This window comes from Saccostrea cucullata, unplaced genomic scaffold, assembly GCF_032062105.1.
Source record: "Saccostrea cucullata isolate Sc308-1 unplaced genomic scaffold, CSIRO_AGI_Scuc_v1 ctg944, whole genome shotgun sequence".
NCBI classification, from domain to species: domain Eukaryota; kingdom Metazoa; phylum Mollusca; class Bivalvia; order Ostreida; family Ostreidae; genus Saccostrea; species Saccostrea cuccullata.
This window is the reverse complement of record NW_026931427.1, coordinates 419,645-483,728: the sequence shown is the minus strand read 5'-3', so window position 1 is coordinate 483,728 and position 64,084 is coordinate 419,645. Positions and strand designations below refer to the sequence as shown.

At 32.7% G+C, this 64,084-nt stretch overlaps 1 protein-coding gene across 3 annotated transcripts; it reads right to left on the bottom strand.

Annotated features, from left to right (window-relative positions):
• Positions 1-27,240: 27,240 nt before the first annotated feature.
• Positions 27,241-55,827, bottom strand: LOC134232603 (uncharacterized). 3 transcript variants are annotated; one of them, XM_062714600.1, is made up of 10 exons: positions 55,742-55,827; positions 41,360-41,414; positions 40,209-40,300; positions 39,376-39,558; positions 30,992-31,132; positions 30,738-30,869; positions 30,591-30,635; positions 29,568-29,694; positions 29,351-29,450; positions 27,241-27,681 (listed from the first exon to the last, which is right to left on the bottom strand). In XM_062714600.1, the coding sequence occupies exons 1-10, from the start codon at positions 55,788-55,790 to the stop codon at positions 27,388-27,390; spliced, it is 1,218 nt and encodes a 405-aa protein (XP_062570584.1). In that variant the 5' UTR covers positions 55,791-55,827; the 3' UTR covers positions 27,241-27,387. The 3 variants fall into 3 exon arrangements, with proteins under 3 accessions (XP_062570584.1, XP_062570585.1, XP_062570586.1); XM_062714601.1 differs by having other exon boundaries at positions 27,241-27,675; XM_062714602.1 differs by lacking the exon at positions 30,992-31,132.
• Between the last annotated feature and the right edge of the window lie 8,257 nt (positions 55,828-64,084).

The following is a 64,084-nucleotide window of genomic DNA, read 5'->3' as shown; positions in this document are numbered from 1 at the left end:
TTGAAATTTTTCTTAAATGCGTTAAATTTGGGACACACTCAACGCACTTTGAAAAAAAATTATCAAAGAGCGTTAAGAGTGCACATCAACATTTTTTACCGTAGTGACATTTAACGAATATTATATCTTTTGCAAACTTTTTAATTTATACTTGCATTGATTTAACCTCATTAAGAACAAGTAGAAGACGAGTAGGTCTCTCAGCCCAATTCTTTTTTTATACATAGCCGTCGGTTGCAAGGTGTGTTCCCCGAAAGGCTACTCGAAAAAAAACAACAAGTAATTATCACACTCAATTAAGGGGCCATCTACGGGGTACAGGTAGACTTACAGGATCTGTGTTTTCTTGGATAAGCAATATTTTATAAATCAAGATATATTCAAGACTTATTCTTATTTACATGGTAACAATAAACAATACAAAGCAGTCAATGATGTCATCACTTTTATGATGTCATCACGATTGTGACGTCATAACCCAGGAATGTACACTGCACATTACATAGAATAAGTTAATTGTTATAGAATTTATAACATCCTCCGCAGGGCACGATGATTTTTCGGACAAAAGTTTCTCAACTGTTCTCGGTTCGTTTCCTCGTTACGATCATTTCTCCGGGCCACGAAAAAATTGCTTCTCTATTCACTCTAATGTACGAAGTACTCCTTGGTGAACGCATTTTCTTTAGCATGATTTTGCTCCTTAAGCAGATCAATTTGATGATCCATAATTGTCATCTTCCTCTTCATCTCGGTGATTTCATACTGTAATTCGATGAGATTTTTTGCTGCATGTCCTCTCGACATCTCTGAAAGACTTGTACATGTTCTGTTGTTGTCTGACTTCGGTGTTATCCTCAGAAATCTTCTTGTCAACAATCTGCATGCTATGGACTTTATCTTTTCCGTAATTCTGAGTTAGATTGTTGGCTTCATTGGTGAAGCGGTTTCCTTCATTTTCCAGTCGGTAGATGATGTTCATTTTTCCTTGGATCTCGTCTATATACTTCTGTTCCAGGTTATTCTTATGAACGTTACTTTGTTTCTTGGATACCTCTAACTCCTTCCTTCTACCAGTAAAATGTGGCGTCGGTAGTCTAGTGGTTAAGGTGCCGGACTCCAAACCGAAAGGTTGTGAGTTCGAATCCTGGCCGCGGTAAGTCGACGTTGTGTCCTTGGGAAAGGCACTTTACACGAATTTCCTCACTCCACCCAAGTGTAAAAGGGGTACCTGGCTATAGACAGTGAAAGATATTGTCAGAATGTTAGTGTTCTAGCGCTGATTGCGGCAGCTTGCACTGAGAAAGATTCTGGATTGTTAAGGTCTGCTGGGGTAATAATGATTGTAAAGCGCTTTGAGTAGCATTTATGCTAGAAAAGCGCTATATAAATCCAATCATTATTATTATTATTATTATTATTATTATTATCTCCTGGGGTTTCTCTATGCTTCACTACATGTGAATGAATATTTTCTCCCACTTGCTGAAGTTTCCTTTGCAATGTCTCTCTTGAGGATTTGAGCCTCTGTATCTCCTGTTTGAGCATATTAACTTCAAATTCTTATTTTCTTGAATTCCATTACGTGAGCTTGGTTCTCAGCAGTCATTTGATTCATGGCAACTAACTGTGCATCATATTCGGACTGAAGCTTTGCAAATCGGGTATGCAAAAAGTTAACATCCTTCATGGTTTTCTCAGTCAAGGTCTTCTGATCTTTTATCTGCTGTTCTAATTTAGAAATGTCGCTTTTATAGTTCTCTATGTGGTCCTGTAGATTCTTGACTTCTCCAGTCTTGGCTTGAAATGTAGAGGTAATCTCCGTTTTGGTTTTGACGCCATTATGAACAGTGCACAAACTTGTATGGTGACGTCTTTTACAAGTTTTACAGTTGAATTTAGAATTACATTTTGAAACAAGATGTCTGCCTAAACAATTAAAACACAGTTAGTCACGTCTGACAATTTTCATCCGTTTGTTATGTTTTGTGTATCTTGCACAGCCACTTGACAGATGTGACTCCTTGCAAAATGCACACAAAACTTGATGATTTCGAGGAATGCAATTCCTTTGTGGTTGTTCATCACTGGATTCTGAGTGCATGTAGAAAATACCGTTATCTGTTGCAATTCCTTCTTTTGGATCCATATTTGTTGGTAACGATAATTTAGGTAGCTTGTGGTTGGAAGCAGTAGATAAACTTCCAGACGGCATTGACTCAGGAAAATGCTCATGTACAGGTGAGACAGCATAACTAAGGACTGTTGTATGATCAGATGGAATTTGATTTATTTCAAGAGAATTTAATACGACACCTTCATCGTTTGACTTGTGAGAACCTTTCTCCCCAGCTGCATGTGCAAAATGTTTGTCAGTGAACTCTTTAAAACGCCTCTGTCTTATGTCTAACTCTGTATTATACTCATCTGTCTCAATGATTTCATTCTCGATCTCCTCCACAGTTGTCTGACTCAGTATTTACTCATCCAAATTATCCATTAGACTTCTCTTCTTCATCAAGTCCTCATAAACTAACAAGAGAACTTCTTTGGAACATTCTTCAGATCCTTCATATCTATTTAATTTCCTCGAAACAACGCTTCTGTTTCCAGCCCTGGTGGCTTTAAGTTTGCGTAATTCCATTCTCTGCTAAAGTTTAGTCACGGTGTGGTCACGATCCTGGTCACGGCACCAAAATGTAACGAGTAAGATAAAACACATCTGTTCGGTACAAATACTTTACTTTATCTAAACTAAACTCAGTTATTTACATGGTAACAATATACAATACAAAGCAGTCAATGATGTCATCACTATTATGACGTCATCACGATTGTGACGTCATAACCCAGGAATGTACACTGCACATAGTTTATTTATTTAATTTTTTTTATATATACTGAATAAAAAAATAGATAAATAATTGTAAATAAATAAAATTAAGATTTTAGAAAAATGAAATTTTTATTGTAATTTTTATTCTATTTTTTCCAAACTAATCAATAGTATTGATTGAGAATTTACAAATTATTATCCTTTTTTGTGCTACATTTTCAAACTCTTTTAAATAAATAAACACAAATGATTTTTTTTCTTAAAATTATATAGATATTTATGTATGATAACTTAAGTGTTTCTATAAAGTTTTGTCTAATTTAATTCATTTGTTTATCATTTTTAATTAATTTTTAATTAAAATATTCTTTTAAATCATCATAAGATACAGACGTTTATGTTACAATTTTTATAATAAATATAGACGATTCGAGATTAAAACAGATGTTTTTGTGTTTTATTTGAACCGTTGACATTGCATCTCATAGGTATCTCTTTGATTTTTAAGGAATTCCAAATTTAATAAAGGTAAATGATGAAGCAACTGATAATTGTTATCAGTTAACTTTGAAATTTTTAAAAAGGAAAACTATCGTAATAAGTGTCAAAGAAAAGTATGCAACTATAAAGAGAAGATTGCGGTTACTGAAAGAAAGGTATCAGAAACTTTAAGGCATCATTGATCTAATGACCTACACAGATTCTGCATCTGAATTTCTTCACCTTGGATATTCCCTAAGTTGTGATGAAACATATGGAGATGGACTAAATAAATTGTAAATATTGTAAATATGTGTGATATGAAAGTGAAAGTGCTATTTAATATATAATGTGAAAATCAGTGCTGCTAAACAATAGAACTTCAAGCTAATTTATAGGTTTTATAATGTATTGTGCTTGCAAAATTATTTATTTAAAAAATATGTATGTAAAATATTTATTCATACTAGGGCTAAAATAAAATAATTGAAATAAAAATCCATTTTACTTTCTTTAATTCTTGTAGATTATTCAAACAGGTAAGTCTACATGTACTCCTTAGAGGGCCCCTTAATTGAGTGTGATAATTACTTGATGTTTTTCTCCGAGTAGCCCATTCAGGGAATAAACCGGTTGCAAATCTAACGTGGACCCCAACTCCTAGGGTAAGCCCCAATTTTCAATGCATATATTATGTATATTTTTGCAAAACATCTCTGTACCTAAGCCTCGGTCAATGGACATTTGCGGAATAGCGTACATTGACAACAGACTTCAGACTTCGGACTTTAAATAAGGGGGAGCATCTCAAGGTGTAGAATTTTTAAATCACATTTACGTTTGAATTAATAATGCAATAGCATTTGATATTATGATCATTAATAAACAACGTACTTCTGCGACATTTATAAATAAGAAATAAGGAACACTTGGAAAGTTTAATGTTTCAGTCAGTCTCTTTACAATCGGAACTCGCATCGATAATGTGTTTTCATTTTCTCTCTTGCTGACATCTGTATTTAAAAATATTTGACTTTCAAGATTTTTCAGTTTTACAAATTGTTTCCTTCATGTCTGTTTGAACAACCAACCAACCAACCAACCAACCCCCCCCCCCTCTCCGAAAAAAAGAGAAAAGAATGTGCTCTAATGTATAAATGTATATCGAATTTGATATAAATAAAATGTGAATACAGATATACATTTGACTTAGCTGGAAACATGATGTAGATTCCTGATCTACTCAGCTTTCTCAGATTTATACCGGTCAATTTCAATTACCTGGTTCAATCCATTTCAATTAGCAAAGCTTATATTCAGACTTAGTATCAGAAATCAAACTCTAATTTGGCTTAATAAAACTAGAGTACAATACGTTAATTAAAAAACCAGTTGATCCCAACCTCTCACAAGTGCACAATTTTTGATATAGTACTTGTATAGGCAGTGAACTTATCTTAATATGCAAGTGTATCTAAAAGATGGAAAATAACATACACACACCCTTTCGTAAATACACTCCCCTCCCTGAGAATGGAATTTTCGAGTTTAGAATATTTTCCTTTTTCAGTTTGTTACAAAAAAAAATCAGGGAAGTTGTACCCCCCCCCAAAAAAAAAATAATTCAAAATTGATAGTGTCTCTTCAGTACATATTTTATATATCTAATGACTATATGTTAACCAACTTTAAGTCGCAAATACTTTATTTCGCGATTAAACAACGGTTAACTAGTACGCGACGATCCTTAAAACTGACCCTTATTACATGTAATTAACACAGATACTTTAGAGACTGGTTCACGGCGAGGAATATTCGCGATGACAAGGTTCTCGTGAACTTCGCGAAAATTTCTCACATGCGAATAAAAAAGTTTGACAAAATTCATGCTTTCTACTCAGTTCATTTTCAAACGACAAATGGTCCAGCAAATGGGAATTGAAAAGTATAATGCAAGAAATATATTACCCAAATGTGCATGCAGGGCGTAAAACATCCCTTATTTAATAAGGTTTATATACAGTGTATCACATTGATCGGAAGTTGTACATGTACCTTCTGTTTGCAAATTAGAAACAAATTAAATATGAAGTTGGAATGTAACTCTGTACAATTCATTTTCTGAGATTGTAGTTATTTGTAGTTCATATTTGATACTATTCAATTTAATAATGCATACAAGAATATGTTATTTCGAGACAGTTTAATGTTCACGCTATTTCGCAGTTTAATGTGTACGCTATTTTTGCAAATGTCCAATATGAATATTTTCCTGGTGAATAACAAATCATATTCAACTCCAAAAGAGTCCATAATTGTATATTATTAGGGCCCTTGTTTTACTTTTTAATAAATCTGCATAGAAACAAACGACAATATCACTTGTCTGGAGAATATATGTACAGTATATAAATATTTTAGAAATAGTTTAAAAAAAAAAAAAAAGGACATCGCACCCAAGTTTTCCATAACCGCAAAAAAATATTTTATTTGAGAACAAAAGACATTTTTCATTGTACAAAATGACTTGATCAGCCTTTCAATGTGTACAAACTGCAACATTTTTGGGAGATGACGTCATATTGACAAGTACATTATGATCGATGAATCATTTATATTTTGTTGTGTGGAAAATAACAAAAAACAAACAACACTGCATGTAATAGTAAGCTTTTATGAAGTTTAGAGCTATTCATCAGAGCAAATAATTTCATTTTGTGGAGTTTTGAAGACCTTATATTTGTGTAACGTCATTGTAAACATTTCCCGTATACATTAGGCCCCGCCTCCTTACTGTAACGTTAACTGTGCTGCGTTTGTTATTAATTTTTATCTTTTGAATGAGCATGTGCACTTGAAAGATCAAGGTAACAATTGTTTTTCAATTGTGCTTCGAACGATATTTATGTCAAAATGTTTGATAACGTCCGAATTCATTTGCCCAATTTTTGATATAAAATTATATGACACAGTTAATATTTAACTTTAAATGTAGGTTGTTAAACGAACAACAATAATTTCCTTTTAAAGAGTATAAAGAGGCCAAAAGAGGATACATGTACTTTACTTAGTCATTAACCGAATTTCCTCATTTTCGATTTTGCTTTTGGCAATTTTCAGAAAGATTTCCTTTCAGGAAACATAGAGTATGATTTTTGTTTCTACTTGAGATTTTATACACAAGGAGCATCTGATACGGGAGACGAAATATACATATCATACATTCTTGTGATTTTTGTATTTCCGAAACAAAATATGCTATGAAATTGATGAAAATTTTTATTTAAATGAGAAAAATGCCAATCGCATCATCTCGGGTCTTTCCGTCAAAAGTCGGAAAAACAATCTCGAATGTATTGACATCACCGGATGTTTATATGCATCAATATAACATAACTTGGGACATTTTACGCTTTATAAACCGCGAAGCTTTTTATAAAAAAGCGTAAATTGCCCCAAGTTATTTTATATTGTATAACAAAAGTTGAAATAAGCTTCATTCCTTATAATTTGATTTCAATGATACTTTTTGGACAATTTTCCCATTTTTTTTCCTTTGGAAAAATGCTTCAAATATCGCATATTTTAAAACGGAGTAATACGTTTTTGACGTTACTCATTGTGACATAGGCAAGCGTTGTTATACAGAATGTATAAAACCGTTTAACCAATCAAACAGAAATGACGTTTTGTTTTGTAAAAATGACGTTTACAAATGAAATCATTCTAGGTTAAATATGAATTTATTTATATTTTATGATTGGTTAATGGACCACTATTTATACACTTACCATTTTCAAAACCGGGTTTACAAATTATCTCCATGGTGCTGTTTTCAAAATCAGCACTACATCGGCAGATTCTCGTAAAATATTTACCTAAACCTTTGAAACTAAGTGCAAACGATGTCAGTTTATAGAAGCGTGAGACGAGAGAACTGCTATGCTTCTGGTGATCTAATGCTACATTTTCCAAGATGTTGATTTTAATTTGACATTTTTCAAAACAAATGCCAGTTTCTGAAATGATAAAAATGCATTTAGAATTATCCAAAATATATCTTAAATCAGTAGTCTACAAAAATACTAACAGTTTTGAGAACGATCATTTTCTTCAATTTTACCATTGACTGGTTTGTGAAAAATTAGAAATCTATAGTAAACATTTTTTTGTCTTATTGCAAAGTGAATGTTAAAATATCAATCTCGTAATTTTAACGCTGCCCATGAAATCTTTGACTTATGTTTCACGGAATAAGAAATGATCGATTGCAAATACGTACACATGCATACTAAAAGCAACAAGATCTATTAAATGTATGGTATATACGTAACATATATTCTAATATAGTTCGACTGTAATTAATGCCTATATCAAAGCTCTATAACAATAAAAAAGAATCGTAGGCTTTCATCGATTTTCAAATTCATTCCATTTTCCAATTTGTTTCAATATCTTTGATGATGTACATTACACTTTATGGTAAAAAAAAAGATCTCATAATTGCAAGAGCATTGAATTAAAATTTCTCAAGTTGTGTTTTTTTTTTTAAAATCCAATACAACTTATTTTATCTCATTGAAATAAAAAGGGATGTTAGATATTAATTTGTTAAATATTTGTTTAATTTCTATAACATTTTTCAGACAATCTCAAATAAAATAATTACCTGATTCTAATAAATCCTTGGCATCTTCTAAAGTAAATTTGCGAGCGTTATTGTTTATTGCAAAATCAAGGGCACTTTCTAGGCAAACCTCCCTTGAAAGTGAAACATAATGATTCTTAAAGTAAATTGAGATAAATTTGTACAAAAATAAATAATTCAATATTACATTAGTTGTTTTTTTTTCAGTAGCAAAGATATCAGATAAAGAGTATTTTGGCGAGGGCTGGAGAGGGGTCAGTTTCATTTCAATCAGAATTTTAAAGCAAATCTGAAAAGTTACAAATTTTTCTAAAATTATGGAATTTTCTTGGAGTTTTTATATATTTCAGTTTCTATAAATATATTGATTTTAAAGATTGTATTTGAGGATTACATGAAATGTTTTATTTTGATGGTGGAGGTGTTTTTGTATGTTTGTTTTGTTTTTATATCAATTATCTTTCTTCTACAAATTAGAATGTCTTGACAGGGTATCTAGTTAATACATTGATTCACAATTAGTACAACATTTATGCTCCAAAAATGTTCTTCTTGAAACACAATCAATTTTTTCTCTGAAATATACTGTAAAACATCATTTTAATTATTTAGAATTGTATTTGTATTCAAATATTAACGCTTAAATCATGAACAGTGTGTCAAAAGAGATAGATTTAAACATCAAATTGAATTAAAGTTTTGGTGTAGAGTATTCCTTAAAAGCCTTTTAGAATAAATTGTTCATGATAAAATAATAAAATAAACTGGAATGCTCCCAACTGTACATGAAGTTTACAAATATTGTATACTTATTTATTTCTTTTGAATTTGTCAAAGTCCTGCAGTATAGTTCGTCATAAGGCTTTGTTTACTTTGTGCATTCATTTTAATTTAGGGTTATAAAACTTGATCTTCAATCTCCATATATGAAAATTGAGGATATCTAATTAATGCCACGAAAATCTATGTAAATGTTTCGCTAATCGCTGCATATTTAGCATATTCTAACAATCATTCCAGAAAACACACAATTAACTTTAAAATGACAGGTTTATTTTAAATATAAACTGGTGAATGACTTTCTTTAACAAAGACTAGATCTGTATAATATTTTCCCTTTATTGCCACACCTTCATTTTTTTATTTACTACGCTACTGATATATACTAGTTATAAAATGGACCCCAATTTTACTTCAGTGCCCCAAAATGCCATGAATATTAATGGTGAAGAAAAACTTTATTCATAAAGTGAAAGTTCATTGAAATTTTGACTTCCATTTTGTATACATACCTGTCAATATCATATGCCAAACAGTCATAATGCAAAGTCATGTAAAAGAAAAGCCCTGAAATAATAAAGATTTGAATAGTCTTGAAATTAAATGCGTGTTAAGCGGGCAGAAACCACTTTATTATGAAAAGTACTTACTGACTTTAAACGGTGTAAGTCACTGTATTAAATGTTATAATACATACATGTAACAATGTTTCGCCCGGATATCTTTCGGGGTTAATCTCATGAATAATGGATACTAAAATAATTTAAACGTGTCGCGTACAGAAAACAAAAGAAATGCAAAGACGATCATCTCCTCACAAAAGAGTATATCTATAAATCCAGGTATCGTTTGGTATCTATCATAATGCAAATTACCTCACTTCCGTTGTACAAACAAAGACGCAGAAACCTATAAACAATATACAGAATAGCAAAGACATACAAGACTATATTCTATTATAATACCTCTACCGTAAATAATCTATATAATTATGATTGATACAATAAAATCGTCTTTTTCCCCCGAGAAGAGACAATTTCCCTCATTTGAGGACTACTCCCTGAAAAATCATAGCTACCCCCTGCTACTACTCCCTCATGAATATTTATTAGTAATTTTAACCAATCGAAGTGTTCAGTGGGCGGAGAGTTCAAGAAATCTCGAGTCTGTGACGTAATGTAACTATGACGTCAAAATAAAACATTTCGACATGATGTCAAAATCATACTTGAATTCTAGTAAAATGAACATAATTCATTGCATGAAAATTCTTCGAAATGTCAGTGAAACTGGTTTAAAAAATAATTTTATTGTTCTCAGAAACGCCGATTATTAATCATACAATCTGAAAAACTGCTTGCATTTTTGATGATGCCTCTTTACTAGTTTTTTAAATGTCAGAATATCTGGTTATAATTTAATTTTGGTTGTAATGCGTCATTTGATTGGATAAAAAATTAATCCAAATTGTATAATCTGGTTTGCTTACGTCACAATGACTTACGTCAAAATCGTATCAATCCGCTTGACGTTACGTTTAAAAAATGAACAATTTGAAGGCGTTTTTAAGAAAGAAATTGTCTTGTTTTATATTCTTAATGATTGAAAATCAAATTATAAGGAATGAATTAAATAACAACCCAAATTATACTGCTATAACCTTAGTTGGAGCAGTGTACGCTTTTTTTATAAACCGCTTCGTTTAAGCGCATTGAAGTGGTAAAATTTCCCGTCTGGATGGAGCGTTCTGAGCTATAGTAAGACACGCCCATTTCTTTAGAAAAGAAAAATCGGTCAAATGATTCAACCGAATACCTGTGGAACAGGTATTCCATAAATATAATGACCAATCAAATTGACGGTCTTCATAAACAACGAGTAAACACGTGTTCGACTGATACATGTGTTATGCTAACTCCAATAAACAAAATACAATCATAATTATGTACAAATTCGTTGCAATGCGTGTTTTACAGAAGCGGGGACTCTCTCTATATATTTTTCTTATTTAAAAATCTTCCTTTTAGTGTAACTCATGTTGCTTGTCGTGGAAAGTGGAGTGTCCTAAAACATTGCGACAAATATTTCTTTCTCGTTTCTAAAGAAATGGGCGTGTCGTTATGTTATAATTAACGGTCAAAACACGACTCGGAAAGTTTCATCCAAATGGAAAATTTTACCACTTCAATGTAGGTTATACAGTATGATTTGGGTTGTTTTTTAATTCATTCCTTAACAAAAAAAAATTAGATTTCTCCTATGATTGTTTCGGTATAATAAAACCGTTACACTTCAATGCGCTTCATTGTAGGCTATACAGTATAATTTGGGTTGTTTTTTAATTCATTCCTTAATAAAAAAAAAATTAGATTTCTCCTATGATTGTTTCGGTATAATAAAACCGTTATAGAAAGGGAACTCGGGATATATCAAACTTCCCTATGCGGCGAATTTCCCTCGGTGGCTTTACCGCCTAGGGAAATAGTTTCCTCCCTCAGGGAACCATAAATTTGCTACTTCCTTCGTACCTTATTTCCATAACTGTATACTAAATTCACAATAGCTAGCAAGGGGCTAGCAAATGATTGCTGTACTGAAGCAGTCGTATAACTATATTTGTATGACTAATGAGCGTAAAGCTGAAAATAGCTCGTAAATTCGTAAATTTGCAATTACTATCTTAGATATCAGCGACAGGGTATACTTCTCGCAGTCATTGCACCTAACTGCTTTATTGTCATGGGTATCGCGGTGGAATGGCGACCTGTGTTCGTGTTGTCTTGCATTACCTTTGTTGATATTTCACTGAAAATACGTGTATTTGTGTTTGTTTGACTCGTGAAACCATTGTAAGTTTCTTGAGCATCTTAATACTTTCCTGCATAAGAAGAAGTATACAGTTATGTTTTCTTGCTACCGAGTGCTGTATAGCAATCGTCCGTCTACACAGAGTAGTAACTAAGTCAGCCGCTCTATATAGGGGTCTTCAGATATGGCGACAATCCCATAAAATATGGAGGACACATGCCTTCTACGAACCATGTTCACCTTCCAATGTGCTCACAGCGTTTTTGAAATAATAAAAATGTGCTATGAAATCATGCACTGAAAGAGAAGGGCATTTTCTGACCCTGTTAGAATTTTCAGGGTTGATTAAATATTTTTTTAACATTTTATAACAGAACGGAAGAAACCTCGGGCACCCCTAGGAAACCCGAATCTTCAAAAATTGATAGAAGAGTAAAAGTTCACATATTTCACATGGCTTTGAGGTTGATGTACCAGATTTGAAGATCAGTTCGTGATAATATTTTCTCTGAAACTGGTCAATCAGTGATCCTAAACTTTTATTCAGCTATTATTTACCATTTACAATTATTCATTTAAAAAAAGAATTTAATTTTTGAAGATACATGAGGTTATGATCTACGCCGGCATATTTCATGTAGCGCATTGTCGTTGTAGTTCTGTATCTTATGAATCTTCAAAAAATAAATTCAATTCTTATATTTAAATTGTTTTCTGATAAGTTGCCACGGATTACGCCATTCAATTGTCATTTTTAAAGAAAAAAAGATTGCACTATAGTTTTGACGTCAAGTGCGGTATTAGTACGTAACAGTGGAGATATTTATGCTCATTCATGGTAGTTCATGAGAAAATGAACAGTCTTTCTATTTATCATGAATCGTAAGGAAAATTATTTGGAAATATAAATTTTCATTTATGAAAATCGGTTCCAGCTTTCCCTTACCCCTTTTATTTTGTATATAGTTATCACTTAAGTACCAATTTTGATAAAAATTAAATTCTGTGCAATAGTTTATCCAAAGAAAAAGACTAATTAATCTACTTACATTATAAATATTTTAAGGTTGTATGAGTGTGAGCATTTTACATAGCACAAATTGGAATGAAAGTCGCATTCAAAGTAATGTCAGTAAAAGTATTTATTAACTTTACATAATTAAATAATTAATAATATTGTAAATTAAACATTATTACTTATTTTTTCTGATTAAAAATGAGTATTAAAATATCTGCATTATCATCGAGTACGTCTCGTATTTTTACGACAACAGACCCGTTTCCGATCTCCATAGTAACGACAGCGCTGGATTTCCCGAAATGACGAACAACGGAAAATGGGACGTGCAAAGGGCAGCTTTGCCGCCCTCAAACGGATTTTTTAGATATAGAAACCAATCAGAAGAAGAAGTTGATGTAGTGTCTATTAAAAAATCGGTAAGGAAAAAAGTATCGGATATATGTAACATGCCAAACACGGTTACGGGGGCTCAAAATTTCACCTGTGACTGTGTGCCCATATTTCGACAGTCTATCAATAAGTGTCAGTTTTATATATCCCAGAGGCAAGACAATGTGTTAAATAAACATCTACATCTACATCTACATTATACAGCGTTCCATCAAACATGATGATTATACGCTGGCCCTGCGCAAACGGACCTCTAAAATTAAATCAAAAAGTAGGAGAGAAAAAAAAAATTTACAAATAAAAATTAAAAACTAAATGCCATGAAAAGTTTAAATTAAACAAGTGCTTTAGGAAACAATTTACATTGTGCATAAAAAAGTGTATATCTATATATATTTACAATGTACTCTAGCTGATGTGTTCTGAATATAAGAGTTATGGAACATAACTTGGGACCAGAGTTCTGAACTGGTCCAGAGAGGCCGCTGCCACCACTGAGTGTGGGAGAGTATTCCAAAGAATCACTGTGTGGGGAAAGAAACTAAATTTATATTAGTCAGTTCGTGTACTGAAGGTCTGAAAGTGAAGAGAACTGGTATTACGTGTGATGGTCGTTGTCTGAGGTACAAGATAAAGGCTTTGATCTATAGCTACTAATTTGTGTGTAATTTTATACAACATTATCAATCTACATATTTTTCTTCTGTGATCTAATGTTGGCCAATTTAGATGGTGTAACATGTTTGAAACACTACTTGTATTATGGTATATATGTGTGACATAGCGTGCAGCTCGTCTTTGTACATTTTCTAATTTGTCTTTAAGTTTTTTTGTATGTGGTGCCCAGACTGAAGAACAATATTCAAGGTTGGACCTGACCATTGATTTATATGCCAAAGATTTTGTTTCTTCATTTTTTATCTGCAAATTTCTTTTTAAAAAACCCAATATCTTGTTTGCCTTAGAAGTTATTTTATTGATATGAGGTTCCCAGGACATGTTGTAGGATAATGTTACCCCTAAATATTTTGCTGTCTTTATAGATTCTAATGTGTGTCCTTTTGAATTATAGTTATATTTTACTGGTGTGCGAGATCTGGTGATACTGAGTGAATTGCATTTTTGAGGATGAAATTGCATTCCCCAGACATGTTCCCAATTAGCTAAGGAGTCAAGATCTTTTTGGAGGATTTCACAGTCATTTTGATTATGAATGGGTCGATAAAGGATGCAGTCATCGGCAAAGAGCCTTATATTAGATGTGACAGATGATGGTAGGTCATTTATAAAAATTAAAAATAGAAGGGGCCCAAGGACTGACCCTTGAGGAACCCCGCTGACCACAGGCATTGGACTAGATACCTCACCATCAAGGACAACCTGTTGAACTCTGTTGCTGAGAAAAGCAGAGACCCATCTCCAGGTGTTACCGCGTATCCCATAATTATCCAACTTCCTCGGCAACTTCTGGTGAGGTACCTTATCAAACGCCTTTGAAAAGTCCAATATTATCAGATCAGTTTGAATGTAAATTTTCCAATAATTCATGGCTAAGAGTAAGTAGCTGAGTTTCACAACTTCTCTTAGCCCTAAATCCATGTTGGCAATCTACTAAGATATCATATTTATCTAAATGGTTCAAAACGTTGCTGACAACTATATGCTCTAGAATTTTACAACAAATGCATGTTAATGAGACAGGTCTGTAATTACTAGCCAAATATTTTTCCCCCTTTTTGAATATAGGAATGACATTAGCTTGACGCCAGTCTGCAGGTACTTCCCCTTGTGCCAGTGAAATGTTAAAAATTTGTGAAAGGTGTGGAGCAAATTCAGATGCATATTGTTTAAGGATGCGTGCTGGTATTTCGTCTGGCCCTGTCGCTTTACTAGGATCTAATTTTTCTAATAATTTTTGTGTGCCATTTACAGTTATGTATATTTCTTGCATAGATGGATAATTATCATTCAATTGTGGTATATGTTCATGATCATTTTCTGGTGTGAAGACTGAATGGTATTGTTTATTAAGAAGTTCCGTTTTCTGTTTGGTATCATCAATGAGTATTCCTTCAGATCTTAAAGGGGCTACTCCTGAACTGTCTTTTTTGTTATTGCTAATATAATTCCAAAACTTTTTCTGTTTTTGTGAAGTCTCTATATTTTCATCATAACAAATAATATTCTCCAAGTAAGTCCAATATGCTCTCCTTGTTTCCCTTTGTAATTGTTGTTTTATGTCTTTGTATTTCTTGGTACTTGTGCTATTTGTATGTTGTTTCATATTTTTGAAAAGTTTGTTCCTTTTTCTAATTAGTGATTTAACTTTTCTATTTATCCAAGGCAACCTTTTTTTTGAATTGTTTATCATTTTAGTTGGAATGTTTTCATTCATGATTTCCGATACTTTAGTTCTAAATTCACCCCAGAGAGAGTCTATATTCTGATCTTGTAGTGGATTTTGACTGTTTGCATGTATGTTCATGTTTTGTATATTCTCTTTGATTTTCTCTATGTTTGCTTTATTGTAGAGATAGAATTTCCTAGGTGGTTTTTTAACTTTTCTTGGTTTTAAGCTGGCTTCTATGTAAACTATTTCATGGTCGGATATGCCAGGTATTACTTCTACTTTGTTCACAAGGGAACTGTTAGAGGTGAAGAAAAGATCAAGTACTGATTGTGATGTAGCTGTTATATGTGTTGGTTTAGTAACAACGTTTTTGGAATTAGGCTGCGCGTAATTTAGGTCTAATGTCAACGAGAAATCAACTGTATCATGAACGATTCAGTGATTCATGTAGTCCGAAAAATCTGACGTTTTTCTGGCTTTTTTACGATTTTGATATTTTACATGCCAGGAAAACGTCAGAACCGGCGCCATTACGAAAACCGGGAATTTCACCGTCTCCACTCGAAGTTGATTTTCTATACTTGGGAACCGAATTAGATGCCGAAATCACAATTTATCAATGGCACAATGCTCCTAGAACTCACCAATATCGATGAATAGAAATTACCACTCCAAATTCCGATTCAGAACTTGCACGATTTTAAAATGCACGAAATGAAAACAAATCTCAACAGTCAGATAAAATGTGTTCATCGGATTATATTATTTCATAAACAGTACACAAAAACGATGTTGGTGAGTACTACAGGTGTAGTACTATTGATAACATGTGAATTCAGCATTTAATTCGGTTTACAAGTATCGAAAATCAACCTCTGAATGCCGCCTCCGGTTGGAGGCGGCGATTTCCCAGTTTTCGTAATGGCGCCGGTTCTGACGTTTTCCTGGCATGTAAAATATCAAAATCGTAAAAAAGCCAGAAAAAAGTCAGATTTTTCGGACTATGATTCATGTTGCTTTGTTGATAACATTTTTTTCTTCGAGATTATCTTAGAGTTATTCCCCGTTGTGAAATAGAAAGTACATAACCCGGCATTTTACATGTAAACAAAGTGCTAGAAGGTTGCAAGGAAACTACAGTGATGTGCCATAAGTGTTCGTCCAAATTCAAAATGGCCGCCGTAGTAACGAGACGCTTCGGAAAAATAAAACACAGAAATAAAATTATAAAATATTTTTTCTTACCTTAATACTTTGTTATATAGCCTTTTGACCTCAGAACTTTCTGTATTCGTCTTGGGATCGACCTGTATAAGCCCTGAACATAATAAATTGGGATGTTTATCCAGATACGTCGAATGGCTGCCTCCAGCTGATTTTTACACAAGAATATTTCGTTGCCGTTTTTCAGTTCTCTTTTCAGTCTCAACCAGATATTTTCAATAATGTTCAAATCAGGACTCTGAGTGGGCCAAACCATTGAATGAATATTATTCTGTAATTTATATTCTTGAACTACTCGGGCTCTGTGAATAGGGGCGTTGTCATCTTGAAATATATAGTTATTTCGAGGAAAATGGCGTGCTATGACTGGCCAAAGTTGATCTTCAATTATATCAATGTATTTTCTAGCATTAATGTTACCATCTACAACAGTCACAGTCCCTACACCGTTGAAAGTGATGCAGCCCCATATCATTAAACTAAACTTCGGTGTTGGAGGTTGCGAGAGACAACATGGCATCCACTCTTCGCCCACCTTTCTCCATATAAAAACACGGTTATCAGTCCCAACGTCCACTTTGCACTCATCACTAAAGATGACCCTGTTCCAATAATTATCTATAGTTTTGTATCTGTTTCCTCTACACCAGGAGAGCCGTGCTTTTCTGTTCACTTCGCGAATTCTTATGCGCTTTCGAACAACTCTTCTAAAATACCCCTGTTTGTACAAATTTCGCTGAACTGTCCGTTTAGATATAGCAGAGTCTCTATTTTCATTGAATAAGGCTGTTATGTCTGATAATTTTCTCTTTCTGTTTTCTTTCACCAACCTTAAAATGCTGCGACTGTCTCTGTCACTTAGCTTTGCCTGCTTCCCTTTCCTCGGTATGTTTTCTACACTTCCTCGCTTGCGATACCGGTCAACTACAGAAGTTATTGTAGACCGGGGAATTTGTAATCTCCTTGCTATTTCTGAATGTTTTAATCCAGACAGGTAAAGAGAAACGATGACTTCTTTAACATCAGTACTCAATTCTTTACGCACTGTAGCCATTTTGTTTACAGGGGAAATACACAGCAGACGAAAATAATTTTGCTACGTAATTGTGACACGTGACAGTCACGTGGATATGCTATAAATATATACTTATTTATTCAACATTGACGCCATGGTTAAAAGATACAGCGTCGACGAAGTTATGTGAAAATGTAAAGTGACGTAATGAAAATTGAATTTGGACGAACACTTATGGCACATCACTGTAATTTGTAATGTAAGTTGAAGCAAAAGTTTGAAGAATTTTAGATTCATGTATGAATAGGAGAGATTTTCTGTTGGAAAATATGTCTTTAAAATTGAATGAATATGATTCATAATACGAACACAAATTGTGTTGAAATCTTCAAACAAAAACGTGTGAATGCAGCATCTATATTTACATTTAACATTGTGATAATTCAGATAAGGCCATAAGAGATACAAATCTGCATATAAAAAATAATGCTAGGGTTGTTGTGAAGAAAAAATATGTTGGTCTGCATAAATATAACACATATTTTTATGGTATGGGGTTTTATTTCAAGATCATTTGATGCATTGCACAATTTCCTGTCATTTATTTACATTTATTTATAAGTAATCTGGAAAGTCAAGAACATTCAAAGTCAATTCCTAGTGAGTAGTGAGTGTCAAGATTACATTTGAGGTCATATCCATGGGCGTAGGAAGCAAATTGAAAGGGGGGGGCTAACCAGCTAAACCAACAAAAAAAGGTAAACCCCAATTTTCAATGCATAGAAATTGTCTATCTTTGTAAAGAAAAAGTGGGGAGGGGGGCCAAGCCCCCTCCCCCTTCCCCCAACACCTTTGATATAATTAATATTGGATCAAATTTCTAGAAACCTATAGTCACTGTGTTAAAATTTAATATATTTAATTCATTACTGATAATTGTACACACAGGTATGATTTTTTTCCAGTTAGGGGTATATCAGTAACAAGGGAGGGCATACTGCTTTGCAGCTGTCTGTTGGTCAGTCGGTCAGTCTGCATGTTGGTCCACCACCAGTTTCTGTTTATTTTCTTTGCATAGGTTGCACATATTGAAATGAAATGGTATAATACAGATTTATCATAAGACTATATAAGTCAAGTTTTGTTTTGTAAGATCAGGGCATTGTTTACAGATTTATGTCCCCTTGACTTAGAAAAATTCCAATTACCGGTATCTTGGGAGGGAGCATTAAGTGTTTTACAAACATATCTTGTTCAAGGACTTGTTAATCTTCAAATATCCTTGTTATTTCACAGGCAGCAGAATACGTCTACAAATGAAGTAAATAGGGAAGGAACTTCGCAGGCCTCGGGATGTGCTGCAGAGGAGTTCTCATGATAAAGACAAAATTCCAGCAACGAGAGGTTTTTATGGGTATTTTTTTTTACCTTCATCATGGAATTTGACTAACTTTTGAAAAACTTTAAACCAGGGCATACTAACTGAACTGAGTGTGAAATTTGACCTACTTTTGAAAAAGTCAAGTCTAATGGATAATTTTTAAATGGTAATGATACATCACTTATATGTTTTCTTTTGTATTGTAGTTATCACTGTACATGTATTTTATATGTTGTATTTGGTAGGGAAGCATAACATTTATTATACCATATCTCTTCTAGTTAAGTTTACCTAAATAAATGAATATGTAATATAATTTATTTTCTTGTATTTTAGCTAGAGAGTATGCTACATATATACGGTACTACAAATTTCGGCCACCAATGGAGAAAACCACTTCAACCAGTACATATTTACATGTACTACCAAAGACTCCAATTCGTCCAAAAGTAAGAGAAATAACTGTAATTAGGAGTGAGAGGAAGAAAATGTACCACAATGACAGACTCCGGTGAAAGCAGTAAACATAAGGACAGGTCTTACAAGCTTTTTGGCTTTTTTGTCTGCCAATGACAGTGTGGTGGTACTTGCTCATAATATAAGAAATTAATATGTTTCTGTACTTTTTCAAGCATTATACTGTCTTGTGAAATTATGGAAAGAATTGTCACACAGGTTCATGGTTTTCTAGACACTCTTCCATTATTTAAACTAGTCAAGTCATGTCTGAGCTCATAATACATGAAATTATTGTTAGCTAACCTGAGCTGAAAGCTCAAGTGAGCTTTTCTGATCACCCGTTGTCCATCATCAGTCCGTCCGTCTGTCCGTCCGTCCGTCCGTCTGTAAACTTTTCACATTTTCAACTTCTTCTCAAGAACCACTGAGCCAATTTAAATCAAACTTGGTACAAAGCATCCTTGGGTGAAGGGAAATTTAAATTGTTAAAATCAAGGGCCAAGACCCCTTCCAAGGGGAGATAATCAAGAAAATACAAAAATAGGGTGGGGTCATTAAAAAATCTTCTTCTCAAGAACCACTGGGCCAGGAGAGCTGAAACTTAAGTAAAAGCATCCTTGGGTAGTGTAGATATTAAATTATTAAAATCATGACTCCAGGGGGTAGGGCGGGGCCACAATAGGGAATCCAAGTTTTACATAGAAATATATATAGAACAAATCTTTAAAAAAGATCTGCATCACCCAAGTTACTCAGGTGAGCGATGTGGCCCATGGGCCTCTTGTTTTATATACTTGAAATGAAAGTTCAGGTATAAAATTATTTCATAAAATTTGTACAATATTCATTTTAATACATATTGTATAATTTGGAAATGTTATTGGAATAATGTTGTCATAAACATGAAAATTTTGCAGAGAAAAGATGTTCAGAGGAAATTCAGGCTGGATATTTTCAAAATGGCTCCACTCTTTTTTCTGAAACTTGCATACAATAATTGATTGTTGTTATAGTTCATGTAAAACCTATGCATTTTTTATTTCCATTACTCTGCATATTGTAAAATTTGTGATAAAAATTCATATTCCTCATATTTCATTGTGTCGAATAATTGGACAATATAGATGGCTATGGAGGACATTTAATGAAACATTGACTTTTTTTATTTTACAAATGAATATTGTTCAGGTAATATATAGTTTACAGAATATTGTACCATGTTCATTTGCCAATTTAGTTGTTTTTTATTGTATTATAAATGAAGACAAATTTAGAGCAGTCGTAAACATGAGAATTTTGCAGAGAAAAGCTGATCAGAGGAAATTCGGGTTAAATATTTTCAAAATGGCTCCACTCTTTTTTCTGAAATTTGGACAAATTAATTGATTGTTGTTATATTTTTTGAAAAAAAGTGGTTTTTTTATGATTCCATTACTCTGTCAATGTTTTATAATTTGACTAAGATCCACAACTTATGTATTTTGGTGAAAGAAATTAGATGTCATAGGTGGCGCGGCAAGCACAATTAAGAATTTGTGAATTTTTTTTAATTGTTTTAAGTTTTAGAATAGTTGTTCCATGTTTAATAAAAATTAACATTTCAAAATTTTACATAATATTTGACCTTTTTTTTTAAGTTGGTGTGCGGACTATATTTTTAAGGAAAATATCACACAGAGTTACCTCCCTTAGTTTGGCAGCCACTAGGGGGCAAACGGCTTCACTCTTTTTCTTTATATTATAATCATGTATTGCTTATACATATGTGTATCCATTAATACCAAAATCATTTGTTTTCCATTACTTTGATTTCACACTCGTACTACCTTAAAATCCCCATTTTTACAAGAAAATATTTGAAACAGGAAAATAAAATTTCCAGGTTTATAATTTCTTTATAACATCAAAAAGAAACTTGCATGCGAGAAGGATTTCCTAGAAAAACTGAACATTTAACGACCCTGTTGCATAATAATCGATGTTTTCAAGTGCCTTACAAAGCGACATTATAATATCATTCAACTTGTTTCAAATCCTTTTTTTAAAAAAAAGAAAAAAGAAAGTGCGTGTAGTTCCGAAGAAGACAACATCTTTGAAAAAAAGTTATACCAGTCCTGATTGAAACTGTTCAGAGAAGAAATGGTTTTTAAAAACGAAAATAAATTGTAGTATCTTATGGATTACAAAAACAGTAGAATTCCTTTTTGAGTTTAGGTCACCTTTGCTACTTGATTGACCAATTGCTAACCGTTATCGATTTAAGCATCTTCGCCTTCTTCTGTTCAACAACGGAACCAATTTTAACCATGCTGTTTTGGCTGAGACCATCTGTACATGAATGAAGAGTGGAGTCAAAACCATCAAAATGAGTTGAAGTACTGTCAACAAACAATGGTAATTTCCATTTTTATGTCAGTACAATATCCCAGTTAGCTACCACAGAGTCTGACACATTTGTTTTATATTTGGATATTTTACTTGAAAAAGACGATAATTGTAATCTAACAACAAAGATCTATGAATAAATGTGGTGATTTTAACTTTTCAATCGTCATTTTCCCTTATTTATGCAGAACTAAATCTTTATCACCGTCATACAGAGTTCATATATTTCATTTGATTCGATACACAAGAGCTTGCTCTAGGTATGAACAATTTAGACAACGAGGTAAATTATTGACAAACACATTGATGAAACAAGAATATCAGCAGTCTCGTTTAAATTCATCATTTCGTTAGTTCTGATTTGAAAATATTTTATTATGTAATAAATATATTAATCGATTGTGCAGCAGGCATAGCCTATATAAACCCTCTCAACATTTCGTACGTTCTGTGGTCGATACTATAACCTTGTCAATAAATACAACATTTTATCATTTAGTCAAATGCTGAATGACCTTTTTTCATACTTATTGTTAGTTCATTATTTATACACTGAATTGACGACGGATTTTTCACTTATTTCCAGATCATGGCAAGTGCAAGGAGCACACTGTGGATATGACCAGTCCACAGGAGATGCTCATTACCCCCATGGCACCTGATCTCGCCTTTGATGTTTTGGATGTCCATGTTTGTGTGCCCATTCTTATTTTTTTTTCTTTTCTTCCTTTTTTTTGTTGTTTACTCAAAAGTAAACACAGTTCCAAACGGCCGGAGAATTTTACTATATTTGCAAGCCTAGAAACCTACGAGCTGCATAGTTATGATGAGCAAAGCTGTTTCTTTCAAAAAATGTGAAAATTATAGTCCCTTTGCCAGGAGCTGTGATATTACTCTGGGCTATATTGGATATGCAATAAAAATGGATTTTTTTTTCTTTGAAAATCTTATTTCAATTATCTTTGGTATCAAGGGGGCATCCATCGTTTATAATGTTTGATTAAGCGTGTCCGTTTGTTAAAAGTTCTTTTTACATTAAATACATGTATGTCACAAAAACCACTTGATCATTTCAAAAAATATTTTCTTCATATCAATTTCATAAATTATCTAGGGAAACTGAAATTCAACATTGAAAAAATTTAGAATATGATCATGCTGGCTGATATTCTATTTTAAGGCACAATTAGTCATGAAAATATGATGGCATATTTCTGACCCCTACGTTTAAGAAAATAAATGTCAACATGCAAGTTAAATAGTTAAACATGCAAAATAATTTTGTCTACATACAAGTTTTCAATTTTATTGGAAGAATAAAACGTTAAATTTGGATACTTTTATTTACTAACGTAAGTATTTGACATCAAACATGCAAAAAGCATCATAACTGTTTTACTTGTATCATGCAAGATATTTATTTCTTGAAACATGCAAGAGATGTATGTAACTATATGTTATTTGTTTATGTAAACATGCAACTTATTTATCTTAACTTATAACATACAATGTAATTATATAGAAATGCGAAAATTTATGTTAACATGCAATGTAATAAAAGCTGCATGTCAATATACGTATCTCGTATGTTGTCATAATTCACTTGCTTGTTTGCTTGTAAACGTAATTATCTTGCACGTTGACAAAATTAAAATTATTCTGCATGTTGATCATGACATAAATATCTTGCATCTTCACATAAGTAAGTTGCATGTATAGATACTTATCTTGCATATTAACATAAATAATGTGCCTGTCTACAAAAAAATGTTGGATCTTGCATGCGCGATGTCAGATACTGGTATTAGTAGGTAAATTAACATACAAATTATGTGTTATTATACTGTAAACCAACTTTTATTCGCAACAACATTATTTTGCATTTTGCCAGATTAAAGAAATTTACGACGATTAATTATCACGATCAAGCCTTTTTGAATCTGTTGTTAACATACACATAGACCTTAAGGACCAGTTCCCGGCGATAAATATTCGCGATGACGAAGCTCTCGGGATCATCGCCAAAATATCTCACACGCGAATAAAAGTTGGTTTACCGTATGATGCATCTTAACATAATTTATCTTGCATGTAGAGGGCATAAATATACAATATAACTTCTTTCGTTCTAAGTATTCTTAATTGATTGTATATTTTTTACGTTCCATTCGAGAATTTTTTACTCATGTAGATACGCCATACAGGTAAAGGGCTTCAAATTTTGACCTGTACTCGGCACTCAGGGCCATTGAGCAGTGAGGATTCTTTATGCCAACGCCTGCCGCTGACACGGGGCCTCGATCAGATTTAAGGTTTCATCCGAAGGTTCCACAACTTTCATATCAAGTGCCGAGTGCATGGCGAAGGAACAATTGCTACCCATTTTATTGACTAGGTCAGCCGCGGCTGAGATACGAACTCACGACCTTCGGATCATGGAGCGAACACTCTACCGACTGAATTACCGTGAAGGGTTTTTTGTAAATCACAATATTTCACAAACAAAATATTGGTATATATTGCCGTTTAGATAACAATTGCACCGTATTATAATCAAAAAGTACAAAATGAGTGCTTTAATATACCAAAGATTGCTTCATCTATTGTTTCTCTGTCAACGTCACTTGCGTGTTCGGAATGTTGTGTGTTTTCCAATCTAGTTGCTGCAACTCACACAAGTCGATAAAAAATGGGTAGCAACAATTTTATCGCCATCGGTTCAGCACTTTGCAGTGAAGGTTGAAAAAGTATTCCTTTAAGATTATTGAAAGCTTTTATGGACAAATCAAGTTAAATCTATACAATGTACTTCATGTCAAGTACGCTATTCTAAAATGACAAGATTTTACATTAAGAAGGATTCCAGGCTCTGGGATCATGAAACTGTCTTAAGTCTTAAGTCAGACTTAACTCCAAAAATTTGCACTTAAAATTTAAGATTGATCTTAAAGTGGATCACAAAAAAATGACTTAGAGTTAAGACTGGAATTTTGTCTTAAATTTTAAGACTGCTTATAGGCAGTCTTAAGCTTTTAAGATTGATCTTAAGTCTGTTTTCAATGTAAGCAGACGATAAAGTTTTGTACCTTCACGCATTGAAGAGTTCCTTGCAGTGGCGGATCTAAGTTTTGTGCGAAGTGGTGTTGTGCCATGTCCCTTCAAACGTGGTACACACTACACAATGTATTATTTTTTATATAAACATGATAAAGAGACGTTTATTTATCTCTGACTATACAAATGGCTTTTCTACCTTTATACTGAAGAGTTCCTCGTTACTATGACAAATAAGATTTTATGGTAAGTTTTTTGCTAAGTCAAATCTTAACTAAGTTTTTGCTAAGATCGTTTTGTGATCCACTTAAGTACGCGATCTTAGCTAAGTCTAAATTTTAAAATTAAGACAGAATTCTGACTTAAATTTAAGACTGTTTCATGATCCCGGAGCCAGATATCAGTAAGGATTTAAGTACATACATAGGGCATTTACACAATCTCTTAGTATTTAAATCGGTTAAAAATCAGTTCTTATCAAGTTATGTTCTATTATAACTGTCACATGTTTATAATTTTATACTTTCGTTGTTTCACTTACATGTATGGCTTTTTATCATCATATTTTGTTGGTCCCCGAGATCCTAATGGCCCGATAAAAAACAATTTAAAAGCTTTACTTGATGATGCAGGGGATCCAACAAAAAGAATGAACAAGGAAAGCGCAGACAAAACTAATGGTAAAACATTTTTTCCTTGTACGTATTTTTAAAATGACTATTTATCAGGAAGATATATAATAAAAGGTTTTTTTTTTAAATAAATACATGATATACTTATATACGTCCTCATTACATCCTCATCAAACTTAACATCTGTCCCTTTGAAAGCTTTAAAACAATTCATATGAAAGTTTAAGGAAAAACCATCCATAGATTTATTGTAACATGAAGAAGAAGCAGAAGCCGGAGACTGCCTTGTAACAGATCTTTATATTTTGCTCTGCGTAAAGTTTTTCAAAAAGTTTTCTTTTTACTTGTCGACTTCTTTCTTGTAAATTGGTTTTGATTACAAACTTATGTTAGTAGACTTTGAGAGCAAAGGCATAGTGTTAGGCGTGCCACAAAGTAAATCAGGTTTCAAAGGTATTATATTTAGACGGATTTTAAATAAGGTCATATGACTGTATTAGCAAGATGGTAGAACACCGTTTACGTCCGAGGTCAGTGTGCGAGGCACGGGCCACCCAAGGAGCTCTAAGTGCTGTAACAGTATACGCTTCATTAGTAAATCCAACTTTCAACATCAGACGCCTTTAAAGAATATTATCAATAAATATTATTTTTGTATACTTGTGAAACCTTTTGTGATATTTATTCGCATTATATTTTCTAGAATTCGTGAATGTTATAAGTCGAGCTTAAAAAACTTAATTTTGAAGAAAATGTATCTCAACTACAAAAGCCTTTAGTTATGCCGATTTATATAACCTTCTACAATGAAGAAGATCAAAATATTTTTCTTTTAACTTTTCAATCAGAATTGCAAAGACATTCGTGGTCATACAAAGTGGAATGAAATAATTTAATCGATGTCAAGGAATAGAAAAAATGTTTAGATTAAGCTTGTCTTTTAAAGTTATAAATTAATGTAAACTGCGATGTTTATTATATAGATTTCTTGACTGAATTTTAGCTTCAAATAAATATGTATTTAAAATCTTATATCATAAGAAATTTTCATTTATTCAAATACAGGTATATCAATTGTACATATGCTTTGACAATGAGTTTTAGTGTAAAGCATTATTGCGATATGTATTTTATGGACGTTTGGAAGTTTAAAATAACTCAAACTCTAATGAGCATTTGACTGAAATTGTTAACATATGTACATAACAGCAAAGTTAACTATAAAACAATGAAGCATATAGCACTGTTGTGTTAAGCGCAAGAAGTAGAAAATTTACAAATCATATTTACCACTGATATAAATTCTAATATGAGTTTTAAAGTTACAAAGACTTTTTCTTCTTATTAAAACATTACAGTCAAATATGTCAAAGATAAAGATTGTTAATGTAATCGCCAAAGGAAAACTGTCTACAGCTGGCATTTTTGTCTCTGTCATCACTTAAGTCAGAATCCATCATACAGATAAATGAATGATATAAAACCTTTATGAAAGAAATTCTCATGTAAAATGCTGGGAAGATTTTTTACAATACATAGATGCATCTTTTCATTTTGATTGTATCAAGACATTATTATTTTATGCATCTATCACTGAAAGGCATCAGAAAATTATAGCAATAAATTCATATGAATTATATATAAAACAAGAAAAGTCCATATTAGAAAAAAGCATTAAAGGTTCGTCAGAAAAAGATATAGATTTCATAATAAATATGTCAAAAACATAGATGTTAAAAACCAAGTTAAACTTTTAACAAATTTGTTATATCTTATATTTTGTAGTTTGTTTTTTTTTTTGTTGTTTTTATGTTGGTTTCCTAAATACCCGGGTTAACTGTAAATGGGTATTCATGGGAAATGTGAAATAAAAGATTTTAAAAAATAGTACAAAAGGTTCTTTGATTCAGAAAAATTTCTTCCTTTACTGCTTTTTCAGTGAACAATAATCGTCATTAACAGATGCGGAAACATCGAGTTCCATATATCTTCCCCCCGCATGGAGATTGCTGTAGTCACTCTCTTCATTCTCATGATCAAGGTTTCCACGGAGGTGGTCATAGTTTTCTTCATTGCAATCCTCTTTTTCATGCAGGTGATTGTAAACATCAACGTTCACGTCTCTATTCGCCATCAAACTCTTATTGGTTTCTTGCACGTTCTTTGGTGTTCGAAATTCAACAGAATGAGCAAATGGTGGCACATTTACAACCTTTCTCTGCAATGTACAATTTTTGTTTAATAATCATTCATTTTGTTAATTTTTTAAGAATTAAAATTCCACATTCAATGAAAGTTTTAATTTTTTTTTATATGTTTAATAATCCAAACAAAATTGCCTTCTTCTGCTAAGCGCTATGGTAGTGTTTTGAAAAAAAAAACAACACATTAATCTATCTATCAGAACAAAACCAGAAAAATCACCTCAGAATAAACAAAAAGTGGACTTTAAAAAAACATTTATCTGTCATTTCATAGTTAGTAAATTTGTATATTTTCGTCCAAGGATAGGTTTATATCTGTCAAAGTAGGTATTCATCTCTCAGTGATTGAGAAACTCTTTTTTATCCATTTCCTTCTATTATTTTTTATGTTTTAGAACGGAATTTGTGTATCTAAATATTCAAGGTACGGGCCTGTTTTGTGAACAACGCCTCCCCTGCGAATGAGGCTGCTTTCGCCAAGACTGCTTGATTTGTTTGTGATGATAAAACAGTCTCAACGCGGTCCCAGATAACATCATCAGTGACCCCTAGCGGAGAGATTCTGTAATTTGATCATTGCCTTTAGCATTATAATGAAAGTTAAATATGTTGTTGCATGAGATTCATCTAGTATACATGATATATATTGAGTTAAAGCTAACTGAGATGATTAAATTTCCCTCCCACACAACCCAATATGTTATGTTTTGAGTTTATTACATTCTGTATTTCACTTACTAATTTATACCCAGTACTTATTCAAGTGATTACAGATTATTGGAGATAGATGCAGTGAGGATGTGGTAACATCTAGAGCAGTTTGTTAAATACTTTAATATGTTGGTAAAGTAAATATCAAAATATTTAACATTTAACTGTTTAATTTACTGTTCACATATGTTGATGTCTACGGTAAGGAATTTCAAGTGTTAAATCTGAGAATATTGATATATACTTCGTGAAATCATTTTAACTTGTTGGGGTCAATGTTCGTAGGAAAGCACAATCTTACACTGTACCTGTTCGTGGGGATGTGATTTCGTGGGTTACTTGTGAATACGATTTCCATTTAAATTCGTGGGTAAGGGCCATCCCCGAAATCCACGAACATTGGCTCCCAAAAAAATAATGATGATTCCAGAGTAAAATATATACGTCTTCATGAAATTGTTGTTTCAGTCACAGCATAATACATTCATGCCAAATTTTCGTTGCTAGCTTACAAATTATGAAAATTATCAACTGTATCTAAAGGATAGTACAGGTTTATAAAACCACATGTGCAAGTTAATGTATATTCGATGCTGGTTATGCATTAACAGCAATACTCGGTTATAACGAAGTCATTGGGACCTTTGAAATTACTTCGCTATATCCTTAGTTCGTTATCGCCGTATAAGAAATTCATTAAATTCATTTAGCTGGATCCAAGATGAATTCGCTATATCCGTAAATTTGCAAAATTCCGTTTTCGTACTAAAAGAATTTTACTGTATTGTTATTTATGTTTCAAAATATCAATTTCTAACAAATTTAAGCTATTAAAATCACCGAATTTATCGTGGAGGTTGTTGATTTATTGTATGTTTAACGTCCTTCTCGACAATTTTTCACTCAAATGTCGCGGAGGAAAGATAACAACTAAGAACTTTTTTTTCAACAACAAATCATTTTTTTTCTAACCTCTGAGTCATTAGTTCGATGAACGGCAGGGATTCTGAGAGATGCATCTGTTTCAGTCTCATAAGTAGTGTTGTTAAAAACAGCAATCTCTCGGCATTCTCTAAATAAAAAAAAGGTTGAAGAATGCAAATTGATTCTAAATGTTGATAATACATGTCAGCAATGAATACAATAATCAAATTACCAACATAGCTTATGGCACTGAAATGTTTCATACTTTTCTTCAGTTTTAGTTTTTCCGTATCGTATGTTTTGATAGATGTTAACTGTAAGAACAGTTAATATAACTCCTAGGATAAGGCCACCAAAAATGGACCCAACTATCACACTGGCTGCGTTATTTTCTACAATATAAAAACTGAACCAGATTACAAGGTGTCCACTGTTATTTCGTCAAAAATATATAAAGAATTTCATAATTATGTTTTTTTTTCAAATTCCCTATACTATATGTACATGTATGTTGATCTTGTTCGATACTCATTGCTCCTGGAATTCTAACTCTATATCCAAGAGCGCACCGTGTTTGCAAAGCTGGTTGCTTCAAACTCTCAAAATCTGCTATGAAATGAATGCGCTGCTCAAAAGTCTACCTTTAATTAAAATTATACAGTATATATGACCTAAATTTAAGCTTTCGGAAGCACGAACACTATATAGGCCCTATGTCACTTCTCAGCTGCCATATTGAATGCAATGTTGCAGTTGATGAAACTGGAGTTGGTCAACATGGTCAGAAAACAGATTTGTGTGGATGTTTAAATAGCAGAGGAAGTTGTTCCATGCATTCATAAAGAAAATTAACTGATTGATTTTAATTACATCTTTGTTTATTATCATACTTAAAAACAATATGGATTGGATTTGCAATTACAAGTAAAAACAACAAACATTCAATAACATGCTGCTCAGTGTGCACTTTGTAACATTCCAACAAAAAATGTTATAACTAACGCTATATTCAGTGCATAACCTTGCAAGTTTCTTATGTCGATTTGCATTTCTTGTATGAATAGTTATAATTACCATATACATGTATATATTCCTCCACTGCATCCAAAAAAATACATTAGCTTTTACATTCTCTTTTTTAAATTATAAATTCACTTGATTTTCAACCTTTATTTACATTTACACTTAGAAGACAGACAAAAGTTCACTGAAATACATGTATATACACATCAAAAGGTTCGCCAGAAGGCAGAAGGATATCAAATATTGAATCATTTCAAATAAATACCTTTTTGGACTCCAATACTTGCTTCAGTATAACCATCTGAAAGTACTGTAAGCAATATATTTTGTAATTATTTACTGACTCGCTTTATCTTATTTTTCTTTTAAGAATTCAAAATCTAAAATTCTAAGTAAAAGTATATTGACTTACATAACCTGCATTCGGAATCATTCAGTGGGGAATATCCAGGCTTACAGGCACAAGTATCGTTCTCACAAACAGAACCGGGTATCTCAGTACACTGTTCATTATGGTGGCATGTGTCGTTCAGTTTCAAGTTTCCTAACAAGCAAGAACATATTTTTTTAAATTCATAAAATCCTAAAATACATGACTTGATTTATGAAAAAAAAATTCAGTATGTTAATTTTTATATTGTTAGCAAAGAATGTAATATAATCTACTCTTAAAACATTTGTTTCCGATTCCTAAATATTCAGATGGGCATAGACAAACGCCTATTTGTTCAGTTTGCAATCCCGAACATATTTTTGATCCATCACCACACCCCTTAGTTGATGTACACAAATCCTGTGAGAGGTCTTCTGCAAAAATAACAAAATGCACTGCTCATAACACTAGCTATAGTAACAAATAATATGAAGTCATTTCTACTTAGAGAATATAAATGTACGGCAGAATTTTTGAATTTGTGGATTACAGATTTTGAATTCAAATTTCAAATTTACGTTACGAGTAAAATTTTGGGGGTTTTTTAATTATTGTATCAAATTACAAAAAGTGTGAAATAAGAACATAGAAATATTGAATATGAATAGTTTATTTTTGACAACTCAGCTAAACGAGTTAACTGCTCAAGTGCCGAAGAACAAATATTGTTTCCATCGCTCAGTTTTTTATCTAAATGTCAACAATGTCGAGGTGATTTCAACGTGAAACATGTAAGAAATAAGTTCAGATCATCTTTCTTGAAGATTGTTTAAAATTCTTGGTCAAAAGACATCTAAATTTTTGGAATTGATACAGGAGTAAATTTTTCGCATTGTCGGCGCATGCGTAAAAGAAAGGCGTTAACAGAGAAGTAAAGCAAATTTTTGTATGGGTTAAACAGATTTTTTTTTAGTTTTTCTTCATATAAGTAGATTTTTTAGGTTCTGAAACCTGTAATTTTCTAAAGTCTTGTATTTTACCTCTGTATATTGTTCCCGTTTTTATTTTAAAGAACGGGTACCAAATTTTAAATTCACAAATAAATAGTTTCTTCCTTATATTGCTTACTCTTCTCAGGCTGCTTTAGATTTATATTTTCTCATTTTTAATGTCTAGTGATCGAAACATAATCCGTTCATATAATGCATATGGTTCTTTCTCATATATCATCGAAATCAATTAACATCATAGCCATTTGCAAAAACAAATGTCCACATTTTGCGCTAATGTTAAATGAAACTGCTAAGACCCCTATTTGGCCCCTTGTTTATAAATATTAAGCAGTGTCATCCCTGTCCCAGAATGAGTATTAGTTCGAAGTGATTTGGTATTCAGAGGTCACAGGAAGCTCAGAAAACATGTCAGTTTCAGCATTTTTGTGCATTTTTTTTTATATAATTCTTAATAGATGTAGCACAGTTTGTTTCAGAAAACATAGAGCACAATATTACATATCTACCTTTATATATATATCATACACTAATATCAGGTGCTATTTAAGTATAAAAAATATCAAATATCAAATAAGCAAGCTTGTGCTCTATGTTTCCGTTACGATGCTCACCTTCCATAGCACCTGATTCTATACCTCTGATGTTTCGGAGGTCCAAGTTTACTCTCCTTTTATTTTGTATTGTTTAACGGACTTTTGAGCTTGAATACTGTTCGTTATCTCCATATACTTCATTATAAGAAATATAGAATTTTTTTTAAATTACATTTATAAATTACAAGCATAAATTTCATAAACTATTTATTACATCATTAGAATATTTTTTTTTTTATTTCTGGGGTAATCTAAGACAGACTATAGGTCACCTGTAATTAATTTCTTTTGCTGTCTCCTTCCCCTTACCTGCACACCATTTCCACCTAGTCAAAACCAGTCACCTATTTTTGCTAAGTGGGAAAACTCCGAGCTGATATCATCTGTCAGTAAAGGAGAAAGGCCAAAAACTGTCCATTCTGTGAGAGAAAGAACTAATCGAGGGCCGTAGGCCCGAGATTAGTTCTTTCTCTCACAGAATGGACAGTTTGAGGCCTTTCTCCTACTTAAAACATGATTCTCTTTGTTCTAAAAATTTAAAGATAAATGTGAAAGACATGTAGCACACATACAATAAATTCATTGTTTACAGAATGGACAGTTATAGGTAAGCTTGGGGTGCACAACAATTTGTTGAATAGCCATTATGTATTCAGATTCAAATAACAAAAGGTCTTTGTCTAAAGAATGGACAGTTACAGGTGGATTTTTGGGGGATGGTAGTATTTATATAAGAATGCAACTCCTCAAAATCAGTTTATATTTTGCGTTGTAAAGGCAAGCAAGTTTCCCTTTTATGGAGATCCGGAATACATGACAGAATCGAAATCGAATTGAAACAAAATATGCACAAAACAAGTGATATTTTGACCTGGAAACAGAGAATAGGAAGCGTAAAAGAAAATATTATCAAAATTTTGATCTCCTTAAAACTTCGACGACAAATACAGATATTTCGAATTCCAACCGGATTTTTTTTAATTTTAAATCAGTTTTTGGGGATATATAATAATTGCAGCAGTGTATTTGTGAAATGCAAATTGTGTTCCGAGTGTTTGATGGCCATGAGCCAAACTTCGACTTGAAAATGTATTTTAAATCAGATCTGGAAATGTTTGAATTTTACGGAAATATTCACAGGGAGTATAGTTTTCATGGCGCAAGCTGTTTTGGGGGTGATGGATTTAATATTAGCCTACTTCAAGCTTAAAATGAATTCTTCTCGAGGGAATGATGCTTCCAAAATGTGAAATTGTGTCATTTAATTCAAGTTTTGTTAAAAATCAAACAGATCTGATGCAGTGTTCAGGATTAACTTAAATCTCCAAGTTCATTTTGTTATTTGCATGTACATTAAATCATATTTAATGTATTTGTTTTGTTTCCTTTTTGTGCACACGCCAAGGTTTACCTGTAACTCTCCATTCTGTTTGTTTTAACTGTCCATTCTTTTTGAAAAAAAATGTCCATTCTTAAAAAGAATGGACAGTTTTCCAAAAAGAATGGACACCTACAGGTGACTTAATGGATTGTTAGGGGAGTTAGCTCAACATTACGCTAGAGAATGGACAACACAAACAAAAGGTTTACGTCACAATCATGTTTTATCCACAGAGAAGCATAAATATGCCATCATTAAAATTTCTGCTCACCATAAGCAGTGTAGCAACCGCTAATGATACAAAGCCGCTTAATGATATCCATATCATTCAGCGTTGCAATTTTCACGCTTAATGCCATAAATTATTACATTAATGGTTGACCTTTTCAATCGCTACATGTAATGCTCAATCGTCGCCTATGGATAGAATTACATCATTAAGCGTCCAAAAATGCAGAACAGCCTTAACGCTTAATGAAATAAACAAATATCTGCATGATCCACTGCAATTGATACAATATAATGTATCATTAACTACAAAACAATTATGATTGTTTCATGGCATGATTAATGGAGGGTTAGGGGTCGTGGATTAAAAGTCCATTGTGGCGGACTAGACTTTCAATGAATATTTTTAGTCTAATTTAAATCTAAAAATTTACGTTCAAAAAGGTGGGGGTATTTTGGAGGGGGAACCCTGTCAAACCCCACCCAAAATTATATACATTTATTCTATATGTGCTATATTAATTAACCAGAGTGGAAGTCGGTAGCAAGTTAAGTAACTGTCCAAAATATTTGTACAAATTTGGAATATCCTGATTTAACTTTAGTCGAATGAATCCTTAAAATATTCATCCCTCTGGAGCAGCGCCTGGTTTTATATCATAAATGTTAAAGTAGAATTTTAAACCTTATAAATGTGTAAAAATAAATGGTAATTATCGCAGCACTGCCTCTCCAAATACAAAGGCTCGAATTGAATTCATGAATTTGATCAGGATTATATTTGATTAAGGTAAGTCACTCGTCAGCTTTTTAGAAAAGTTCACGCAGAAGCATTTACTTCAAAACTACTTATTAAAATTCAATTTTTATAACATATTTAAATTCAACAATGTAAATTTTTTAACATTCAATGAAAAAACTGCCCAAAAATCTAAAAAGAAGCAAGATTTATGAGAGACTATTTCTTTTGGTGGAAGGATATTTAGCAGAAAATTCTGCAAATCTGCACATTTATAAAATTGAATGTAATGGAAATTAAGCCTCACATACTTTTACTCGGAGAATATTTTCCGTTTTGATATTGCTAAAAATATTTAATATAGGTCTTAATTTATATTTTTAGACTAAGTTTTACACCTTCCCTCAACAAACTTTTCCAAAAAATGAAAATATATTAAAGAAGTCAAGGTCAAATTTACACTATTTTTTGCCTGAAAATCACATATTTTGACAAATATTTCAAAATTAACATCACTGACCCCACCTTTTTCTTTCATTATTTCAAACTACTCGATACTTGTGACTGATCAGCACTCAAGTCGTAAAAAGTTTGATATAAGAAAATTTTTTATTGCCTATTAAGTTTTTTAATACCCCAAATACGTTATTTTTTAGTGCAAAAAGGTCACACAATAATTTACGCGCATTAATTTGGAAGATTTGTTTAATGATAAATATTATTTAAATTATTTTACGTAAAATAAGATAATATTTATTGCCATGCTTACATCTAATCAAATATAATAAGGGTTAAAGTAATTAACCAAAGAGATGAAATTTAAGTGCAAAAAGGTCAACTTAAATGTATCGTAGATCAGTAGGCTGCACACTGACCCCCTATTTTCTTTGCGATTTTGAGTTACACTTTATGAGTACTTATCCAAAATATACTTCTCAAAAAATCCTTGATATAACAAATTTCAGGAGTGACTTACCTTAAAAAAGTAAAAAAAGATATGATACAAGTTTTACAATTCAGGTAGTCTTCTCCTCGTAAAAAATCTATATTATACAAGTAAAATTACTTTTAGTAACAGATTAGTTAATAGTGTCAAAGATTGAAAGGATCGCTTCGTGGGCAATACAACAGGTCTACACGTATTCCCAAGTATCGGTGAATGCAAGTTTCATGCATTTTTGACGGTAAACTTTGAGGGTCCATGCATATTATTATGTTTAAATAGCCTTGGCTGACCATTGAATTTTGAAATGTGGTAGAAATAATCTGCAATGTGACCTAAACCATATGTCTTATAAAATTAAAACACGTACGAGAGCTGTTCAATAAATATTGTCCTCGGTGTTCGGAAAGAAGCAAAGGACGCTTTTCAATGATTTAGTCTTAATGATTTAACTTAGATATTCTCTTTTAATAAAAACACGTCCGTAACATTGTAAAGCAATTTTTGATTGTTTTAGAACTATTTTTTAATATACCCCTTTGTATACTGGAACATGGCAGATCCTATAATATCCTGAAAGGTGTTTTTTTCCAGTTTTGAAAATGAATCAAGTCGAAAGTTGACAGAAAAAGCGAATATTGTTAGTGTGATAAAACATTAACTTTCTGTTTATTCCCAAAAGACATTTACTTTTCAGGGAGTGTGGGTTTTGACACTGTAATGGGGAAATTTATTGTATTTTGAATTCCTCTATCTTATTCATTCCTCTCATAAACCTTTCAATTTTTTGCAAAAAAAATGCTTTCTAGACTTCTTTAGCAATTGAACTGCCTCCCCGACTAAGATTTTGAACAATAAGACCACTAATATTCAAAGAAACTGCCATATAAAACTGTCTTTGTCGACTTGCAATTCTTTGCTCTTTTCAGACCTTTGCTGTTTTTGTCAAGTTTATCTTAATGTTATTTTGTTTAGGGGTTTAAAACAATGGATTCACGTTTCTTTATCAGTTTGAATTTCAGACAAACTTGGATAACTAAAATTTTTGATTTTTTTTTTTAATAATTGTTTAGGTATTCTTACGGAATCAAGAGGGAGGGGCAAGAGTCTTACCCCCCCCTCCCATACACACACTTTTTTGCAAAGATAGACATAAGATAGGCAATCAACATTTGCGCGTAGGTTTAACCCCCTCCCTTTCAATAAGGTAAATGAAAAATTGGTACTGATAGTTCAAAAGTGTTGTTTGAAAAAATGGTACTGAAAGAGGTTCAATTATACATTCCCCTCCCCCTTCCAAGAAATGGGAAATTCGAGTTTGGACAATTTTTAATTTTCCTTTTTTTCTTGGCAAGTTCTTATCAGGTTTGATTTTATCTCTTTTTAATATATAATAAATTTCTGATTTAAGCACCTCCCCCACTTTTAATTTGCTTCAATTACCCTCCAACTTTTGAAATACTTCCGACAACAATGCAGACGTAAAAGGTATATAGGTATTTAATACAAAAGAATGTATGAAGAAAGACAACTAAAATGTATTGATCAATTCACACATTTTTAAAATCTTATAATAAGTAAGAAGGATATGGAGATAACGAACAGTATTCAATCTCAAAGTCCATAAAACAATACAAAATAAGAGCAGAGCAAACATGAACCCCCGAAACATCAGAGGTGGGATCAGGTGCCATGGAGGAGTGAGCATCCCCTGCTGACCGGTCACACCCGCCATGTGCTTCTTATCATGATCAGGAAATAACGGAAAAATTCGTCAATTCAGTGTATAAATAATGGACTAACAATTGATATGAAAAAAGTCAGTTCAGCATTTGACTCAGTGATAAATTGTATTTGCTGACAAGGTCATTGTATCGACCATAGAACTTACGAAATGATGTCTTTAAACGAAACTGCTGATATTCTTGTTTCATCAAGTTGCTTGTCAATAATTTACCTCGTTTTAGAAATTGTTCATACGTAAAGCATGCTCTTGCGCATAAAATCAACTGAGATATATATACTCCGTATGCAGGTGATGAAGGTATATTGCTGCACAAGAAAGGGAAGTTGACGATAGAAAAGTTAAAGCCATCACGTTTATCATATAGTTTTGTTGTTAGATAACCATTATTGTCTTTTTCAAGAAAAATATCTAAGTATGAAGCAGAAGTGTCGAACTCTGTGGTATCTTTTATCTCAAGCTCACCAGGATATATCGTATCGACGTAGGTAAAACATTTTACTTTATATATTGAAAGAAATAACCATAGTCATTTACAGGGATGGGGTCGATTACTTTCAAAAGTAATCGATTAAATTACAATTAATTTGGATTTTAAAAGTAATCGATTACAAGCTGATAACAGACATTTTTTTTAAGTAATTAATTACATCTTATTACTTTTCCTTCATGTTATCATGGTTACCTATGAGTACTTTAGATTACATTAAGTTTTAATAATTTTGTTGAATGTTAAAGGAGAAAGGCTTGTTTTCATTCTTTTTCTTAAATATCATTTATTAATGTTTATAAGGTAGAATTCAGACAAAGTTTGGTTGTACGTGCCTTTTTCAAAGATGCATGAGATGGTTAAACCATCTGATTTCTATCTTTAATACAAGCAAATATCCTGTGTTATTGTTGAGAGTGAGAGAAAAAAGAATTAATTATTATTATTTATAAATAAAACTGGACATGATTATAGTAAGGGATATTAGGATTTCATAAAAACAGTTACACAAGTTATTGACCTTCTTGATGAGCCTTATCCAAGCTAACCAAACTTATGTATGCCTGTTTTATCTCTAATTAGTTCACATTATCTTTTTATGTACATTGTAAATCAAACAAAGAGCTTTTCATGATAGGAGCATTATAGGAACATTTGATATCTTAAAAATACATTTTTTTTTCAAAGATTGATCGGGAAAAACAAACGTTGCATTACACACGCGTTTATTAATTGAAACCAAAAGAAATCAAACTTTAAAAAGATGCTGTATGATTTTCTTTAAGTATATACATAAATCTGGTCAAAAATTACGAATTGCTAAGCTGATTAAGTATCTTGAAATGACTACTGAATATAGCTAGGAACGGATAGAATTTACTCATTGCCTTGACAATTTTTCATTAATGGTCCTGGTTATACTAAGCATTTCAGGAAGCATTAGCTAACTTAATATAGCTTATAGTTCTATAATGACTTTTGCTTATAAGCAAACTTGTACACTGAAAAATATTCACTGAATATCATTAAAAATCATGATTTTATGAACTTTGTTGAAATAATTGTAATCATAAAGTAATCAAGAAAGTAATCATGATTACAGGACTTTTTCAGAGTAATTGATTTAATCACGATTTCTTGTAATCAGAATAATGGGTGATTACTGATTACATATGATTGCTTGGCAAACTGTAATTGATTACAGCTGGTCATTAATCGACATTTTTTAAAGGTTATATACACCATTTACTTTCGATGTATAGATATATTCATAAACTCATCGTATTACTGAATGCTTTTCAATTATTCAAATCCTCGTTAATTATAATCGCTTTCAGTTGGGGGGGGGGGGGGGGGCACAAATTCTCTTAATTAAATTGTTAAGTTGTTAAGCTTGTACTTACACATGTGATCCATTGAAAACGTCACATAAACTTTTTTTGAACAAGTTCTCTTAAAAATCTTGAAACTTCCTTTTTCATGAATATGGATTGGTTTTTAAATGAATTTTATGAATAAATAAATAATTTGATGTAGACTGACTTACCATTTACGAAGCCCGTTCTGCAGTTAATTTTCAAACTTTTCGTTATATATTCATTGCTGCAATACATGTTTATTGTCTTCGTATTCTTTCCAAAACCATTGAAACTAAGGACCAAGGATTCCAGTTCGTACTCATTTCCATATAACCCATTGATCTTTACTTCACATTTTTGTAAACAGTCACCTGTTAATGAAAAGTTAAGAAACAATCGGTTAAAAGATGAGTTATAGATACATGTGTATGTCCAACATTTGAGCGACTGGCTTTTCCAGTTTAAGGATTTTTATTTATATCATTTGTCAGAAAGAGAAGTGTCAGTTTACTTTAGGGAAAATGCAACATTATGCTTTTCTTTTGTCCAAATACCCTCGCAATTAAAGTTTATATACATTGTATTCTTATATGTTTTTTCTTTTATTTCAAGTTTTATATATTTGATAATGTTGCACTGAGACTACTACATGTATATTGCTAAGGTGCAAATGTATTGCGTGTAAAACGTTGCTTTATTCGATAATCTTGTGATGTATGTTCAAAATCTTCTGATGTATATTCAAAATCTTGTGAGATATATTCAATATCTTGATGTATGTTCAATATCTTGTGATGTAAATTCAAAATCTTGTGATGTATATTCTGTTTTACCAAATAAAACTGATTGAATTGAGAGATCAAATGAATAAAATTAATCCATCATAAAGTTTCACTGGACAAATAGTAATGATACTTTTTATTTGATAATTCTGAAAAGTATAAAAACAAACATTTCATACACATTTCTTAGATTTTTCTTATGCTCGTCTTGACTGTATTCTTTAAATTAATTGAATTACCTGGTATAAGCAATCTTTTCGCGTCTTCTAATGTAAATCGACAAGCTTTTTTTCCCCATGCAAAATCAAATGGAGTTTCCAGGCAAACCTTTCTTCAAAGTTAAAAAATATACATTTAAAGCTATTTTTTTTCTTTTTCAAAATGTAATGCATAGGCACATAAATCCCCAAGAGAATAAGTGATTATGTAGTAATTCATTCAAATTATGTATATATAAGATCATCTGAAAAATAATGTTTGGTTGCCTTCTCCCAACTTAAGGCAAAATTATTGGATTGTCGGGTACTAAGTAGGAAAATCATTTTTCCAGAATATTTCGGCATGCCGGGTATGTGTTGACGGGGTAAGAGCAATTAGAAGAAAAAATATCGTTTTTTGTAATTTAACTAATAAAAATTTGATGTATCTCACATGACCTTCGTTTAAAACATTTTGGATGCTTCAAGTTAACTGCAAACTCATTCAGGAAGGAGTAAAAAGACATGATGTTATTGAGATGTCAAACAATGCCGTTCTAATGTCGAGCCGCTAGCCATGACATCAAATTCCATGACATTGTGTATATCGGAAAGATAAAAGCAAAAGTAAAATAATAATTAGAAAATAAAAATTTACAATAAACATGAAATTTAATGTTCAAAGAAAAATAAGGAGTTTATTAACTCGCGAGATAGACTTTACACTCGTGAAAATGTTTTTTAAATCCTGTCCTGGAACTTCATATTTATCTTTAAATCATCGAAAGCCTTTTTAAGCGGTCACGGTAGCCTAGTGGTTTATAACGTTCGCTTTGTGATCGGGAAGCCCGGGTTCTATTCTCGTTCGTAGCGCCGCGTTAAACCTAAGACGTAAACTAGATAGTAATTGTTATTTCGCTAATGCTCGGCATTTGAAGTGATAGACACGGGTCTTTTGGATATGAACTTAAAAACGTAGTTCTCTTGCCGCGGTAGGCGTTTGAACGATAAGGAACACTCTTCGCTCAGTGGCCCTGATTGCCGAGTATAGGTATAAATTTAAAGCCCTTCACCGGCATACAGTGACATCTCCATATGAGTGAAAAATTCTCAAATGAGGCGTTAAACAACATACAATCAATTTATCAATCAATCGAATACCTTTTTCTTTAGTACCTAACATTTCCATTTACCTGTAAAAATTGACCGCTGAACAACCATGAAGGAAAATCATAAAAACAATCAACCCTGAAATAAAGAAAAAAAATTGTTCTTAATATTTAATATTTACATTTCAAATGTCTTTGTTTGAGATAAAATAACAAATAGTTAATGTAATTTTTATTTCTCCATAAATGTACTGGATCATCGATATCCGCGGTTTAAAAAAATCACGTGCATGGCGGGATAAATAGAGACAAGAAGCAAGGCTTGTAGCACATGGATTAGCGGAATGAATACCATGTAAAAATAAGGAATAACTCTCAGATTTTTCGATTTCATGAGTGATCATGATTGGTTTGCTTGATAATTTTATGCTTAAACGCCTTCGACTTTTATTCCAATTATCACACAAGCCAATCGATTGATCACATTATGAAATCAAAAAATAAGATATGTATTCCTTAAATAAAGATGCAAATGAAATTTATTTGGAAGGGAGCCAGTGTAACGTAGAAAAGTGGGCCAAGAATATTGACTATTCAACCCCCACCCCGCCTGGTAAATAATGTACGTAGAAGTAGGATATGGAGATAACGAACAGTATTCAATATCAAAGTCCATAAAACAATACAACATAGGAGCAGAGCAAACATGGACCTCCGAAACATCAGAGGTAGGATCAGGTGACATGGAGGAGAAAGCATTCCCTGCCGACCGGTCACACCCGCCGTGTTCTCTTTGTCATGATCGGGAAATAACGGGAAAATCCATCGTCAATTCAGAATATAAATAATCGACTAACAATAAGTATGAAAAACGTCAGTCAGCATTTGACTCAATGATAAATTGTACGAAGGTTGTGTAAAATCGTGGACAAGTTGTCTAGTTTGAAAACTAATCATCACTGTGTTTTGAAATTTTTACTACTGTGGAATCATCATTGTTCGTGGGGGACCAATGTTGGTGGCTTTCGTGGGTAACCCTGACCCACGAATTTACATCCCCACGAAGGTACATACATACATTTGTTTTATTATTTGTTAAAGGTAAAATAACCGTTACCCTTGTGCATGTTGTATCCGTGTGATCGTGCATAAAAAAACAATATGTGTGTGGTTATTGATCAAATAAAAAAAAAAAAAAAATATTAAGTATCAAAGACATTGATAACTGTATACAATAATTAATAAAATGATAAATACAACAGTAAAATTAAGTAGTGTTTACATTATAGTTCAACACGCTCAAATGTCCCTTTGATAAGGTCAATTTTCAGTGCGATTTTGGAGTGGGTGCTAATTAGCCAATTAGCATGAATTGGTGTCAGGGTAGACGCTTTTAAGTCAATTTTGGCATTGTTGTCGTCGTTCTCATTTAATAAGAGATTTGAAAACATGTTACGCGCACCACTGGTGTTCTTTATAATCATAATCTACTGCGACATCACGGCTGTGATTTGTCGGTGAAAGCTGCCGGTACATTTTTGTGTTCACAAGAGAGATAACTTTAATAAGCAACATTGAAGGAGTTATTCTTCTTTGTTTTACCTTTGGAGGGAAAAAACGAAATTTATAGAACTCGTTACCAACGAAATAACGTCCCCACGAACCATGAAATTTTTGACTTCTCACGCACATTGACCCTCACGAATAAAAATGATTCCATAGTACATTTTAGTACATATATTATGAATATACATAGCAAATTCAAACAGATATATGCATAAATAAACAAATAATGGAGTTTAACTTTATGTTATATATTGTATTGCCTTACGGCGCACGGATGATAACGTCAGAGTGTCTAAAAACAGCGTCACATTTCATCTTTGCTTAAATTAAAGTTGCACAAGTCCCATTTAAATTTGATATACATGCCTTAGTCTCCATACCCAGTAGAGGAATCAACCTGGTACACACATGCGATCTTCTGAAGGTTTGGTAGTAAGTTACGAACAGTATTCTCACCATCATTCAACTAATAGACAATCGATAGTCGACAGTGACAACGTCTCTTGCTATTACAATGGCAGTTTGTCCGTATGTTTTGTACTACCAGGGGACCCGATCAACAAAAGACTTCGCTAAGAAAACTTCCATTTCATTTGTATACCAAAGATTTTTTGATATTTTTATATTTTTTCTTCTGTATTCATTTAAAGTCTCTAATGATATCATTACAACATATAAATCAAACTGAACTGCTCTCCGCTGCGCCATAACGTCATTAAACGTCATCATTTTTTGTATGTTGTGTTTACCAATTTCCCATTTGCAATATTCGGGAAACTTCCAAAAATTAAGCAAATGCCTAGAATAACTTATACAAAGACGAGAAAATTGATTGTAGAATCGAATAAGGATAATTTTTATCCCAATCTTACGTACATGTATTTAAAACTTTTATTTGGAATTAATACTTGTGTATATACTACTATAACCTTTTTTACCGAGCGCCGTAGGACCGTACACTGTGCACAATCAAGCATAATAAAATCTTCATTTTTGTGTATATTTTATCAAAAATTATGATGCACTTAAATATGATAAATAAACACTACTGAAAATTTCATCTTAGTGCGCCCATAACTTTTCGAGAAAAATGCTTTGTCCACGATTTTACCGGACAGTCATTTTATCGACCATAGAACTTAAGAAATAATTATTTTAAACGAGACGAGAAAAATGACCCATGTTTTGAAGAAATCATAGAGTTTGGGTCATTTTTCTCCGTGTGGGTTGTGTGGGTTGTAGAAAAGTGACCCGGTAGAATTATGAGCCCGTGTATTTTTTTTATACAAAAATAGTTTTGGTAGAAATATTTTGTACAATGAACATTAATTGTAAGGAAAATAAAAAAGGTTAAACAACTTGGTAAAGAATAAAAATACGCACATTCTTAGTCTCATCTGATAATGTAATATAAAATAAATTCCCATAACAAGACTCTTTTGGTAGCAGTAAACAAAAAGAGAAACGTATATGAATAAAAGAAAATGTATAGTAAAATATTTGGAGATAACGAACATAATTCAAGCTCAAACTCCAATAAAAAATCAGGATGAGAACAAAAGGCGGACCTCGAACACATTTAGAGCGATCAGGTGTAAGAGAGGAATGGTCATTTTTTGCCGACCAGTCACACCCTCTGTGTATACTTCTTGTAATGATCAAAGATGACAGGAAAATCCGCAAACAATTCAGTGTGAAAAAATGATCTGACAATTGTTATGAATAACGTCACTCAGCATTCGAATGAATGATAAATTGTACGTAATGATAAAATGCATTCTCACAAGATTATTGTATCGATCTTGAGTATGTAATCAACTGAGAGATATAAACTCCGTATGTCAGATCAGAAAAGTTTTATAGGAGGTGCACAATGGCACGATGTAATATAGAATCTGTGAAAGTACCATTAAATTTTATACAGTGGTAAAGGAGGAGTTGCCGATAAGAGAGTTGAACCCTTCAATTATAGAAAAAAAATGACAGTATTTGTTTTTTACTATTGGAACCCCAAAAGATGTGTCCAGTCAAAAAGTAAAAAAGAAGGTAACAAAGGCACTTAATCAGTTCTATTGTTTACAATATACAAAACAAAAATTAATACATCATTAATGATAGTTTTATTTGAATTATATATATATATATATATATATATATATATATATATATATATATATATATATATATATATATATATATATATATATATATATATATATATATATATATAGTTTGTTAATATAAGAATACGTACTATTCCATTGGTTGATAATTCATAGCAGTTTCACATGTTTCATTTATGAAAAAATACCTCAATAATTAATATGCTGATATAAGTGCAAAAATATAAGATAAAATTCAGCAAAGAAAGTTGTTTACACCAGGAAAGTATGTTTAAATTATGCTTGTTTAACATTTATTGTATTTTCTCGATAAGAAAAAAATCAATGTATTTGTACCTATATTTGCTTACTGATCAGTAGATTTAATTATAAGCTATTCTTAAGTTCTACACTGTTCTATTATGTGTTTGTTGTTGACTGATAAGGAGTTGGGAGGCAATGATGGAATCAAGAAGAAAATATCAAATCAGTGTACGTTGTTACTTATCAAAACAGAATACTTTCCAAACAATAGTTTTATATTCAGATGTTCATCAGTGCTTATTTACATGTTTACCCTTTTCCTTAAGTGCGGAAAGATCAATGTTTATGACACAAGCGTACGAAAATTAATTAAAACAAAACTTCATATTTCCCGTTAATTTTATCATAAAGGTTTTCTTTTTTTCATAAAATCAAGGTTTTCTATTTTCTTCATGAAATTAAAAAGAAAAATCATTTTTCTAAAAAGAAAATATGATTTACAAAATTTTCACACAAAGACTTTATAGGATATTATACATTTATGGCATGATAGTGAGGGAAATATGAAGACTTATTCGGCCAAGAAAAATCATATTCCCCGAGGTCTTCTTGGCTAAATAAGTCTTCATGTTTCCCGAACTTTCATGCAATGACTTGTTTATATAACGAAGGAAGCAAAGCCTTTGAAATAAACATTAACTTTTAAATTCCATTCCACAACGCTCTCAATTGACTTTAATTTTTAACGCAAAGTACTAAAACCCTTTGACAATACTTATCAATTTTGTTATGTAAACTAGGCTACTGCGACGACTACTACTCTCGGGAGTTTTCTTTCAACGAACGATAAATATTGCGAGAAAATGCACTAAGTACTAGTATCCGAAGAGGTAGATGAAAAGTTTGCCGACGGCCTAGGCTGGTCCCCTTTCTGATCCTTGGCAAGGCAGTGACGCAGAGTATACGTAGAATAACAGGGACAGGGAACCAGGCTAGCCTACGGCCGTGAAATATATATAAAATACATGGTTTCTGTCTTGAAATTTAAGCGATAATTGGGCGAAATTAAGAAAACGTGATGGAGGCTTGCCGAGCCCTCTTACGTTTTCGACCCGAGCCCAAATTTCGCTTATATTTCAAGAGAGTTATCATGTCTTTTGTTTATCCTGCAACATATTTTTTTTTACATTTGAACGTCCAAAACTAAATATTTTCAACAGATTTAGGCATATCTCTGCTGTGAAAACTATGACGCCATGGCGTTACGTCACAATGCCTTTAGAACGTCGGAATACATGCACGAGGCTTTATTAGGGCAGTAACCGAATAAAGCTTGGTTTATTAGGTTACCCTTATTGGGTTAATGCAAGGGGTAGTTGTAGGATAAAACTTCATGTTTCACGGCTACTGCCCTCGCCCTCCATCACGTTTTCTTAATTTCGCCCAATTATCGCTTATATTTCAAGACAGAGAGCATGTATTTTATATTTAGGTGTCAGAGGATTGTTTTTTTTTTTTTTTTTTTGCAATCAAAACGTTTGACTGACGGTTTACTTAATATTGAGCTGCTTTTAAAATGTGCATTGAAAAATTTTAAATTCCCTCTACATGTGATAATAGTATGATGTAGTCCCTTGAGAAATTTGAAGCTTTTAGGAATAAAACATGTACAACTTACACAATGAGTCCTAAAAGATGGCGCTGGGACAATCTCAAAATGTCATGTGAATCAAGCCTATTTTCACTATATCGCCGCAGCCGCATCTGCTTCCAGGCCTGTGCTAATGACCTAAGCTACCACACAAATTGCAGAATAACATTTGTACATACCAATGAACAGCAAGAGATAATGGCTCAACCTCCTCGTTTTCAAGCTACAATTCATCCTGTGAACCCATCCCGCTTTTCTGGTGAAATACCGGTAGAGCGAGTTTTGAGTATAGTTTCGTATTTCTAGTCCATATCCCATATACAGTAGTATTGACACTAAAGTGTCATATTTCAATAAAATATACAAGGCCACCAATTCCCTCCAAATGCACCTATAAAATATTCTAGCTATAAAATTACCGATAATATGCATTCAAACCTCAGGTCTCTCTATTTTTTTCTATTTGTTGACCGGTACTTTATTCGAAACTATCCTCTGCCACCTTACGGCCCGATCACGTAAAAAACTAGAATCAATTAGATAACGCGTTGTGTAGAATATTTATAATGAGGTATAATAATATCTATTATTATACTTCTGTTAGAATGTTTCCTATATAAAGTTAAGAAGGTAAAATAACTATCTTTTATAGTTCACGCATAGCAAAGCTATACCCCGGGGTATAGTTTTTGCTATCCACCCTCGGAAAATTTTCATGCAATTTTTGCCTCCAATTTTGATTTCCAGCGATAAATCTATTGACTGATGATGTCAGAATGACTTCAGTAGCATTGTGACATTCCCTCGGGGAATAGTTCCCTGTCGCGGGTTTGATAAAAGAGCTATCCCACTCACAACCAGTGGATAAGTGTATATTGTTCTATTTACGCAGCATTGTTTAGGCTTGAAAAGGGGGCAGAGCCTAATTTTTACGGGAAAAGTTTACTGTGACATCACACAAAATAGTTTTCCTTATAATACGGGGAAATGAAATAATTTGCAATTTTAAATTGTATTAGCATAATAAACAGCATTAAAACTTTTCAATGCGTTAAATAGTAGCTGTTTAATTCCCACATAGCAGGTTATAAACAAATCACTGATCGCAAGGAACTTGTTGACATGTCGTCATTTTGGTAAAAATGACGTATTTCATGTGCTGTGAGCTCGAGAGGCAGATAAAGTAATATTTACGCAGTGAAAAATGCAATTCTTTAATTAACAGAATGTTACTTACAGATATTAGGTAGACTATTTATGCCAGTATAAAATGTTTGTTAAATGTAATTACTGAATAAGTCTAGAGAGTATATTTAATTAATCATACCGTGTTTATGCGTACAGGTTAGGGATGTTTAACATTGAGGTGCCTTATTAAATCGCCTTTTGCTACTTTCTTCAAATCGAAAGCAATGACTTTATTAGTACACAAAATACTTTGTAAAGGTCAAATATATTCCTACATTAGCTTATTTTTGAAACTTTTACATATAAAAAACGGATTATATTTAAAGCGGCAGCACTTTCAAGAAAATAAAATGTATGCAGAAACAAATCATAGCTTAATTTTTTAATTTCGACTAGGGTATACCCCTGTGATATTGAAATTTGTTTATGACCTATATTCAGTACACATACTTGACATTTATCACGTGACTGTCCATCGATGGGACTGAACTTATTCAGTAGCGAGTGGGTTACACTATGTTATTCCAAGAAGTATTAAAGTTATTTGATAATAAAACAGTTTCATAAAAATAGATACTGTTTTAAAAAGTTTACTTTTTTGCACATCTATTTTCTGTTGATTTCTCAAAGTAAGGCTTTACAGTGATGAGTAGCACATTTTTGGAAGAAAAAATAATTTATTTTTAGCTTCTCGCATTGCACGTGCTCATGTGTAAATATTAGCATATAAAGATATTGTTTGTATTGCCTGAACATTAAAATAATTGTCAAAGTACGTCTATGGTGCAATCTGAAGATAATTGTCGGTCTTAAGACAGATCTTAGTCACAAGATAGTTTGTCACAACATGAAACGGGTCCCTGGATTTAATTTTTTTTTTGTGGGAAATGGCTGTATATAGAGTTGGAAAATCGCAAGTTTTGATGATATTGGTATTGGTTGATTGATATTGGTAAAATTTTATGCGCTAAAATTTCCCTGGAATGTTTAAGTATACAAATATGATTAACAACACTTCTTGATTACTAGTATACTGTGCGCTCTTTAATTTTCTCCTTTATATTAAAGTAAAGGGTAAAGAATAAAGCTTGGTAGAACATTTACTGGAAACCGCTAGTTATTTTTGTTTTTGAGGATTTTTATAAAGTTTCGGTATGGTCTTCAAATTCATTTTGCTTGATTTGAATAATAAAATATATATAACTGACATATGATTTTGATACAAGTCTTTGTATAGTGGTATTGTTTCCCCCATTCTACTTACATGAAATAATAACTAGATTACTAATAGAAAAACTGAATTTTGCATAATGAAAAAGCTTCTCAGTTAATGTACACATAGTATATTATTTTTTCCCTAAATATGAATGGCAATATTAGCACATTTGAAGTTGTGTGTTCAAAAAATTGAGAAAAAAAAAACGTTTTGTAGCAAATAGCATTTGAATCAAGTACATTGCGAGATTCGTGTCAGTGTATCTTTGTTGTGAGTTGTTAAGGAAGGTGGGACAAATTTTCTACCCTATCGAAAACAAAAATTCCTTTTGGTCATGGAAGTTTTTCTATACAAAAAGTAAGCGTTTTTTCCGTATGACACGAGTTTTCAATATATGAATGGTTTTTCATCAAAATCCACCTAATAAAAGTAATTTCAACACATAATACAAATGTACATATATGCTGATTATATATTGCATGTTTTAATAATGATCAAGGAAAGGGGCTGTGTATTACTAGTAGTTGCATCACAATCACAAAGGCCCCACTTTAGCCATTTTTCGGATTGTTGAAGCAGTGAGATTTTTAATATTTTCAAGTGTGATGCAGCCTTCTGCTTGCGCTGTCCGTAAGTTTAGACATCGAAAGACTGGCCACAGAAAGAATACGGTGGTAGGGAATTTATTTTACGGAGTTTCAGACGGAAATAATAGTGGATGTGACTGACTTTAGAAAAATTGAAGATGGCGCACGATGTGTACCTTGTTTATTATAAGTTAGGGGGCAATTTTTTTTTATTAAAAGAACAATAAGTAACTTCAGGTGCCTGTGGATGAAAGATACCACAGAGTCAGACACATCTGTTTTATATTTGGATATTTTACTTGAAAAAAGACGTTAATGGTTATCTAACAACCAAACTTTACGATAAACTTGATGACATTTCAACTTTTCAATCGTCAACTTCCCTTACCTATGCAACAATATACCTTCATCACCTGCATACGTGGTTTATATCTCTCAATTGATTCGATATGCAAGGGCATATTTTACGTATGTAATTCTTAAACGAGGTAAATTATTGACAAACAAGTTTCTGAAACAATAATTTCAGCCTTCTCGTTTAAAGTCATCATTTCGTATGTTCTATGGTCGATACAATGACCTTGTCGGCAATTACAATTTATTATTGAGTCAATTGTTAACTGACGTTTTTCATACTATTTTTATGCCAACTATTTATACACTGACAGATCTAGACTGAGTTGTCGACAAAATTTCCGGGTTTTTTTTTTCGATCGTGACAAGGGACACGGCGGCGTGACCGGTCAGCAAAGGATGCTCACTCATCCAGGGTACTTTACTCTCTGATGGTTTGAAGATCCATGTTTGCTCTACTCCTATTTTGTATTACTTTATGGATTTTTGATCTTGAATTATGTTCGTTATCTCAATTTTTCATATTTCATATCACACTGAATTTCCTATTGCTGTTTCCGATTGCATGATCATGTCACGAGGCACACGGAGGGTGAGACTGATCAATAAGGGTTTTGTACTTCTCCCTGGCACTGGTCCCACCTGTTGATTCTGATGATTTTTATATTTGTTTAAATTGCTTTGTTCCATATGAGTACAGATTTTTTAGAATATAGCTTGATTACTGTTCCTTAACTCCATGCACCACACCACACCCCTTACACCCACAAATTTATTGTGCACTAAGGTTGCAAGTTCAAAATTTCTCTCCTCAATTTATTTTTTTTCTTTTACTTGTCAGTTCGTGTTGATATATCAGTGTTGCATATGAACATCAAAGGGCCATAGCTGTCTAATGCCTAGGTAACATTTAAGCTGATGGTCGGGCGACAAATTTTTTCTGGTCTTGTCGGCTGAAAGAACAGGATCGGCCGACACAGTATCGGGCAACACAGAGCAGTCACATTATTTCCTAGGGACACCAATGACTTGGATTAATAACACAAAAAAATCCTTTTTCTTTAGAAATCAGCATTTTTTTCATAGATCTATATTCAAATAGGGGACGTGAGTAATGTTTGCAAGGCAAAGTGGCAGAATCTTATAGAAGTGTGACTCAATGTTGAAAATGTGTGCAAAATTTGTATGGAATAGCATAAAAACGGCAAATGCTGCATATCTAAGCAGAAAAGAAAACTTAGGATTACTTTATACACATGTATCTTACGGATTAATTATTTATTTTATTTCCGTTCAAAAAATTTATATCAATCCATGCATTAAAATTTTGTTTGTGTTATGTATCCTTAATAGGTTAAATATTCACAAGTCGGCCAATCGTCGCCCGATCATCGAACTCTGAGCTACAGTTCGATTTTAACCGTCGGCCGAAATTTTCAACACCCTTATTGTCCAACGACGGACGACCGACTTAATAAACTGACCGCCGTTGGTCAGACGATGATCGAAGGTTGGTCCACGGATAACTGCAGTTGACGAAATCGGCCACCGACGCATGAAAAATTATAACTTTGACCGATGGACACAAAATTGGTCGGCCGATAAAAAAATAAGTCAAAATCGGCCAAGACAACGGCCGATGAACTGACGACTGTCACCCGAAGAATCCCATTTTTGCTTCAAAACCCGTCGGCTGTTGGTCGTTTTTGGAAATGTGACTGGGGTTTTACCGACGACACGGCCGATTCAAGTATAAAAAAAAATCACATGTTTCTATTTATAGATATAAAATTATCTTTTTAATTCAAGATCAAAACTACATGTAGGGATGGAACACATCATTCAGGACTTTCCTAACATATTATTAAACATGTGTATTTACTTTCCAGATCGAAGTGATCCCCACCTTGCCTTTGGGCATTATTTTACATTTAAATTTAGTACATTTTTCTTATTTTGTAGCAGAGATAAAACAATATTTACTTACATTTGAAATCACTCATATTTTTCCATTTAGCCATTTTTGTACAAAAGTATTACTTCCTGTTTTAAATTTTTATGACAGCAAATAAAATACTACTACTTAAAATATAAGATCCTGGTCTTGATTTTCAGTTTTAAATGCCTTTTACACCTCGTTATAGGTTCCGTATTATATATAAATTTTCCCCAAATACATGTTTCGAAATTGCTTCTTTTCTGAGAGATGTGAATAGAAGTGAATAAAAGTGACGTTTTGGAAACATTTATTTGTTTGAACAATTCAAGTGATATGTGACTCAGGTTAATGAAAAAGAATTTAACATTGAATGGTTACGGATTGAAGACAACGTGACAAATATAAAAAATATTATCATATTTATATATAAATTAACTTTCGATTGAACATTCTATATAATAGTATATATAATTGTATGAGACATAATACGAACTGTAATCCCGCTATAAGTCCTTTTAAACCACACAAATTGGAACAGAGCAAACACTGGATCAGGTGACTTGGAGGAGTAAGGATCCCCTGTCAATCAGTCACACCCGCTGAGTGCTTATTGTCATGACTAAAAAATCTGTTGACGAATTTCTAAATTAAAAATGGTCTAACAACTAGTTTTAAAAAACGTCTGTCAGGATTCAAGTTAATGATAAATTGTATTTGCTTACAAGTATTTGTTTCGACCATAGAACTTGCAAAAGTATTACTGATATCGTATATACGAGGGTTGATCCAAAAGTAATGTCACAGTGTCCATATCTTTTAGATTTGGCGTCATATTATAAAATACAATGTACCAAAAGATGCACAAATACAAATCTAATAATCATTGAAATTTTCATTTAATAATGTTTATTTAAATTTATTTTGTAGATGTTTAAAACATAAAGCATAGGAGGTGTCGCCGCGTCACAACTGAACGTCACATTTTAAAGTGTATTTTTTTCTTAGAATGAAAAATACAAACACATTTAAAAGATTCTAAAAAAACACCAAATCTCTCATTTTTTCCAAAAAGACACAATTCGTCATTTTCTTTTCTATTCTTTAATTGAAAATTAAATGACGGCATTGGTATTTGTGATCATAAACATTGTTGTTTTACTCTCTTGAATTGAACAAAGGGATTGTCGAAATGAGAAAAACGGCTCGACGAGTTGTAATGCATTTTTGCTTCAAAATAGGGAAATCACCAATAGAGACAGTTACGATGATTAATTAGACTCACGGAGGAAAGATTATGTAAATAAGAGACTTCTTTATAGATGGTTTCAGTAATTTTGGGCGGATGATAGGGCATTGAATGATCAGCAGAGGACAAGAAGACCGAAAGATCGGACGGAAACGTTCAATAGTGTCTGACGTTGTCAAAAAAACACAGACGGATAGAGTGACATGTGAATTTTTAAGTTTGCCTTATGCTACTGTTAAAACAATGACAGAGGGCTTAATTATAAGAATGAGTGTATAGTGGTACCAAGAATTATTAAAGAAAGTGAAGTTGGTGAAGGTGTTTGTGAATCAAAAATATTTTTTTTAAATGAAACGAATGGGAAACGCTTAAAAGTATAAAGGACGGCGCGTATCCATCATATGACGTTTTATTTAGGTGCGGCGAGTACCATAAACGCACATTGTTTAAAATCCGATATTTTAGAAAGTATACCTCATATTCCTTTGTATTTTTCAGGTCTGATTCGAAATAAATAAAGTTTTATCGTGTATAATTTTGTTGTTTTACCTCGATTTATAGCAATTTTATCAAAGTTGTGACATTACTTTTGGATCAACCCTCGTATCTTTTTTCATCAACTTGTTTGTCAATAATTGGCTTATTCTAGAAATTGTTCGCACGTATAGCAGGTTTTTAATTTAAGTTAAATTTCCAGTTTGTTACAATATTGATATTCATTTAGTTTAGTTTTTAAGTTTTTAAACACTATTATGTGAAATAAAATATATATTATATTAAGAAAAAATCACATATGCATAATGTCTGTGATCAAGCACATGGTTTTTTTTTAACATCACGAAAAACAATCATATGAGACATAGATGTTTCAGATATTTGACGTAGATATGTGAATTAGTGTAGTAGTGTGTTAGTTGATTTATTTTAAACACATTATAAAATAAATTCAAAATTCGTTTAAAACATTAATCAAAACCAGCCATGAGAAGACATAGCATTAATCAACTATTTATCACTTGGAAATCTAATTATTTCAATGTTCGAACTTTCGGTCGCACGTGTGGCGCAGTGATTAGAGCGACTGCTCTGGAGTCGCGGAGTAAGGAACCAATCCTTATGTCGCGGGTTCGAATCCCACTGTGGGACGTGGCGACTGATCCTTCGGATGAGACAGTATAAATTGAGGTCCCATGTCGCAATCTTGGCACGAAAAAGATCCGTCACTGCTCAATGGCCCTGAGAACCGAGTGTAGGACAAAATTTGTAGCCCTTCCACCGGCAAGCGGTGGCATCTCCATATGAGTGAAAAAAATTATCGAAAGGAACGTTAAACATCATACAATCAATTAATCGAACTTTCGAAGTAAGTGATAATATTTATATTCTTTACAAATTGAGAAATTGTCTAAACTTTATTGAATTAAATTAACCACAATAGTAATTCATATCGCATCAATCATATCTTGTTGGAGAAATGTGGCAAATTGTTGCATTTTTATGAAAAAAAGTTATAAAGCTCAAAAATATAAATTAAATTATAGTGAAAGCAGAGCAAACAAGTAATCTCAAAACAGGAGAGGTAGGAAACTGGTGTCCTAGTGAAGCATGCATTCACTGCAACCGGTAATTCCAGCTATGACTCGTATGTATTGATCTCGAGGAAAGGGTAATAGGTAGGGGAAAAAATGACCTCATAATACGCAGGTTAACAGTGTCATTGTTTCGAACACAGAACTGCAGCATGTCCCTTACCTGTACACCTTTCACTCCTAGCCAAAAACCAGTCACCTTTAACAATTTCTGATACGGTACTATTCATACAGATTTAAATGTAAATAATAAGATGTCCTTATTTGTTTGTAAGAATAGGAATGAACATCGCATATCTTGCAGAAAAAATACATAACCCGCTTACTGCCACTTTTCATTTCTATATACCAACAACCATAGGAGTACTAGTAGTAGGTGTCACGTGGAGCAGGGTTCGTATAAATACATACCACCCTAGTGAAAGTTACATATGAATTTCAAATTTACTTATAATGTTAGTAAATCTGCTCAATGCTTAGTAAAACAGTTTCTGGTGTAGTGGTTATATGGACAGTAAATTTACTAGTCTTCTTAGTGACTTTCACTAGTTTAGCTCCAAAACTTTATCATAGATATCAAAATACATGTACGGATAGGACAATGAGCCTAGAATGCAGGACCTTTTTCAATATTTTGCATGTGATCCTTGCGTTCCATATGAGAAACATTGATTCCCAGACCGACCAGTGCTTTTCCAATTGATTAAAATTGGAAGTTATTACAAAAATTTATTCAGTAGCAGGGATAAAAAATATTTACTTACACTCTTTTACGAATACATAACTCCATTTTGCCATCTTCGCACAGAGCATAATACTTCCTGTTTTAATTTTATTGACTGGATTGAGTGTCCCACTTAAAATATAGCGTCTTTGTCCTGTTGTTAAGTTTAAATGCCTTTAACATGTTTAATATACCTCGTGAAAAGTTTTTTATTATCAATGAATTTGCTCCAACTACCCTTCTAAAAGATGTAAATAGAAGTGGCGTCTTGGATTAATTAATTTTTTTCAACTATCTAAGTGTAATGTGACTCGGGTCGAATACTAAATTAGTAGAAAATAATTCAACATTGAATGGTTACGTATTGAAGAAAACGTTACAAATATAGAAATTGTTCATATTTATTAATAGATTAACTTTCGATTTTATAAATATACAGAAGATAACGATCTGTAATACAGTTCATACATAATAGTATATCACTCCTTGTAAAATAAAGTTTACATAAAAATTGTACGTATTTTTTTTAGAACAGATTGATATGATAAATATTTAATATCAACTAATTGCAAACATTTTTAACAATTCTTTGGGGGAAATCTTAGATGTTATTTAATAGATTCTTTGAAAGAAAATAATAAATTCAAAGCTTTACTAAGTCATGATTCTTTTATCTTGATTGGATAAGCAAGCTTACATGTAGAAAATAATATCTAACGATTTGTATTCAACAGATCGGTTAACGTCGGAGTTATTGCAGGAAGAATTACATTACCCGCTTACTGCGACACTAATTTCCGTACTTATACAGAAATAATTTTATTGGTTAATAACATGTAAGCCACATAACAAAAAAGTCTATTGCGATCTGTTTGAACTATTTATGTAGTGCAAACATTAACAAAACATTCATTTTCTCTTTTTTCAAAAATAAATATATTTTTAAAACTATTTTTATGAGCAAATTTCGTTACTTTCTTTTAGATAATTCTACCAATAGTTGATTCTGACAAATTATTTTCATTTCGGAAGATCATCAGAAACATTGAAATATACGAAATAGAAAAATAAGAATATGATTGGATACTTAATTCAGAAGATAATTCCTCCACACTAATAATATGAATGTTAACCTTAAGAATCCCTTTCTTAAAATTTTAATTGCTATTCATGAACGCATATGTTGCAAAATATTTACATTTCCACATTGTCATTGTCCGATATAAAATTACAATTAAATAGTAAAAATACTTTATCTCTATATAAATCTACTTCGGTGTATATGCAAATTATCACTTGATTGATCACATCATGAAACCCAAAAATTAGAAATGCTCTTATTCATTAATTAAACTTTTTTTTTTCTTTAGACAGTCTTCACTGGCAACAATATGGTTTAAAGACTTTGTGACAGAGCATTAAAAGAGAATTTAAAGTTATTAAAGCGATGTTTTCAACACTTGTAACATGTGAGACAGAAACAAAGGATTTTTCTAGACAAAAATTGAGTGCAATCGATGGTTAGGTATAAAGGAAAGTGAAAATAATCAAAATCACACGAGAATGTCAACAAGACTTGTCTTGTATATTTTATTATATACACGGTATCTACCGACCAAGTGAAAGATTCACATTAAATAGTTCTAGAGCTGAAAGCGGTATGTGAATAATACTGTACACCCCTTGGCCACTTAAGATTTATTATAAATAAATATCAATCCATTATCAAGAAGTGTTTTTTCGGAACATAATTAAGTGGTGGTGATAACTCAAAAACTTTAGCATTGACATCAAAATCGTCATCATGTACGGATGGAACAATGAGACTAGAATGCAAGACTTTTTTCATTATATTGCTTGTGTTCCGTGATATGTGCAAGAACACGTAAAATCGATTTCTAGACCGTTCATTAGTGATCCTTTCTCTACCCATCTGGCAATTTTGCTAAAATTGGAATTTATTACAATATTAATTCATCAGTAGCAGAGATAAATATGTTTACTCACATTTTATTAAGACTACATAATTCCATTTTGCCATTTTCGAACAAAATATATTACTTCCTGTTTTATTTTTTATGACTGTAGATTAAATGGCCAACTTAAAATACAACATCTTTGTCCTGTTTTCAAGTTTAAATGCCTTTAACATGTTTAATATTCCGTGGTAAGTTCTTTATTATCACTGAATTTGCCCCAAATACACTACTACCCTTCTGAAAGATGTGAATAGAGGTGACGTCTTGGAATGATTATTTGTTTTTCGACAATCTAAATGTTATGTGACTCGGGACGAATTTTTAATTAATAGAAAATAATTTAACATGCAATGGTTACCTATTGACGAAAACGTGGCAAATATAGAAATTTTTAATATTTATATATAAATTAACTTTCTATACATACAGACGATAACAAATTGCCATACAGTTGACCAATCACTGTGTATAAAATGGCCTAGCAACTATCGTACAAAAACACATGTCGTGATTCGGTTAATTAATGAAACATTTGTATTTGCCTACAAGGTTATTTTATTGACCACAGAACTTGCTAAATGATGACTCTTATCGATACTGTTCATATCCTCTTTTCTGAATTTGTTGGTCAATAGATTAGCTCATTCTAAGTAATTGTTCGCATTAATTAAAAAAACTTTGAAAAGAAAACTGGAATCAACGTTTCATCTTTTTCTAATTTAATTTTGGAAGATATATAAAACGAAAAGTTTTCAATTACAAATGAATTGAACAAGTCGTCTGCAATTTCAAGTCAACACCCTTATACATATAATGTTATACTAAATACTTCCTTTTTTCAATTCATGTACTTTAATATCCTGTGGTTTGCAGAAATGGATTTACTTTTAGTTATAAATCTTCATTCGGGAAAAGTATGATTCGCTTTTTAGAAAAAAAAATGTTTTATTACATATCTCTCCTTGTATATAAAGTTTAAATGAAAACTCAACATCAACGTTAAAACAAATTTTAAAATATGATTAATTTACAATAGCAACTAATTTCAATTATATTTTGACCACCTCTTTTGAACAATTTTTGATGTTATTGAATGCATTCTTTTAAACAAAATAATTATAACTAATTTAAGCTTTACCAAACATTTTACTGAAATACGTATGTGCAGATAAAGAACAGCATTAATATTCGAAGTCAAAAGTCCTTTTAACATGAAAATAAAATAGGTGCTAATCAAACACAGACCTCCGAAACATCAGAGGTGGTATAAGGTGCCATGAGGATTGAGTATACCGTGCCGACCTCTCACACCCGTCGTGTGCTCCTTCTCATGATCTGGAAATATCAGGGGGATATCCGTGTACAAGAAGGATATGGAGATAACGAACAGTTTTCAATCTCTTAAGTCCATAAAACAATGCAAAATTAGAGCTGAGCAACACGGACTCCCGAAACATCAGAGGTGGGATCAGGTGCAATGGAGGAGTGAGCATCCCCTGCTGACCGGTCACACCCGCCGTGTGCTCCTTGTCATGATCAGGAAATAACGGTTAAAACCGTCGTCAATTCAGTGTATAAATAATGGACTAACAATAGGTATGAAAAACGTCAGTCAGCATTTGACTCAATGATAAATTGTATTTGCTGACAAGGTCATTGTATCGACAATAGAACTTACGAAATGATGACTTTAAACGAGACTGCTGAAATTCTTGTTTCATCAACTTGTTTGTCAATAATTCACCTCATTTTAGAAATTGTTCATACGTAGAGCATACTCTTGCATATCGAATCAACTGAGATATATACAAACTCCGTATGCAGGTGATGAAGGTATATTGCTGCATAAGTAAGGGACGTTGACTATAGAAAAGTTAAAGTAATCACGTTTATCATATAGTTTGGTTGTTAGATTACCATTAGGTCTTTTTCAAGTAAAAATATCTAAGTATGAAACAGAAGTGTCAGACTCTGTGCTATTTTTTATCTCAAGGTCACTAGGATATATCGTATCGACGTAGGAATGGAAATAACCATAATGATTGTTAATTTATAATACGTCGTCGATATATCTAAATGTCGAGTTGAAGGCCACAGCAAGTGTTTTCTTCTTTTCACGCGTGAGATTTTGCATAAATTCTGCTTCATATGAATATAAAAATAATTCTGCTTATAACGGAGCGCAATTTGTACCCATGGGAATTCCAATAGATTGTTGGAATACCTGGTCTCCAAAAACCACATATATATTGTACAACTTGTTTATTTTAATCCTATATTATAACTTATAGCATATTGAATAAATCATTACAACTATGAAGAAACTCCATGCAGGATTTTAGAACATGTATATATTAAAAACAACTTGAAAAGTAAACTTCATTAAATGGATATGTTCTGGTTGGACTGCACGAGTGACGAAAAAGATGCAGAGCTAACAAGGTACAGCAAAATGGGAAAGAAGATTTTGGACATACAGAGAGACGATTCGGGTAGGCAACTGTACAAGACGCCATATTATGTTACAGAGAACATCAATAGAGATATATGCACATCGGATTTCTACAAACACGCCGTGGTTGTGGTGAATAATCAGGAAAACATCGGTTCTCCTACTCAAGTCGGGAGCCCCTGGGCGGCTTGCTACTGTAGATCACTAAATTTTCGCGACACCTTATTTTCGCGAGATAGTCATTGACACTTGATAAGCGGGACAAACTTTTCACGAATTGTGGTTATTGCTCTATATAATCTTATGGAATACTATTGTACGCGAGAACTTTTTTGCTACTGATATTCTTGGTCACATCATCGTTTGCAACGCCAGGCTTCAGTGTAACGACGTCCACCTTCTAGACATTGACGGTTACTTTCTATCCCTGCTGATCACACCACAGCATGGCGTATCCGCTCCCTGTGGTCTTTATGTACACAGCGATTACAATCCTTATGTGGATAAAGATATGGACAATCAATCAGTCAATGTCAAGCAGTGAAGTAAGCTGATGATTACTTAATCTTAAGAGAACCATAATAAAAACAAATGTATCATAGGTGTATATCTAATGACACTATGTTTCCAAATTGTAATTTATACTAAATAAATAATATTTTACTTTGTTATGGAACTCGGATTTTAATTGTTGTTGCCGGCTAAGTTGTTTTGTCCTGCATGAAACATATGAGATAACGAACAATATTCAAGATGAAAAGTCCATAAAAAAATACAAAATAGGAGCAGAGCAAACACGGATCTCCAAAACATCAGAGGTGGGATCAGGTGCCATGAAGGAGTGATCATTCCCTGCCGACCGGGCACAACGCCCTGTGCTCCTTTTCATGATCGGGAAATAATGGAAAAATTCAGTGTATAAATAATGGACTAACAATAAGTATGAAAAACGTTAGTCAGCATTTAATTCAGTGGTAAATTGTCTTTGCTGACAAGTAATTGTATACATCATAGAAGTTACGAAATGATGACTTTAAACGAGAATGCTGATATTTTTATATCATCAACTTGTTTGTCAATGATTTACATCGTTTTAGAAATTTTTCATACGTAGGGCATGCTCTTGCGTATCGAATCAACTGAGATACATATAAACACCGTTTGCAGGTGATGATGAAGGTATATTGTTGCATAATCAGGGAAAGTTGACGGTAGAAAAATTAGTAATCATGTTTATCATATAGCTTGGTTATTTGATTACCACTGACGTCCTTTTCAAGGAAGATATTAGTTTTAAGATATGGATCATGTGTGTCAGACTCTATGGTATCTTTTATCTCAAGCTCACAAGGATATATCGTATCGACATAAGAATGGAAATTACAATTGCTAATTGACAATACGGTGTCTATATACATGTATCTGAATGTCGAGTTGAAGGCCACAGCAATTTTTTTTTTCTTTTCATGCATAAGAATTTGCATAAATTCTACTTCATATGATTACAAATATAGGCAGGCTGATAAAGCATCTGACTTTGGTGTTCGGAAGGAGAGCCAGGTCATTGACAAAATCGAGATTGCATCAGCCAGGTGCATCCCTTATATACCATTGTTTCTGTCTGATATGGCAGTCTTCATGATCCAGTCAATATCTAAGAGAAGGTGGGATGGTGAAAGCAAATGTGGCATGCTTGTCAAACTCCTGTCTTGACCAAAACATTCTCGGTCATATACCCAGGATATGCAACCATGCTTTTCATGCTTTCATAGGTGTTATGAATCAGGGAGACAAGCTTCTTAGGTATAGTCCAAATTGCCTCAGTAAAATATAGTATTCCACAGTAAATATATCTTGGCTCATGCTGTCGAACGCTCGGTATAAAAGGGAGAATTACACTCCAGTGGTGGTTTAAAAAATAAAATGCCTTCTTTCCTTGTTAGTATGGGGAATAATGTCGTACCTGTTGCAGAAAAAAAGACATACTAGTAACCTGCGTTGTATTTTTTCATTTTTTATATTTATATATGTATTAAAAATCATTGAAAGTAAAATTAAATTTGTTTAAATATTGCATTTAAGATGAATATGTTATTGTATTTATAACTGATGAAACAGCCATGATTTTTATGCCAATGGTCTTCATAAGAAGTAGGCCTAAAGGAAAACAATATTCAGTGAATGTAAATATTGAATATTCCATGATAATGCGCCAAATGGCTTCCTGATCAGAACATAATCTGTTGCGTCTAAATCTAGTCTCTTAACACTGAGCTTTAGATTCACTGCCTCGATCTTTCAACTTCTCGAGAAGGATTCTGTTGAGGACCTCGGCAGGCACTGCCAGGAGCATAATTCCCCGGTAGTTACTGCAGTCCCTTAGATCTTCCTTCTTTAAATTGGGAGCTTAATAATTATGCCTTTGGAGTGTTTTCATTCTCTCAGATTTTCTTGAAGAGGTTGTTTTAAATGTTAGCAGCTGTCTTTGTATGAGCTTTGATGCGAGTTTTCGCTGGTATCCATTCAGGCCCAGTCGTTTTTTCATTCTTAGTGTTGTTATTACTCTCCTGATCTTTGTCTTTGTTGTCTTGTCACAGAAGTGGAAGAGCTCCTGGTGTTGGTCTTTTTATTTAGAATAGCTCTCTATAGTGTTCTAGCCACCTATTCATTTTTTCATCTTTTGTTGTAATAGGGTTCCCGAGCTTGTCCTTTGCTGGTTTGCATGTCTATTGGAACTTCGTGAAAATCTTTTTTGTGACCATATTCAGTTCTCTCATGTTTCCTTGTATGCTATTTTAAGATTGCTGGCCAATTTGTCAATGTGATCCCGTTGTTTATCTTTCCTGATGGTTTTCTTAACTTCTTTATCTGTGGCTGTGTAGTCCTCTTGAGCTTTTGCCTCTGCTACTCTTGCCCGGCTAGTACTAGTATTCAGTGCTGTTTCTTTCCTTCCTTACATTCAGTTTCCTCATGGAACTAACAGAGATCCACTTTATGTGTTGAGCCTTTCTTCACCCTTGGACTTCTTCACGTGCATATGTGACTCGACATTTTTCCTTGATGTCATCGGGTCTCGATGTTGGTATCATTGATTTCTAGTTGGTTTTGTAGTAGCTGGAATCTGTTGGACAAGCTGAGATGGAATGCTGTCTTCACTCACTTTGTTCTTTGAAGCCACTTTCGCTCTACCATGTTCTCATGGTTGTCGTGTTGTAAAGCATTTTGAGGTGTAGTCTGACTGTCGGTGTCCGTAGATGAGTCTGCTCCTCTCATCACCCTGATTTCTTTCCATGCTCACGAAATTTCTTGTTGATGCAAATATGAACATTCTGATTCCCCGTAGTCCGTAAAATGGTCACGAGGCGCTGGGACTATAAAACTGCTCAAGACCAGCTCACTCTTGATCTCAGTCTCATTTTTCAAAAGGGATTAATAGTAGAAAAAAGAGACTTAGACCAAAGAGGGCTAATCTCAGTTTTATGGCCCCAGAGCCAGGGGATCTCCATGTGGCCTTGTGATCCCGTTTAATTAAAATGAAAGATGATTCCTCCTACGGTAAGAAGCAAAGGTCTGCAAATATCAAACCATATTCTCTTTCATGGTTCCAAGTTCTTTGTGCGCCTATAGCTTCAATGTAGTCAGTATTGTCTGCTCCGATATTGGCATTGAACTGACATCTCTTTCTTCTCTGCTCTACCCTGCCGACTGTCTGAAAGCGGTTTTCTCTTCGTTTGTTTATGAAGATAACACTGGATGGTGTTCTTTTTTTTATTTTCATTCGAAGAAAATTATTATTAATGAATTTCTTTCAAATATAAGTTTTAGTGCAAAAAGGTAGGATAATAATAAGGTCAATTTAACTTAATTATTATGTAACTAATACTGAATTATAGTTATTAACATGTTAAAAATGAAACTAGAATATTTCATTAAAGAAAAATGTCTTTCTCGT

Coding starts and splice junctions, on each gene's coding strand:
- LOC134232603 (XM_062714600.1), bottom strand. CDS start 55,790: ATGCTCTGTGCGAAGATGGCAAAATGGAGTTATGTATTCGTAAAAGAG. Junction 41,415..55,741: donor TTATGTATTCGTAAAAGAGT/GTAAGTAAATAT, acceptor TCTTTATTTCAG/GGTTGATTGTTTTTATGATT. Junction 30,870..30,991: donor CGGAAACAAATGTTTTAAGA/GTAGATTATATT, acceptor CTTGCTTGTTAG/GAAACTTGAAACTGAACGAC.